The sequence below is a fragment of the Phalangium opilio genome, unplaced genomic scaffold (assembly GCF_054372755.1).
Source record: "Phalangium opilio isolate 3A_F unplaced genomic scaffold, DU_Popi_V2 ptg000087l_1, whole genome shotgun sequence".
Classification (NCBI taxonomy): domain Eukaryota; kingdom Metazoa; phylum Arthropoda; class Arachnida; order Opiliones; family Phalangiidae; genus Phalangium; species Phalangium opilio.
Window position 1 is genome coordinate 2,167,114 of NW_028324192.1, and position 60,948 is coordinate 2,228,061.

The 60,948-nt window shown below is 46.4% G+C and overlaps 12 non-coding genes across 12 annotated transcripts; all 12 read left to right on the forward strand.

The window, feature by feature from the left end:
* Positions 1–9,942: 9,942 nt before the first annotated feature.
* Positions 9,943–10,015, forward strand: TRNAT-GGU (transfer RNA threonine (anticodon GGU)). Its single transcript has one exon. It is a non-coding gene; the product is annotated as a tRNA-Thr (tRNA).
* Positions 10,016–10,677: 662 nt separating this feature from the next.
* TRNAT-GGU (transfer RNA threonine (anticodon GGU)) lies at positions 10,678–10,750 on the forward strand. Its single transcript has one exon. It is a non-coding gene; the product is annotated as a tRNA-Thr (tRNA).
* A 4,021-nt stretch (positions 10,751–14,771) lies between these two features.
* Positions 14,772–14,844, forward strand: TRNAT-GGU (transfer RNA threonine (anticodon GGU)). Its single transcript has one exon. It is a non-coding gene; the product is annotated as a tRNA-Thr (tRNA).
* A 4,293-nt stretch (positions 14,845–19,137) lies between these two features.
* On the forward strand, positions 19,138–19,210 carry TRNAT-GGU (transfer RNA threonine (anticodon GGU)). The gene has a single exon. It is a non-coding gene; the product is annotated as a tRNA-Thr (tRNA).
* Positions 19,211–33,776: 14,566 nt separating this feature from the next.
* TRNAT-GGU (transfer RNA threonine (anticodon GGU)) lies at positions 33,777–33,849 on the forward strand. The gene has a single exon. It is a non-coding gene; the product is annotated as a tRNA-Thr (tRNA).
* Positions 33,850–34,511: 662 nt separating this feature from the next.
* TRNAT-GGU (transfer RNA threonine (anticodon GGU)) lies at positions 34,512–34,584 on the forward strand. The gene has a single exon. It is a non-coding gene; the product is annotated as a tRNA-Thr (tRNA).
* Positions 34,585–35,834: 1,250 nt separating this feature from the next.
* TRNAT-GGU (transfer RNA threonine (anticodon GGU)) lies at positions 35,835–35,907 on the forward strand. The gene has a single exon. It is a non-coding gene; the product is annotated as a tRNA-Thr (tRNA).
* An 809-nt stretch (positions 35,908–36,716) lies between these two features.
* Positions 36,717–36,789, forward strand: TRNAT-GGU (transfer RNA threonine (anticodon GGU)). Its single transcript has one exon. It is a non-coding gene; the product is annotated as a tRNA-Thr (tRNA).
* Positions 36,790–37,451: 662 nt separating this feature from the next.
* TRNAT-GGU (transfer RNA threonine (anticodon GGU)) lies at positions 37,452–37,524 on the forward strand. Its single transcript has one exon. It is a non-coding gene; the product is annotated as a tRNA-Thr (tRNA).
* A 1,250-nt stretch (positions 37,525–38,774) lies between these two features.
* On the forward strand, positions 38,775–38,847 carry TRNAT-GGU (transfer RNA threonine (anticodon GGU)). The gene has a single exon. It is a non-coding gene; the product is annotated as a tRNA-Thr (tRNA).
* A 4,608-nt stretch (positions 38,848–43,455) lies between these two features.
* On the forward strand, positions 43,456–43,528 carry TRNAT-GGU (transfer RNA threonine (anticodon GGU)). Its single transcript has one exon. It is a non-coding gene; the product is annotated as a tRNA-Thr (tRNA).
* A 13,109-nt stretch (positions 43,529–56,637) lies between these two features.
* Positions 56,638–56,710, forward strand: TRNAS-GCU (transfer RNA serine (anticodon GCU)). The gene has a single exon. It is a non-coding gene; the product is annotated as a tRNA-Ser (tRNA).
* Positions 56,711–60,948: the final 4,238 nt, after the last annotated feature.

Consider the following 60,948-nt stretch of genomic DNA (forward strand, 5'->3'; position numbering starts at 1 on the left):
AATAGGTTGGTGGTTCGAGCTCATCCGGGAGCGGTGTTGTGAGGTCTCAGATATGACGTAGAAAGCCAAAGTTTTTGCACAATAAATGACGACCATTTAATTTTTGGGCTTCCGTGGCGCAATGGTTAGCGCGTTCGGCTGTTAACCAATAGGTTGGTGGTTCGACCCCATCCGGAAGCGGTGTTGTGAGGTCTCTTATGTGACGTAAAAAGTCAAGGTTTTTACATAATACCTGACGAGCATTTAACTTTTGGGCTTCCGTGGCGCAATGGTTAGCGCGTTCAGCTGCTATTCAAAAGACTGGTGGTTTGAGCTCTCCCGGGAGCGGTGTTGTGACGTCTCAAATGTAACATAAAATGTCAGAGTTTTTCCACAATACCTGTCGAACATTGAATTTTTGGGCTTCCGTGGCGCAATGGTTAGCGCGTTCAGCTGTTAATCGAGAGGTTGGTGGTACGAGCCCACCCGGGAGAGGTGTTGTGGGGTCTCAGATGTAGCGTAAAAAGTCAAAACTTTTCCACAATACGTGACAACCATTTAATTTCTGGGCTTCCGTGGCTCAATGATTAGCGCGTTCGGCTGTTAACCAATAGGTTTGTGGTTCGAGCCCATCCGGGATGCGGTGTTGTGAGGTCTCAGATATGACGTAGAAAGCCAAAGTTTTTCCACAATACCTGACGACCATTTAATTTTTGGGCTTCCGTGGCTCAATGGTTAGCGCGTTCGGCTGTTAACCAATAGGTTGGTGGTTCGAGCCCATCCGGGAGCGGTGTTGTGTGATCTCAAATGTAACGTAGAAAGCCAAAGTTTTTCCACAATACCTGACGACCATTTAATTTTTGGGCTTCCGTGGCGCAATGATTAGCGCGTTCAGCTGTTAATCGAAAGGTTGAAGGTTCGAGCCCACCCGGGAGAGGTGTTGTGGGGTCTCAGATGTAGCGTAAAAAGTCAAAACTTTTCCACAATACGTGACAACCATTTAATTTCTGAGCTTCCGTGGCTCAATGGTTAGCGCTTTCGGCTGTTAACCAATAGGTTGGTGGTTCGAGCCCATCCGGGAGCGGTGTTGTGAGGTCTCAGATGTGACGTAAAAAGTCAAGGTTTTTCCACAATACCTGACGAGCATTTAATTTTTGGGCTTCCGTGGCGCGTTCGGCTGTTAACCAATAGGTTGGTGGTTCGAGCCCACCCGGGAGCGGTGTTGTGGGATCTCAAATGTAACGTAGAAAGCCAAAGTTTTTCCACAATACGTGACGACCATTTAATTTCTGAGCTTCCGTGGCTCAATGGTTAGCGCGTTCGGCTGTTAACCAATAGGTTGGTGGTTCGAGCCCATCCGGGAGCGGTGTTGTGAGGTCTCAGATGTGACGTAAAAAGTCCAGGTTTTTCCACAATACCGGACGACCATTTAATTTTGGGGCTTCCGTGGCGCAATCGTTAGCGCGTTCGGCTGTTAACAGAAAGGTTGGTGGTTCGAGCACACCCGGGAGCGGTGCTATGAGGTCTCAGATGACAGATGTTACGTAAAAAGTCCAGGTTTTTCCACAATACCGGACGACCATTGAATTTTTGGGCTTCCGTGGCGCAATGGTTAACGCGTTCGGCTGTTAACAAATAGGTTGGTGGTTCGAGCCCACCCGGGAGCGGTGTTGTTGGATCTCAAATGTAACGTAGAAAGCCAAAGTTTTTCCACAATACGTGACAACCATTTAATTTCTGAGCTTCCGTGGCTGAATGGTTAGCGCGTTCAGCTTTTAACCAATAGGGTGGTGGTTCGAGCCCACCCGGGAGCGGTGTTGTGGGATCTCAAATGTAACGTAGAAAGACAAAGTTTTTCCACAATACCTGACGACCATTTATTTTTTTTGCTTCCTTGGCGCAATGGTTAGCGCGTTCGGCTGTTAACCGAAAGGTTGGTGGTTCGAGCCCAACCGAGAGAGGTGTTGTAGGGTCTCAGATGTAACGTAATAAGTCATAACTTATCCACAACACCTGACAACCATTTAATCTCTGAGCTTCCGTGGCTCAATGGTTAGCGCGTTCGGCTGTTAACCAATAGGTTGGTGGTTCGAGCCCATCCGGGAGCGGTGTTGTGAGGTCTCAGATGTAACGTAAAATGTCAGAGTTTTTCCACAATACCTGACGAACATTTAATTTTTGGGCTTCCGTGGCGCAATGGTTAGCGCGTTCGGCTGTTAACCAATAGGTTGGTGGTTCGAGCCCATCCGGGAGCGTGGTTGTGAGGTCTCAGATGTGACGTAAAAAGTCAAGGTTTTTCCACAATACCTGACGAGCATTTAATTTTTAGCTTCCGTGGCGCAATGGTTAGCGCGTTCAGCAGTTAACAAATAGGTTAGTGGTTCGAGCCCACCCGGGAGCGGCGTTGTGGGATCTCAAACGTAACGTAGAAAGCCAAAGTTTTTCCACAATACGTGACGACCATTTAATTTTTGGGCTTCCGTGGCGCAATGGTTAACGCGTTCGGCTGTTAACCAATAGGTTGGTGGTTCGAGCCCACCCGGGAGCAGTGTTGTGGGATCTCAAATGTAACGTAGAAAGCCAAAGTTTTTCCACAATACGTGACGACCATTTAATTTCTGAGCTTCCGTGGCTCAATGGTTAGCGCGTTCGGCTGTTAACCAATAGGTTGGTGGTTCGAGCCCATCCGGGAGCGGTGTTGTGAGGTCTCAGAAGTGACGTAAAAAGTCAAGGTTTTTCCACAATACCTGACGAACATTTAATTTTTGGGCTTCCATGGCGCAATGGTTAGCGCGTTCGGCTGTTAACCGAAAGGTTGGTGGTTCGAGCCCAACCGGGAGAGGTGTTGTGGGGTCTCAGATGTAGCGTAAAAAGTCGAAACTTTTCCACAATACGTGACAACCATTTAATTTCTGAGCTTCCGTGGCTGAATGGTTAGCGCGTTCAGCTTTTAACCAATAGGGTGGTGGTTCGAGCCCACCCGGGAGCGGTGTTGTGGGATCTCAAATGTAACGTAGAAAGACAAAGTTTTTCCACAATACCTGACGACCATTTATTTTTTGGGCTTCCTTGGCGCAATGGTTAGCGCGTTCGGCTGTTAACCGAAAGGTTGGTGGTTCGAGCCCAACCGTGAGAGGTGTTGTAGGGTCTCAGATGTAACGTAATAAGTCATAACTTATCCACAATACCTGACAACCATTTAATCTCTGAGCTTCCGTGGCTCAATGGTTAGCGCGTTCGGCTGTTAACCAATAGGTTGGTGGTTCGAGCCCATCCGGGAGCGGTGTTGTGAGGTCTTAGATGTAACGTAAAATGTCAGAGTTTTTCCACAATACCTGACGAACATTTAATTTTTGGGCTTCCGTGGCGCAATGGTTAGCGCGTTTGGCTGTTAACCAATAGGTTGGTTGTTCGAGCCCATCCGGTGTAGCAAGGATATCGAACTATGGAAAAATACGGAGACCCCATATTTTTCCATACAAGATGTTTATTCAATCCCTTCCTCGCCCGGGTTTTACCACTGACGTAGGTGGCCGATTTCGACGGTTACGCCGAGGAAGGGAGAGGCAGTTCGGCTGAGGACGTTGTAAAGGTAACTTAAGAAGAGAAATAAAGAACTTTGTGATTTCAACTTTGCTCTATTTCTTGTTATAATTTAACCTAGTCGTGATTAATTTAGTCGTGCTCGAGCTTAGTATCTTAATCACTAAACCTCGTCACACTAATTTGGTGGAGGCGCCGGGCAATTTAATTAAGTCCCTTGTAAAGTATATAACCTGAAGTAACTGTTACCGAACCCATCACGACTCGCGAAGCTCGGGACTGCGGGACCAGCGCGATATTTACAACGTTCCTCACGACTCATCGAAGCTCGGGACTGCGGGACCAGAGCTATACGAAGCAGCGCTTTATAGCAAGGAGACCGGGAAGACTGCGGGATTCTCCGGATGATTTTTTTTTCTTCTCCGTTGCCGAACTCCATTAACGTGAGGGTGATCGAATTTGGGACTGCGGGACCATAGGAAAGCAAATCACCTTTAAATTAAGTTTGCATGGGACTGCGGGACCATCATAACGAAAAATAATATCTACAAGTTCGGGACTGCGGGACCGGACGTAAATCAATCACCTTTAAATTAAGTTTGCATGGGACTGCGGGACCATACAAACGAAAAACCATATCTACAAGTTCGGGACTGCGGGACCGGACGTAGAAAATCTCCATCCAACGAGGGATCACCTACTGGAACCTAGTTTGGGACTGCGGGACCAGACGAAAAGGACTCTCCATCCAACGAGGGATCACCTACAGGAACCTAGTTTGGGACTGCGGGACCAAACGAAAAGAACTCTTCCTCCAACGAGGGATCGACTACAACAGGGAGGGAGCATCTACTTCCAAGTGTTGAACATTTGATAAACTATATCTATTAGTTAAGAGATTTTGAACATTTAAGAGATTTGAAAATAACATTGCGCGAATTGTATTAAGACATTTGGATTTTACCTACCCTTCAACAATCTGTGAGTACCCCAAACCCTTTATACGCTAAAATTACAAATAGAAAAATGGGCATAAATACGCGAAGTACAAAAGGGGACCAGGTTTCCGAGCCTAACCCCGAGTTGCCGCGAGACCCGGGAACTAGCGTAATCACGCAACCCGTAGACCAAACCTCTAATGTTAGTAATGCCCAACCACAAGCTATAGGCAATCCTGGCGACCCTATGGCAATGATGGTCCAAATGTTTAAAACAATGTTGGAAGACAATAACAAACGACAAGAGTCGGTTATGCGTAGTATGTTAACCGTACAAAGTCAAGCCCAAAACGCTATGATTAAAAATTTAACTGATAGGTTAAACCAACATTCAAGCACGTCCCCAGGCCCGTCGAGTACTATTGGTGCGTCGAATCAGTGCCCTTCGCCACAATTAGTTTTACAGAATCCCGTCAACGGTAATCCTAATACAAATTCTATAGTATCACCAAACGGTTCGATCTCGAGCAATAATACCCAAATTTACGACCCGAATTTGGTAAACACGACGCAAACTCCTCCGTTGCCACCCCAACTAAACGCTTCGTCTCCGCCCCTTTTGCCACCCGCTACACCGCATTTCAACAACCCATCCCAGCTAAACGGGCTTCCATTAGATAGTCATACCAACAGTCTACCAAAATTTCGTAATGGCGATGACGTCCTAGAGTTCCTAAATCAGGTGGAACGATACAGAAAAGCTCTTAGGCTGACCGACATTAATCTGCTATCTAAAGTAGAATTTATGCTCGAGGACGATTCCATATATTGGTGGGAAAGAGTCAGTCCAGATGTACAGCATTGGGAACAGTTTCGTGACAGGTTTTGTCGGGCATTTATTGGCCATAATTATCAAAGTCAACTAGAAGACCGGATATCCCGTCGAAGACAAGGTCGAGACGAACCCGTTCTTAAATACATTTTGGGAAAAGAACGGCTTTGCCGCATGCATGACCCTTCAATTAGCTCCATGAGCATCGCTAACACAATTCTGTCAGGCCTAAACCCACACCTGCTTCAAATTATGCGCTTACCGGAAAACCCCACACTGACCCAAGTGCAAGAATCGGCTCAAAGAGCTGAGAGTCTGCTTCATCAGACGAAGGAATTTGACCGTCGTCAAGACCGGTTCCGGCAAGGCCCTTATAGTGACCGGAAACCGAACCGCGATTACGTCCAAGACCATAGTGGGCCCAGATCACAGCGCGAAGACGTTGATAAATCAACTTCCGGGAATCTAAAAAGTTTCTCAAATCTCAACCAACATAGGAATGATAGCGCCTTGAAGTGTCGCAACTGTGGGAAAGCAGGACACAAGGCCTTCCACTGTCCGACCCGAAATCATGGTAAAGAGAGGTCGGAAAGTTCGAGACGCATGTTTGTTGCCTCTGTGACGAAGGACGATTCCGAACCGGACGATAATTTATCAGTAGAATCGGACCCAGAGTACGAAGATAGCGATGAGCTCAACAGCGAGTCATATCCCCCATAAATTTTACGATTTTCCCTCCATTTCTTATATTTTTGTTCTTTTTTTTTTGTTTTGTTTTGTTACGAATTTTCTTGGTTTTTACCATTTTTACCATTTTTTTTGTGCACTATAGTTGTAGGTTCACATACATTGTCATTATCCTTGCCTCTTTTGTTAGTGTCGATTGTAGGCTCCACTTAAGGTGGGGGGAGTTTGTAGCAAGGATATCGAACTATGGAAAAATACGGAGACCCCATATTTTTCCATACAAGATGTTTATTCAATCCCTTCCTCGCCCGGGTTTTACCACTGACGTAGGTGGCCGATTTCGACGGTTACGCCGAGGAAGGGAGAGGCAGTTCGGCTGAGGACGTTGTAAAGGTAACTTAAGAAGAGAAATAAAGAACTTTGTGATTTCAACTTTGCTCTATTTCTTGTTATAATTTAACCTAGTCGTGATTAATTTAGTCGTGCTCGAGCTTAGTATCTTAATCACTAAACCTCGTCACACCGGGAGCGGTGTTGTGAGGTCTCAGATGTAACGTAAAATGTCAGAGTTTTTCCACAATACCTGACGAACATTTAATTTTTGGGCTTCCTTGGCGCAATTATTAGCGCGTTCAACTGTTAATCGAAAGGCTGGTGGTTCAAGCCCACCCGGAAGAGGTGTTGTGGGGTCTCAGATGTAGCGTAAAAAGTCAAAACTTATCCACAATACGTGACAACCATTTAATTTCTGAGATTCCGTGGCTCAATGGTTAGCGCGTTCGGCTGTTAACCAATAGGTTGGTGGTTCGAGCCCACCCGGGAGCGGTGGTGTGGGATCTCAAATGTAACGTAGAAAGCCAAAGTTTTGCCACAATACCTGACGACCATTAAATTTTTGGGCTTCCTTGGCGCAATTGTTAGTGCGTTCGGCTGTTAACCGAAAGGTTGGTGGTTCGTGCCCAACCGGAAGAGGTGTTGTAGGGTCTCAGATGTAACGTAAAAAGTCATAACTTATCTACAATACCTGACAACCATTTAATTTGTGAGCTTCCGTGGCTCAAAGGTTAGCGCGTTCGGCTGTTAACTAATAGGTGTGTGGTTCGAGCCCATCCGGGAGCGGTGTTGTGACGTCTCAGATGTGATGTAAAAAGTCAAGGTTTTTTCCACAACACCTGACGACCATTTAAATTTTGGGCTTCCGTGGCGCAATGGTTAGCGCGTTCGGCTGTTAACCAATAGGTTGGTGGTTCGAGCCCATCCGGGAGCGGTGTTGTGAGGTCTCAGATGTAACGTAAAATGTCAAGGTTTTTACACAATACCTGACGAGCATTTAACTTTGGGCTTCCGTGGCTCAATGGTTAGCGCGTTCGGCTGTTAACCAATAGGTTTGGTGGTTCGAGCCCATCCGGGAGCGGTGTTGTGAGGTCTCAGATGTGACGTAAAAAGTCAAGGTTTTTACACAATACCTGACGAGCATTTAACTTTGGGCTTCCGTGGCTCAATGGTTAGCGCGTTCGGCTGTTAACCAATAGGTTGGTGGTTCGAGCCCATCCGGGAGCGGTGTTGTGACGTCTCAAATGTAACATAAAATGTCAGAGTTTTTCCACAATACCTGTCGAACATTGAATTTTTGGGCTTCCGTGGCGCAATGGTTAGCGCGTTCAGCTGTTAATCGAAAGGTTGGTGGTACGAGCCCACCCGGGAGAGGTGTTGTGGGGTCTCAAATGTAACGTAAAAATTCAAGGTTTTTCCACAATACCTGACGAACATTTAATTTTTGGGCTTCCTTGGGGCAATGGTTAGCGCGTTCGGCTGTTAACCGAAAGGTTGGTGGTTCGATCCCAACCGGGAGAGGTGTTGTAGGGTATCAGATGTAACGTAATAAGTCATAACTTTTCCACAATACGTGAAAACCATTTAATTTCTGGGCTTCCGTGGCTCAATGATTAGCGCGTTCGGCTGTTAACCAATAGGTTGGTGGTTCGAGCCCACCCGGGAGCGGTGTTGTGGGATCTCAAATGTAACGTAAAAATTCAAGGTTTTTCCACAATACCTGACGAACATTTAATTTTTGGGCTTCCTTGGGGCAATGGCTAGCGCGTTCGGCTGTTAACCGAAAGGTTGGTGGTTCGATCCCAACCGGGAGAGGTGTTGTAGGGTATCAGATGTAACGTAATAAGTCATAACTTATCCACAATACCTCACAACCATTTAATTTCCGAGCTTCCTTGGCTCAATGGTTATCGCGTTCGGCTGTTAACCAATAGGTTTGTGGTTCGAGCCCATCCGGGATGCGGTGTTGTGAGGTCTCAGATGTAACGTAAAATGTCAGGGTTTTTCACAATACCTGTCGAACATTGAATTTTTGGGCTTCCGTGGCGCAATGGTTAGCGCGTTCAGCTGTTAATCGAAAGGTTGGTGGTACGAGCCCACCCGGGAGAGGTGTTGTGGGGTCTCAGATGTAGCGTAAAAAGTCAAAACTTTTCCACAATACGTGAAAACCATTTAATTTCTGGGCTTCCGTGGCTCAATGATTAGCGCGTTCGGCTGTTAACCAATAGGTTGGTGGTTCGAGCCCACCCGGGAGCGGTGTTGTGGGATCTCAAATGTAACGTAAAAATTCAAGGTTTTTCCACAATACCAGACGAACATTTAATTTTTGGGCTTCCTTGGGGCAATGGTTAGCGCGTTCGGCTGTTAACCGAAAGGTTGGTGGTTCGATCCCAACCGGGAGAGGTGTTGTAGGGTATCAGATGTAACGTAATAAGTCATAACTTATCCACAATACCTGACAACCATTTAATTTCCGAGCTTCCTTGGCTCAATGGTTATCGCGTTCGGCTGTTAACCAATAGGTTTGTGGTTCGAGCCCATCCGGGATGCGGTGTTGTGAGGTCTCAGATGTAACGTAAAATGTCAGAGTTTTTCACAATACCTGACGAACATTTAATTTTTGGGCTTCCGTGGCGCAATGATTAGCGCGTTCAGCTGTTAATCGAAAGGTTGAAGGTTCGAGCCCACCCGGGAGAGGTGTTGTGGGGTCTCATATGTAGCGTAAAAAGTCAAAACTTATCCACAATACGTGACAATCATTTAATTTCTGAGCTTCCGTGGCTCAATGGTTAGCGCGTTCGGCTATTAACCAATAGGTTGGTGGTTCGAGCTCATCCGGGAGCGGTGTTGTGAGGTCTCAGATGTGACGTAAAAAGTCAAGGTTTTTACGCAAAACCTGACGAGCATTTAATTTTTGGGCTTCCGTGGCGCAATGGTTAGCGCGTTCTGCTGTTGACCCATAGGTTGGTGGTTCGAGCCCACCCAGGAGCGGTGTTGTGGGATCTCAAATGTAACGTAGAAAGCCAAAGTTTTTCCACAATACCTGACGACCATTTAATTTCTGAGCTTCCGTGGCTCAATGGTTAGCGCGTTCAGCTGTTAATCGAAAGGTTGGTGGTTGTGGGGTCTCATATGTAACGTAGAAAGCCAAAGTTTTTCCACAATACCTGACAACCATTTAATTTCTGAGCTTCCGTGGCTCAATGGTTAGCGCGTTCGGCTGTTAGCCAATAGGTTGGTGCTTCAAGCATACCCGGGAGCGGTGTTGTGGGATCTCGAATGTAACGTAGAAAGCCAAAGTTTTTCCACAATACCTGACGACCATTTAATTTTTGGGCTTCCGTGGCGCAATGGTTAGCGCGTTCGGCTGTTAACCGAAAGGTTGGTGGTTCAAGCCCATCCGGGAGCGGTGTTGTGGCGTCTCAGATGTTACGTAAAAAGTCAAGGTTTTTCCACAATACCTGACGACCATTTAATTTTTGGGCTTCCGTGGCTCAATAGTTAGCGCGTTCGGCTGTTAACCAATGGGTTGGTGGTTCGAGGCCACCCGGGAGCGGTGTTGTGGGATCTCACATGTAACGTAGAAAGCCAAAGTTTTTCCACAATACCTGACGACCATTTAATTTTTGGGCTTCCGTGGCGCAATGGCTAGCGCGTTCGGCTGGTAATCGAAAGGTTGGTGGTTCAAGCCCACCCGGGAGCGGTGTTGTGGGATCACGAATGTAACGTAGAAAGCCAAAGTTTTTCCAGAATACCTGACGACCATTTAATTTTTGGGCTTCCGTGGCGCAATAATTAGCGCGTTCAGCTGTTAATCGAAAGGTTGGTGGTTCGAGCCCACCCGAGAGAGGTGTTGTGGGGTCTCAGATGTAGCGTAAAAAGTCAAAACTTTTCCACAATACGTGACAACGATTTAAATTCTGAGCTTCCGTGGCTCAATGGTTAGCGCGTTCGGCTGTTAGCCAATAGGTTGGTGCTTCAAGCATACCCGGGAGCGGTGTTGTGGGATCTCGAATGTAACGTAGAAAGCCAAAGTTTTTCCACAATACCTGACGACCATTTAATTTTTGGGCTTCCGTGGCGCAATGGTTAGCGCGTTCGGCTGTTAACCGAAAGGTTGGTGGTTCAAGCCCATCCGGGAGCGGTGTTGTGGCGTCTCAGATGTTACGTAAAAAGTCAAGGTTTTTCCACAATACCTGACGACCATTTAATTTTTGGGCTTCCGTGGCTCAATAGTTAGCGCGTTCGGCTGTTAACCAATGGGTTGGTGGTTCGAGGCCACCCGGGAGCGGTGTTGTGGGATCTCACATGTAACGTAGAAAGCCAAAGTTTTTCCACAATACCTGACGACCATTTAATTTTTGGGCTTCCGTGGCGCAAGGGTTAGCGCGTTCGGCTGGTAACCGAAAGGTTGGTAGTTCGAGCCCACCCGGGAGCGGTGTTGTGGGATCACGAATGTAACGTAGAAAGCCAAAGTTTTTCCAGAATACCTGACGACCATTTAATTTTTGGGCTTCCGGGGCGCAATGGTTAGCGCGTTCAGCTGTTATTCAAAAGACTGGTGGTTTGAGCCCTTTCGGGAGCGGTGTTGTGACGTCTCAGATGTTACGTAAAAAGTCAAGGTTTTTCCACAATACCTGACGACCATTTAATTTTTGGGCTTTCGTTGCTCAATGGTTAGCGCGTTCGGCTGTTAGCCAATAGGTTGGTGGTTCGAGCCCACCCGGGAGCGGTGTTGTGGGATCTCAAATGTAACGTAGAAAGCCAAAGTTTTTCCACAATACCTGACGACCATTTAATTTCTGAGCTTCCGTGGCTCAATGGTTAGCGCGTTCGGCTGTTAACCAATAGTTTGGTAGTTCGAGCCCATCCGGGAGCGGTGTTGTGAGGTCTCAGATGTGACGTAAAAAGTCAAGGTTTTTCCACAATACCTGACGACCATTTAATTTTTGAGCTTCCGTGGCGCAATGGTTAGCGCGTTCTTCTGTTAATCGAAAGGTTGGTGGTTCGAGCCCACCCGGGAGAGGTGTTGTGGGGTCTCAGATGTAGCGTAAAAAGTCAAAACTTTTCCACAATACGTGACAACGATTTAAATTCTGAGCTTCCGTGGCTCAATGTTTAGCGCGTTCGGCTGTTAGCCAATAGGTTGGTGGTTCGAGCCCACCCGGGAGCGGTGTTGTGGGATCTCAAATGCAACGTAGAAAGCCAAAGTTTTTCCACAATACCTGACGACCATTTAATTTCTGAGCTTCCGTGGCTCAATGGTTAGCGCGTTCGGCTGTTAACCAATAGTTTGGTAGTTCGAGCCCATCCGGGAGCGGTGTTGTGAGGTCTCAGATGTGACGTAAAAAGTCAAGGTTTTTCCACAATACCTGACGACCATTTAATTTTTGAGCTTCCGTGGCGCAATGGTTAGCGCGTTCTTCTGTTAATCGAAAGGTTGGTGGTTCGAGCCCACCCGGGAGAGGTGTTGTGGGGTCTCAGATGTAGCGTAAAAAGTCAAAACTTTTCCACAATACGTGACAACGATTTAATTTCTGAGCTTCCGTGGCTCAATGTTTAGCGTGTTCGGCTGTTAACCAATAGGTTGGTGGTTCGGGCCCACCCGGGAGCGGTGTTGTGAGTTCTCAGATGTGACGTAAAATGTCAGAGTTTTTCCACAATACCTGACGAATATTTAATATTTGGGCTTCCTTGGCGCAATGGTTAGCGCGTTTGGCTGTTAACAGAAAGTTTGGTGGTTCGAGCACACCCGGGAGCGGTGCTATGAGGTCTCAGATGTTACGTAAAAAGTCAAAGTTTTTCCACAATACCGGACGACCATTTAATTTCAGAGCTTCCGTGGCTCAATGGCTAGCGCGTTCAGCTGCTATTCAAAAGACTGGTGGTTTGAGCCCTCCCGGGAGCGGTGTTGTGACGTCTCGAATGTAACGTAAAATGTCAGAGTTTTTCCACAATACCTGACGAACATTTAATTTTTGGGCTTCCGTGGCGCAATAATTAGCGCGTTCAGCTGTTAATCGAAAGGTTGGTGGTTCGAGCCCACCCGGGAGAGGTTTTGTGGGGTCTCAGATGTAGCGTATAATGTCAAAACTTTTCCACAATACGTAACAACCTTTTAATTTCTGAGCTTCCGTGGCTCAATGCTTAGCGCGTTCGGCTGTTAGCCAATAGATTGGTGGTTCGAGCCCACCCGGGAGCGGTGTTATGGGATCTCAAATGTAACGTAGAAAGCCAAAGTTTTTCCACAATACCTGACGACCATTTATTTTTTGGGCTTCCTTGGCGCAATGGTTAGCGCGTTCGGCTGTTAACCGAAAGGTTGGTGGTTCGAGCCCAACCGAGAGAGGTGTTGTAGGGTCTCAGATGTAACGTAATAAGTCATAACTTATCCACAATACGTGACAACCATTTAATTTCTGAGCTTCCGTGGCTCAATGGTTAGCGCGTTCGGCTGTTAACCAATAGGTTGGTGGTTCGAGCCCACCCGGGAGCGGTGGTGTGGTATCTCAAATGTAACGTAGAAAGCCAAAGTTTTGCCACAATACCTGACGACCATTAAATTTTTGGGCTTCCTTGGCGCAATGGTTAGCGCGTACGGCTGTTAACCGAAAGGTTGGTGGTTCGAGCCCAACCGGAATAGGTGTTGTGACGTCTCAGGTGTGACGTAAAAAGCCAAGGTTTTTTCCACAACACCTGACGACCATTGAATTTTTGGGCTTCCGTGGCGCAATGGTTAGCGCGTTCGGCTTTTAACCAATAGGTTGGTGGTTCGAGCCCATCCGGGAGAGGTGTTGTGGGGTCTCAGATGTAGCGTAAAAAGTCAAAACTTTTCCACAATACGTGACAACCATTTAATTTCTGAGCTTCCGTGGCTCAATGGTTAGCGCGTTCGGCTGTTAACCAATAAGTTGGTGGTTCGAGCCCATCCGGGAGCGGTGTTGTGACGTCTCTGATGTGACGTAAAAAGTCAAGGTTTTTCCACAATACCGGACGACCATTTAAATTTTGGGCTTCCGTGGCGCAATCGTTAGCGCGTTCGGCTGTTAACAGAAAGGTTGGTGGTTCGAGCACACCCGGGAGCGGTGCTATGAGGTCTCAGATGTTACGTAAAAAGTCAAAGTTTTTCCACAATACCGGACGACCATTTAATTTTTGGGCTTCCGTGGCGCAATGGTTAGCGCGTTCAGCTGTTAATCGAAAGGTTGGTGGTTCGAGCCCACCCGGGAGAGGTGTTGTGGGGTCTCAGATGTAGCGTAAAAAGTCAAAACTTTTCCACAATACGTGACAACCATTTAATTTCTGAGCTTCCGTGGCTCAATGGTTAGCGCGTTCGGCTGTTAACTAATAGGTTAGTGGTTCGAGCCCACCCGGGAGCAGCGTTGTGGGATCTCAAATGTAACGTAGAAAGCCAAAGTTTTTCCACAATACCTGACGATCATTTAATTTTTGGGCTTCCGTGGCGCAATGGTTAGGGCGTTCGCCTGTTAACCAATAGGTTGGTAGTTCGAGCCCATCCGGGAGCGGTGTTGTGAGGTCTCAGATGTGACGTAAAAAGTCAAGGTTTTTCCACAATACCTGACGACCATTTAATTTTTGGGCTTCCGTGGCGCAATGATTAGCGCGTTCAGCTGTTAATCGAAAGGTTGAAGGTTCGAGCCCACCCGGGAGAGGTGTTGTGGGGCCTCATATGTAGCGTAAAAAGTCAAAACTTATCCACAATACGTGACAATCATTTAATTTCTGAGCTTCCGTGGCTCAATGGTTAGCGCATTCAGCTGTTAACCAATAGGTTGGTGGTTCGAGCTCATCCGGGAGCGGTGTTGTGAGGTCTCAGATGTGACGTAAAAAGTCTAGGTTTTTACGCAAAACCTGACGAGCATTTAATTTTTGGGCTTCCGTGGCGCAATGGTTAGCGCGTTCTGCTGTTGACCCATAGGTTGGTGGTTCGAGCCCACCTGGGAGCGGTGTTGTGGGATCTCAAATGTAACGTAGAAAGCCAAAGTTTTTCCACAATACCTGACGACCATTTAATTTCAGAGCTTCCGTGGCTCAATGGTTAGCGCGTTCAGCTGTTAATCGAAAGGCTGGTGGTTGTGGGGTCTCAAATGTAACGTAGAAAGCCAAAGTTTTTCCACAATACCTGACAACCATTTATTTTCTGAGCTTCCGTGGCTCAATGGTTAGCGCGTTCGGCTGTTAACCGAAAGGTTGGTGGTTCAAGCCCATCCGGGAGCGGTGTTGTGACGTCTCAGATGTTACGTAAAAAGTCAAGGTTTTTCCACAATACCTGACGACCATTTAATTTTTGGGCTTCCGTGGCTCAATGGTTAGCGCGTTCGGCTGTTAACCAATAGGTTGGTGGTTCGAGGCCACCCGGGAGCGGTGTTGTGGGATCTCACATGTAACGTAGAAAGCCAAATTTTTTCCACAATACCTGACGACCATTTAATTTTTGGGCTTCCGTGGCGCAATGGTTAGCGCGTTCGGCTGGTAACCGAAAGGTTGGTGGTTCAAGCCCACCCGGGAGCGGTGTTGTGGGATCACGAATGTAACGTAGAAAGCCAAGGTTTTTCCACAATACCTGACGAACATTTAATTTTTGGGCTTCCATGGCGCAATGGTTAGCGCGTTCGGCTGTTAACCGAAAGGTTGGTGGTTCGAGCCCACCCGGGAGAGGTGTTGTGGGGTCTCAGATGTAGCGTTAAAAGTCAAAACGTTTCCACAATACGTGACAACCATTTAATTTCTGAGCTTTCGTGGCTCAATGGTTAGCGCGTTCGGCTGTTAGCCAATAGGTTGGTGGTTCGAGCCCACCCGGGAGCGGTGTTGTGGGATCTCAAATGTAACGTAGAAAGCCAAAGTTTTTCCACAATACCTGACGACCATTTAATTTTTGGGCTTCCGGGGCGCAATGGTTAGCGCGTTCAGCTGTTAATCGAAAGGTTGGTGGTTCGAGCCCACCCGGGAGAGGTGTTGTGGGGTCTCAGATGTAGCGTAAAAAGTCAAAACTTTTCCACAATACGTGACAACGATTTAATTTCTGAGCTTCCGTGGCTCAATGTTTAGCGCGTTCGGCTGTTAGCCAATAGGTTGGTGGTTCGAGCCCACCCGGGAGCGGTGTTGTGGGATCTCAAATGTAACGTAGAAAGCCAAAGTTTTTCCACAATACCTGACGACCATTTAATTTCTGAGCATCCGTGGCTCAATGGTTAGCACGTTCGGCTGTTAATCAATAGTTTGGTAGTTCGAGCCCATCCGGGAGCGGTGTTGTGAGGTCTCAGATGTGACGTAAAAAGTCAAGGTTTTTCCACAATACCTGACGACCATTTAATTTTTGGGCTTTCCTTGGCGCAATGATTAGCGCGTTCAGCTGTTAATCGAAAGGTTGAAGGTTCGAGCCCACCCGGGAGAGGTGTTGTGGGGTCTCATATGTAGCGTAAAAAGTCAAAACGTATCCACAATACGTGACAATCATTTAATTTCTGAGCTTCCGTGGCTCAATGGTTAGCGCGTTCGGCTGTTAACCAATAGGTTGGTGGTTCGAGCTCATCCGGGAGCGGTGTTGTGAGGTCTCAGATGTGACGTAAAAAGTCTAGGTTTTTACGCAAAACCTGACGAGCATTTAATTTTTGGGCTTCCGTGGCGCAATGGTTAGCGCGTTCTGCTGTTGACCCATAGGTTGGTGGTTCGAGCCCACCCGGGAGCGGTGTTGTGGGATCTCAAATGTAACGTAGAAAGCCAAAGTTTTTCCACAATATCTGACGACCATTTAATTTCTGAGCTTCCGTGGCTCAATGGTTAGCGCGTTCAGCTGTTAATCGAAAGGTTGGTGGTTGTGGGGTCTCAAATGTAACGTAGAAAGCCAAAGTTTTTCCACAATACCTGACAACCATTTAATTTCTGAGCTTCCGTGGCTCAATGGTTAGCGCGTTCGGCTGTTAGCCAATAGGTTGGCGCTTCAAGCATACCCGGGAGCGGTGTTGTGGGATCTCGAATGTAACGTAGAAAGCCAAAGTTTTTCCACAATACCTGACGACCATTTAATTTTTGGGCTTCCGTGGCGCAATGGTTAGCGCGTTCGGCTGTTAACCGAAAGGTTGGTGGTTCAAGCCCATCCGGGAGCGGTGTTGTGACGTCTCAGATGTTACGTAAAAAGTCAAGGTTTTTCCACAATACCTGACGACCATTTAATTTTTGGGCTTCCGTGGCTCAATGGTTAGCGCGTTCGGCTGTTAACCAATAGGTTGGTGGTTCGAGGCCACCCGGGAGCGGTGTTGTGGGATCTCACATGTAACGTAGAAAGCCAAAGTTTTTCCACAATACCTGACGACCATTTAGTTTTTGGGCTTCCGTGGCGCAATAATTAGCGCGTTCAGCTGTTAATCGAAAGGTTGGTGGTTCGAGCCCACCCGAGAGAGGTGTTGTGGGGTCTCAGATGTAGCGTAAAAAGTCACAACTTTTCCACAATACGTGACAACCATTTAATTTCTGAGCTTTCGTGGCTCAATGGTTAGCGCGTTCGGCTGTTAGCCAATAGGTTGGTGGTTCGAGCCCACCCGGGAGCGGTGTTGTGGGATCTCAAATGTAACGTAGAAAGCCAAAGTTTTTCCACAATACCTGACGACCATTTAATTTTTGGGCTTCCGGGGCGCAATGGTTAGCGCGTTCAGCTGTTAATCGAAAGGTTGGTGGTTCGAGCCCACCCGGGAGAGGTGTTGTGGGGTCTCAGATGTAGCGTAAAAAGTCAAAACTTTTCCACAATACGTGACAACGATTTAATTTCTGAGCTTCCGTGGCTCAATGTTTAGCGCGTTCGGCTGTTAGCCAATAGGTTGGTGGTTCGAGCCCACCCGTGATGCGGTGTTGTGGGATCTCAAATGTAACGTAGAAAGCCAAAGTTTTTCCACAATACCTGACGACCATTTAATTTCTGAGCATCCGTGGCTCAATGGTTAGCGCGTTCGGCTGTTAACCAATAGTTTGGTAGTTCGAGCCCATCCGGGAGCGATGATGTGAGGTCTCAGATGTGACGTAAAAAGTCAAGGTTTTTCCACAATACCTGACGACCATTTAATTTTTGGGCTTCCGTGGCGCAATGATTAGCGCGTTCAGCTGTTAATCGAAAGGTTGAAGGTTCGAGCCCACCCGGGAGAGGTGTTGTGGGGTCTCAGATGTAGCGTAAAAAGTCAAAACTTTTCCACAATACGTGACAACCATTTAATTTCTGAGCTTCCGTGGCTCAATGGTTAGCGCGTTCGGCTGTTAACCAATAAGTTGGTGGTTCGAGCCCATCCGGGAGCGGTGTTGTGACGTCTCTGATGTGACGTAAAAAGTCAAGGTTTTTCCACAATACCGGACGACCATTTAAATTTTGGGCTTCCGTGGCGCAATCGTTAGCGCGTTCGGCTGTTAACAGAAAGGTTGGTGGTTCGAGCACACCCGGGAGCGGTGCTATGAGGTCTCAGATGTTACGTAAAAAGTCAAAGTTTTTCCACAATACCGGACGACCATTTAATTTTTGGGCTTCCGTGGCGCAATGGTTAGCGCGTTCAGCTGTTAATCGAAAGGTTGGTGGTTCGAGCCCACCCGGGAGAGGTGTTGTGGGGTCTCAGATGTAGCGTAAAAAGTCAAAACTTTTCCACAATACGTGACAACCATTTAATTTCTGAGCTTCCGTGGCTCAATGGTTAGCGCGTTCGGCTGTTAACTAATAGGTTAGTGGTTCGAGCCCACCCGGGAGCAGCGTTGTGGGATCTCAAATGTAACGTAGAAAGCCAAAGTTTTTCCACAATACCTGACGATCATTTAATTTTTGGGCTTCCGTGGCGCAATGGTTAGGGCGTTCGCCTGTTAACCAATAGGTTGGTAGTTCGAGCCCATCCGGGAGCGGTGTTGTGAGGTCTCAGATGTGACGTAAAAAGTCAAGGTTTTTCCACAATACCTGACGACCATTTAATTTTTGGGCTTCCGTGGCGCAATGATTAGCGCGTTCAGCTGTTAATCGAAAGGTTGAAGGTTCGAGCCCACCCGGGAGAGGTGTTGTGGGGCCTCATATGTAGCGTAAAAAGTCAAAACTTATCCACAATACGTGACAATCATTTAATTTCTGAGCTTCCGTGGCTCAATGGTTAGCGCATTCAGCTGTTAACCAATAGGTTGGTGGTTCGAGCTCATCCGGGAGCGGTGTTGTGAGGTCTCAGATGTGACGTAAAAAGTCTAGGTTTTTACGCAAAACCTGACGAGCATTTAATTTTTGGGCTTCCGTGGCGCAATGGTTAGCGCGTTCTGCTGTTGACCCATAGGTTGGTGGTTCGAGCCCACCTGGGAGCGGTGTTGTGGGATCTCAAATGTAACGTAGAAAGCCAAAGTTTTTCCACAATACCTGACGACCATTTAATTTCAGAGCTTCCGTGGCTCAATGGTTAGCGCGTTCAGCTGTTAATCGAAAGGCTGGTGGTTGTGGGGTCTCAAATGTAACGTAGAAAGCCAAAGTTTTTCCACAATACCTGACAACCATTTATTTTCTGAGCTTCCGTGGCTCAATGGTTAGCGCGTTCGGCTGTTAACCGAAAGGTTGGTGGTTCAAGCCCATCCGGGAGCGGTGTTGTGACGTCTCAGATGTTACGTAAAAAGTCAAGGTTTTTCCACAATACCTGACGACCATTTAATTTTTGGGCTTCCGTGGCTCAATGGTTAGCGCGTTCGGCTGTTAACCAATAGGTTGGTGGTTCGAGGCCACCCGGGAGCGGTGTTGTGGGATCTCACATGTAACGTAGAAAGCCAAATTTTTTCCACAATACCTGACGACCATTTAATTTTTGGGCTTCCGTGGCGCAATGGTTAGCGCGTTCGGCTGGTAACCGAAAGGTTGGTGGTTCAAGCCCACCCGGGAGCGGTGTTGTGGGATCACGAATGTAACGTAGAAAGCCAAGGTTTTTCCACAATACCTGACGAACATTTAATTTTTGGGCTTCCATGGCGCAATGGTTAGCGCGTTCGGCTGTTAACCGAAAGGTTGGTGGTTCGAGCCCACCCGGGAGAGGTGTTGTGGGGTCTCAGATGTAGCGTTAAAAGTCAAAACGTTTCCACAATACGTGACAACCATTTAATTTCTGAGCTTTCGTGGCTCAATGGTTAGCGCGTTCGGCTGTTAGCCAATAGGTTGGTGGTTCGAGCCCACCCGGGAGCGGTGTTGTGGGATCTCAAATGTAACGTAGAAAGCCAAAGTTTTTCCACAATACCTGACGACCATTTAATTTTTGGGCTTCCGGGGCGCAATGGTTAGCGCGTTCAGCTGTTAATCGAAAGGTTGGTGGTTCGAGCCCACCCGGGAGAGGTGTTGTGGGGTCTCAGATGTAGCGTAAAAAGTCAAAACTTTTCCACAATACGTGACAACGATTTAATTTCTGAGCTTCCGTGGCTCAATGTTTAGCGCGTTCGGCTGTTAGCCAATAGGTTGGTGGTTCGAGCCCACCCGGGAGCGGTGTTGTGGGATCTCAAATGTAACGTAGAAAGCCAAAGTTTTTCCACAATACCTGACGACCATTTAATTTCTGAGCATCCGTGGCTCAATGGTTAGCACGTTCGGCTGTTAATCAATAGTTTGGTAGTTCGAGCCCATCCGGGAGCGGTGTTGTGAGGTCTCAGATGTGACGTAAAAAGTCAAGGTTTTTCCACAATACCTGACGACCATTTAATTTTTGGGCTTTCCTTGGCGCAATGATTAGCGCGTTCAGCTGTTAATCGAAAGGTTGAAGGTTCGAGCCCACCCGGGAGAGGTGTTGTGGGGTCTCATATGTAGCGTAAAAAGTCAAAACGTATCCACAATACGTGACAATCATTTAATTTCTGAGCTTCCGTGGCTCAATGGTTAGCGCGTTCGGCTGTTAACCAATAGGTTGGTGGTTCGAGCTCATCCGGGAGCGGTGTTGTGAGGTCTCAGATGTGACGTAAAAAGTCTAGGTTTTTACGCAAAACCTGACGAGCATTTAATTTTTGGGCTTCCGTGGCGCAATGGTTAGCGCGTTCTGCTGTTGACCCATAGGTTGGTGGTTCGAGCCCACCCGGGAGCGGTGTTGTGGGATCTCAAATGTAACGTAGAAAGCCAAAGTTTTTCCACAATATCTGACGACCATTTAATTTCTGAGCTTCCGTGGCTCAATGGTTAGCGCGTTCAGCTGTTAATCGAAAGGTTGGTGGTTGTGGGGTCTCAAATGTAACGTAGAAAGCCAAAGTTTTTCCACAATACCTGACAACCATTTAATTTCTGAGCTTCCGTGGCTCAATGGTTAGCGCGTTCGGCTGTTAGCCAATAGGTTGGCGCTTCAAGCATACCCGGGAGCGGTGTTGTGGGATCTCGAATGTAACGTAGAAAGCCAAAGTTTTTCCACAATACCTGACGACCATTTAATTTTTGGGCTTCCGTGGCGCAATGGTTAGCGCGTTCGGCTGTTAACCGAAAGGTTGGTGGTTCAAGCCCATCCGGGAGCGGTGTTGTGACGTCTCAGATGTTACGTAAAAAGTCAAGGTTTTTCCACAATACCTGACGACCATTTAATTTTTGGGCTTCCGTGGCTCAATGGTTAGCGCGTTCGGCTGTTAACCAATAGGTTGGTGGTTCGAGGCCACCCGGGAGCGGTGTTGTGGGATCTCACATGTAACGTAGAAAGCCAAAGTTTTTCCACAATACCTGACGACCATTTAGTTTTTGGGCTTCCGTGGCGCAATAATTAGCGCGTTCAGCTGTTAATCGAAAGGTTGGTGGTTCGAGCCCACCCGAGAGAGGTGTTGTGGGGTCTCAGATGTAGCGTAAAAAGTCACAACTTTTCCACAATACGTGACAACCATTTAATTTCTGAGCTTTCGTGGCTCAATGGTTAGCGCGTTCGGCTGTTAGCCAATAGGTTGGTGGTTCGAGCCCACCCGGGAGCGGTGTTGTGGGATCTCAAATGTAACGTAGAAAGCCAAAGTTTTTCCACAATACCTGACGACCATTTAATTTTTGGGCTTCCGGGGCGCAATGGTTAGCGCGTTCAGCTGTTAATCGAAAGGTTGGTGGTTCGAGCCCACCCGGGAGAGGTGTTGTGGGGTCTCAGATGTAGCGTAAAAAGTCAAAACTTTTCCACAATACGTGACAACGATTTAATTTCTGAGCTTCCGTGGCTCAATGTTTAGCGCGTTCGGCTGTTAGCCAATAGGTTGGTGGTTCGAGCCCACCCGTGATGCGGTGTTGTGGGATCTCAAATGTAACGTAGAAAGCCAAAGTTTTTCCACAATACCTGACGACCATTTAATTTCTGAGCATCCGTGGCTCAATGGTTAGCGCGTTCGGCTGTTAACCAATAGTTTGGTAGTTCGAGCCCATCCGGGAGCGGTGTTGTGAGGTCTCAGATGTGACGTAAAAAGTCAAGGTTTTTCCACAATACCTGACGACCATTTAATTTTTGGGCTTCCGTGGCGCAATGATTAGCGCGTTCAGCTGTTAATCGAAAGGTTGAAGGTTCGAGCCCACCCGGGAGAGGTGTTGTGGGGTCTCAGATGTAGCGTAAAAAGTCAAAACTTTTCCACAATACGTGACAACCATTTAATTTCTGAGCTTCCGTGGCTCAATGGTTAGCGCGTTCGGCTGTTAACCAATAGGTTGGTGGTTCGAGCCCATCCGGGAGCGGTGTTGTGAGGTCTCAGATGTGAAGTAAAAAGTCAAAGTTTTACCTCAATACCTGACGACCATTTAATATTTGGCCTCCGTTGCGCAATGGTTAGCGCGTTCGGCTGTTAACCGAAAGGTTGGTGGTTCGAGCCCACCCGGGAGCGGTGTTGTGGGATCTCTAATGTAACGTAAAAAGCCAAAGTTTTTCCACAATACCTGACGACCATTTTTTTTTGGGCGTCCGTGGCGCAATGGTTAGCGCGTTCGGCTGTTAACCGAAAGGTTGGTGGTTCGAGCCCATCCGGGAGCGGTGTTGTGACGTCTCAGATGTTACGTAAAATGTCAGAGTTTTTCCACAATACCTGACGAACATTTATTTTTCGGGCTTCCTTGGCGCAATGGTTAGCGCGTTCGGCTGTTAACCGAAAGGTTGGTGGTTCGAGCCCAACCGGGAGAGGTGTTGTAGGGTCTCAGATGTAACGTAATAAGTCATAACTCATCCACAATACCTGACAACCATTTAATTTCTGAGCTTCCGTCGCTCAATGGTTAGCGCTTTCGGCTGTTAACCAATAGGTTGGTGGTTTGAGCGCACCCGGGAGCGGTGTTGTGAGGTCTCAGATGTGACGTAAAAAGTCAAGGTTTTTACACAATACCTGACGAGCATTTAATTTTTTAACTTCCGTGGCGCAATGGTTAGCGCGTTCAGCTTTTAACCAATAGGGTGGTGGTTCGAGCCCACCCGGGAGCGGTGTTGTGGGATCTCAAATGTAACGTAGAAAGCCAAAGTTTTTCCACAATACCTGACGACCATTTAATTTTTGGGCTTCCGGGGCGCAATGGTTAGCGCGTTCAGCTGTTAATCGAAAGGTTGGTGGTTCGAGCCCACCCGGGAGAGGTGTTGTGGGGTCTCAGATGTAGCGTAAAAAGTCAAAACTTTTCCACAATACGTGACAACGATTTAATTTCTGAGCTTCCGTGGCTCAATGTTTAGCGCGTTCGGCTGTTAGCCAATAGGTTGGTGGTTCGAGCCCACCCGGGAGCGGTGTTGTGGGATCTCAAATGTAACGTAGAAAGCCAAAGTTTTTCCACAATACCTGACGACCATTTAATTTCTGAGCATCCGTGGCTCAATGGTTAGCACGTTCGGCTGTTAATCAATAGTTTGGTAGTTCGAGCCCATCCGGGAGCGGTGTTGTGAGGTCTCAGATGTGACGTAAAAAGTCAAGGTTTTTCCACAATACCTGACGACCATTTAATTTTTGGGCTTTCCTTGGCGCAATGATTAGCGCGTTCAGCTGTTAATCGAAAGGTTGAAGGTTCGAGCCCACCCGGGAGAGGTGTTGTGGGGTCTCATATGTAGCGTAAAAAGTCAAAACGTATCCACAATACGTGACAATCATTTAATTTCTGAGCTTCCGTGGCTCAATGGTTAGCGCGTTCGGCTGTTAACCAATAGGTTGGTGGTTCGAGCTCATCCGGGAGCGGTGTTGTGAGGTCTCAGATGTGACGTAAAAAGTCTAGGTTTTTACGCAAAACCTGACGAGCATTTAATTTTTGGGCTTCCGTGGCGCAATGGTTAGCGCGTTCTGCTGTTGACCCATAGGTTGGTGGTTCGAGCCCACCCGGGAGCGGTGTTGTGGGATCTCAAATGTAACGTAGAAAGCCAAAGTTTTTCCACAATATCTGACGACCATTTAATTTCTGAGCTTCCGTGGCTCAATGGTTAGCGCGTTCAGCTGTTAATCGAAAGGTTGGTGGTTGTGGGGTCTCAAATGTAACGTAGAAAGCCAAAGTTTTTCCACAATACCTGACAACCATTTAATTTCTGAGCTTCCGTGGCTCAATGGTTAGCGCGTTCGGCTGTTAGCCAATAGGTTGGCGCTTCAAGCATACCCGGGAGCGGTGTTGTGGGATCTCGAATGTAACGTAGAAAGCCAAAGTTTTTCCACAATACCTGACGACCATTTAATTTTTGGGCTTCCGTGGCGCAATGGTTAGCGCGTTCGGCTGTTAACCGAAAGGTTGGTGGTTCAAGCCCATCCGGGAGCGGTGTTGTGACGTCTCAGATGTTACGTAAAAAGTCAAGGTTTTTCCACAATACCTGACGACCATTTAATTTTTGGGCTTCCGTGGCTCAATGGTTAGCGCGTTCGGCTGTTAACCAATAGGTTGGTGGTTCGAGGCCACCCGGGAGCGGTGTTGTGGGATCTCACATGTAACGTAGAAAGCCAAAGTTTTTCCACAATACCTGACGACCATTTAGTTTTTGGGCTTCCGTGGCGCAATAATTAGCGCGTTCAGCTGTTAATCGAAAGGTTGGTGGTTCGAGCCCACCCGAGAGAGGTGTTGTGGGGTCTCAGATGTAGCGTAAAAAGTCACAACTTTTCCACAATACGTGACAACCATTTAATTTCTGAGCTTTCGTGGCTCAATGGTTAGCGCGTTCGGCTGTTAGCCAATAGGTTGGTGGTTCGAGCCCACCCGGGAGCGGTGTTGTGGGATCTCAAATGTAACGTAGAAAGCCAAAGTTTTTCCACAATACCTGACGACCATTTAATTTTTGGGCTTCCGGGGCGCAATGGTTAGCGCGTTCAGCTGTTAATCGAAAGGTTGGTGGTTCGAGCCCACCCGGGAGAGGTGTTGTGGGGTCTCAGATGTAGCGTAAAAAGTCAAAACTTTTCCACAATACGTGACAACGATTTAATTTCTGAGCTTCCGTGGCTCAATGTTTAGCGCGTTCGGCTGTTAGCCAATAGGTTGGTGGTTCGAGCCCACCCGTGATGCGGTGTTGTGGGATCTCAAATGTAACGTAGAAAGCCAAAGTTTTTCCACAATACCTGACGACCATTTAATTTCTGAGCATCCGTGGCTCAATGGTTAGCGCGTTCGGCTGTTAACCAATAGTTTGGTAGTTCGAGCCCATCCGGGAGCGGTGTTGTGAGGTCTCAGATGTGACGTAAAAAGTCAAGGTTTTTCCACAATACCTGACGACCATTTAATTTTTGGGCTTCCGTGGCGCAATGATTAGCGCGTTCAGCTGTTAATCGAAAGGTTGAAGGTTCGAGCCCACCCGGGAGAGGTGTTGTGGGGTCTCAGATGTAGCGTAAAAAGTCAAAACTTTTCCACAATACGTGACAACCATTTAATTTCTGAGCTTCCGTGGCTCAATGGTTAGCGCGTTCGGCTGTTAACCAATAGGTTGGTGGTTCGAGCCCATCCGGGAGCGGTGTTGTGAGGTCTCAGATGTGAAGTAAAAAGTCAAAGTTTTACCTCAATACCTGACGACCATTTAATATTTGGCCTCCGTTGCGCAATGGTTAGCGCGTTCGGCTGTTAACCGAAAGGTTGGTGGTTCGAGCCCACCCGGGAGCGGTGTTGTGGGATCTCTAATGTAACGTAAAAAGCCAAAGTTTTTCCACAATACCTGACGACCATTTTTTTTTGGGCGTCCGTGGCGCAATGGTTAGCGCGTTCGGCTGTTAACCGAAAGGTTGGTGGTTCGAGCCCATCCGGGAGCGGTGTTGTGACGTCTCAGATGTTACGTAAAATGTCAGAGTTTTTCCACAATACCTGACGAACATTTATTTTTCGGGCTTCCTTGGCGCAATGGTTAGCGCGTTCGGCTGTTAACCGAAAGGTTGGTGGTTCGAGCCCAACCGGGAGAGGTGTTGTAGGGTCTCAGATGTAACGTAATAAGTCATAACTCATCCACAATACCTGACAACCATTTAATTTCTGAGCTTCCGTCGCTCAATGGTTAGCGCTTTCGGCTGTTAACCAATAGGTTGGTGGTTTGAGCGCACCCGGGAGCGGTGTTGTGAGGTCTCAGATGTGACGTAAAAAGTCAAGGTTTTTACACAATACCTGACGAGCATTTAATTTTTTAACTTCCGTGGCGCAATGGTTAGCGCGTTCAGCTTTTAACCAATAGGGTGGTGGTTCGAGCCCACCCGGGAGCGGTGTTGTGGGATCTCAAATGTAACGTAGAAAGACAAAGTTTTTCCACAATACCTGACGACCATTTATTTTTTGGGCTTCCTTGGCGCAATGGTTAGCGCGTTCAGCTGTTAACCGAAAGGTTGGTGGTTCGAGCCCAACCGAGAGAGGTGTTGTAGGGTCTCAGATGTAACGTAATAAGTCATAACTTATCCACAATACCTGACAACCATTTAATTTCTGAGCTTCCGTGGCTCAATGGTTAGCGCGTTCGGCTGTTAACCAATAGGTTGGTGGTTCGAGCCCATCCGGGAGTGGTGTTGTGAGGTCTCAGATGTAACGTAAAATGTCAGAGTTTTTCCACAATACCTGACGAACATTTAATTTTTGGGTTTTCCGTGGCGCAATGGTTAGCGCGTTCGGCTGTTAACCAATAGGTGGGTTGTTCGAGCCCATCCGGGAGCGGTGTTGTCAGGTCTCAGATGTGACGCAAAAAGTCAAGGTTTTTACACAATACCTGACGAGCATTTAATTTTTGGGCTTCCGTGGCTCAATGGTTAGCGCGTTCGGCTGTTAACCAATAGGTTGGTGGTTCGTGCCCACCCGGGAGCGGTGGTGTGGGATCTCATATGTAACGTAGAAAGCCAAAGTTTTGCCACAATACCTGACGACCATTAAATTTTTGGGCCTTCTTGGCGCAATTGTTAGTGCGTTCGGCTGTTAACCGAAAGGTTGGTGGTTCGAGCCCAACCGGAAGAGGTGTTGTAGGGTCTCAGATGTAACGTAAAAAGTCATAACTTATCTACAATACCTGACAACCATTTAATTTCTGAGCTTCCGTGGCTCAAAGGTTAGCGCGTTCGGCTGTTAACCAATAGGTGTGTGGTTCGAGCCCATCCGGGAGCGGTGTTGTGACGTCTCAGATGTGACGTAAAAAGTCAAGGTTTTTTCCACAACACCTGACGACCATTTAAATTTTGGGCTTCCGTGGCGCAATGGTTAGCGCGTTCGGCTGTTAACCGAAAGGTTGGTGGTTCGAGCCCAACCGTGAGAGGTGTTGTAGGGTCTCAGATGTAACGTAATAAGTCATAACTTATCCACAATACCTGACAACCATTTAATCTCTGAGCTTCCGTGGCTCAATGGTTAGCGCGTTCGGCTGTTAACCAATAGGTTGGTGGTTCGAGCCCATCCGGGAGCGGTGTTGTGAGGTCTTAGATGTAACGTAAAATGTCAGAGTTTTTCCACAATACCTGACGAACATTTAATTTTTGGGCTTCCGTGGCGCAATGGTTAGCGCGTTTGGCTGTTAACCAATAGGTTGGTTGTTCGAGCCCATCCGGTGTAGCAAGGATATCGAACTATGGAAAAATACGGAGACCCCATATTTTTCCATACAAGATGTTTATTCAATCCCTTCCTCGCCCGGGTTTTACCACTGACGTAGGTGGCCGATTTCGACGGTTACGCCGAGGAAGGGAGAGGCAGTTCGGCTGAGGACGTTGTAAAGGTAACTTAAGAAGAGAAATAAAGAACTTTGTGATTTCAACTTTGCTCTATTTCTTGTTATAATTTAACCTAGTCGTGATTAATTTAGTCGTGCTCGAGCTTAGTATCTTAATCACTAAACCTCGTCACACTAATTTGGTGGAGGCGCCGGGCAATTTAATTAAGTCCCTTGTAAAGTATATAACCTGAAGTAACTGTTACCGAACCCATCACGACTCGCGAAGCTCGGGACTGCGGGACCAGCGCGATATTTACAACGTTCCTCACGACTCATCGAAGCTCGGGACTGCGGGACCAGAGCTATACGAAGCAGCGCTTTATAGCAAGGAGACCGGGAAGACTGCGGGATTCTCCGGATGATTTTTTTTTCTTCTCCGTTGCCGAACTCCATTAACGTGAGGGTGATCGAATTTGGGACTGCGGGACCATAGGAAAGCAAATCACCTTTAAATTAAGTTTGCATGGGACTGCGGGACCATCATAACGAAAAATAATATCTACAAGTTCGGGACTGCGGGACCGGACGTAAATCAATCACCTTTAAATTAAGTTTGCATGGGACTGCGGGACCATACAAACGAAAAACCATATCTACAAGTTCGGGACTGCGGGACCGGACGTAGAAAATCTCCATCCAACGAGGGATCACCTACTGGAACCTAGTTTGGGACTGCGGGACCAGACGAAAAGGACTCTCCATCCAACGAGGGATCACCTACAGGAACCTAGTTTGGGACTGCGGGACCAAACGAAAAGAACTCTTCCTCCAACGAGGGATCGACTACAACAGGGAGGGAGCATCTACTTCCAAGTGTTGAACATTTGATAAACTATATCTATTAGTTAAGAGATTTTGAACATTTAAGAGATTTGAAAATAACATTGCGCGAATTGTATTAAGACATTTGGATTTTACCTACCCTTCAACAATCTGTGAGTACCCCAAACCCTTTATACGCTAAAATTACAAATAGAAAAATGGGCATAAATACGCGAAGTACAAAAGGGGACCAGGTTTCCGAGCCTAACCCCGAGTTGCCGCGAGACCCGGGAACTAGCGTAATCACGCAACCCGTAGACCAAACCTCTAATGTTAGTAATGCCCAACCACAAGCTATAGGCAATCCTGGCGACCCTATGGCAATGATGGTCCAAATGTTTAAAACAATGTTGGAAGACAATAACAAACGACAAGAGTCGGTTATGCGTAGTATGTTAACCGTACAAAGTCAAGCCCAAAACGCTATGATTAAAAATTTAACTGATAGGTTAAACCAACATTCAAGCACGTCCCCAGGCCCGTCGAGTACTATTGGTGCGTCGAATCAGTGCCCTTCGCCACAATTAGTTTTACAGAATCCCGTCAACGGTAATCCTAATACAAATTCTATAGTATCACCAAACGGTTCGATCTCGAGCAATAATACCCAAATTTACGACCCGAATTTGGTAAACACGACGCAAACTCCTCCGTTGCCACCCCAACTAAACGCTTCGTCTCCGCCCCTTTTGCCACCCGCTACACCGCATTTCAACAACCCATCCCAGCTAAACGGGCTTCCATTAGATAGTCATACCAACAGTCTACCAAAATTTCGTAATGGCGATGACGTCCTAGAGTTCCTAAATCAGGTGGAACGATACAGAAAAGCTCTTAGGCTGACCGACATTAATCTGCTATCTAAAGTAGAATTTATGCTCGAGGACGATTCCATATATTGGTGGGAAAGAGTCAGTCCAGATGTACAGCATTGGGAACAGTTTCGTGACAGGTTTTGTCGGGCATTTATTGGCCATAATTATCAAAGTCAACTAGAAGACCGGATATCCCGTCGAAGACAAGGTCGAGACGAACCCGTTCTTAAATACATTTTGGGAAAAGAACGGCTTTGCCGCATGCATGACCCTTCAATTAGCTCCATGAGCATCGCTAACACAATTCTGTCAGGCCTAAACCCACACCTGCTTCAAATTATGCGCTTACCGGAAAACCCCACACTGACCCAAGTGCAAGAATCGGCTCAAAGAGCTGAGAGTCTGCTTCATCAGACGAAGGAATTTGACCGTCGTCAAGACCGGTTCCGGCAAGGCCCTTATAGTGACCGGAAACCGAACCGCGATTACGTCCAAGACCATAGTGGGCCCAGATCACAGCGCGAAGACGTTGATAAATCAACTTCCGGGAATCTAAAAAGTTTCTCAAATCTCAACCAACATAGGAATGATAGCGCCTTGAAGTGTCGCAACTGTGGGAAAGCAGGACACAAGGCCTTCCACTGTCCGACCCGAAATCATGGTAAAGAGAGGTCGGAAAGTTCGAGACGCATGTTTGTTGCCTCTGTGACGAAGGACGATTCCGAACCGGACGATAATTTATCAGTAGAATCGGACCCAGAGTACGAAGATAGCGATGAGCTCAACAGCGAGTCATATCCCCCATAAATTTTACGATTTTCCCTCCATTTCTTATATTTTTGTTCTTTTTTTTTTGTTTTGTTTTGTTACGAATTTTCTTGGTTTGTTACCATTTTTTTTGTGCACTATAGTTGTAGGTTCACATACATTGTCATTATCCTTGCCTCTTTTGTTAGTGTCGATTGTAGGCTCCACTTAAGGTGGGGGGAGTTTGTAGCAAGGATATCGAACTATGGAAAAATACGGAGACCCCATATTTTTCCATACAAGATGTTTATTCAATCCCTTCCTCGCCCGGGTTTTACCACTGACGTAGGTGGCCGATTTCGACGGTTACGCCGAGGAAGGGAGAGGCAGTTCGGCTGAGGACGTTGTAAAGGTAACTTAAGAAGAGAAATAAAGAACTTTGTGATTTCAACTTTGCTCTATTTCTTGTTATAATTTAACCTAGTCGTGATTAATTTAGTCGTGCTCGAGCTTAGTATCTTAATCACTAAACCTCGTCACACCGGGAGCGGTGTTGTGAGGTCTCAGATGTAACGTAAAATGTCAGAGTTTTTCCACAATACCTGACGAACATTTAATTTTTGGGCTTCCTTGGCGCAATTATTAGCGCGTTCAACTGTTAATCGAAAGGCTGGTGGTTCAAGCCCACCCGGAAGAGGTGTTGTGGGGTCTCAGATGTAGCGTAAAAAGTCAAAACTTATCCACAATACGTGACAACCATTTAATTTCTGAGATTCCGTGGCTCAATGGTTAGCGCGTTCGGCTGTTAACCAATAGGTTGGTGGTTCGAGCCCACCCGGGAGCGGTGGTGTGGGATCTCAAATGTAACGTAGAAAGCCAAAGTTTTGCCACAATACCTGACGACCATTAAATTTTTGGGCTTCCTTGGCGCAATTGTTAGTGCGTTCGGCTGTTAACCGAAAGGTTGGTGGTTCGTGCCCAACCGGAAGAGGTGTTGTAGGGTCTCAGATGTAACGTAAAAAGTCATAACTTATCTACAATACCTGACAACCATTTAATTTGTGAGCTTCCGTGGCTCAAAGGTTAGCGCGTTCGGCTGTTAACTAATAGGTGTGTGGTTCGAGCCCATCCGGGAGCGGTGTTGTGACGTCTCAGATGTGATGTAAAAAGTCAAGGTTTTTTCCACAACACCTGACGACCATTTAAATTTTGGGCTTCCGTGGCGCAATGGTTAGCGCGTTCGGCTGTTAACCAATAGGTTGGTGGTTCGAGCCCATCCGGGAGCGGTGTTGTGAGGTCTCAGATGTAACGTAAAATGTCAAGGTTTTTACACAATACCTGACGAGCATTTAACTTTGGGCTTCCGTGGCTCAATGGTTAGCGCGTTCGGCTGTTAACCAATAGGTTTGGTGGTTCGAGCCCATCCGGGAGCGGTGTTGTGAGGTCTCAGATGTGACGTAAAAAGTCAAGGTTTTTACACAATACCTGACGAGCATTTAACTTTGGGCTTCCGTGGCTCAATGGTTAGCGCGTTCGGCTGTTAACCAATAGGTTGGTGGTTCGAGCCCATCCGGGAGCGGTGTTGTGACGTCTCAAATGTAACATAAAATGTCAGAGTTTTTCCACAATACCTGTCGAACATTGAATTTTTGGGCTTCCGTGGCGCAATGGTTAGCGCGTTCAGCTGTTAATCGAAAGGTTGGTGGTACGAGCCCACCCGGGAGAGGTGTTGTGGGGTCTCAAATGTAACGTAAAAATTCAAGGTTTTTCCACAATACCTGACGAACATTTAATTTTTGGGCTTCCTTGGGGCAATGGTTAGCGCGTTCGGCTGTTAACCGAAAGGTTGGTGGTTCGATCCCAACCGGGAGAGGTGTTGTAGGGTATCAGATGTAACGTAATAAGTCATAACTTTTCCACAATACGTGAAAACCATTTAATTTCTGGGCTTCCGTGGCTCAATGATTAGCGCGTTCGGCTGTTAACCAATAGGTTGGTGGTTCGAGCCCACCCGGGAGCGGTGTTGTGGGATCTCAAATGTAACGTAAAAATTCAAGGTTTTTCCACAATACCTGACGAACATTTAATTTTTGGGCTTCCTTGGGGCAATGGCTAGCGCGTTCGGCTGTTAACCGAAAGGTTGGTGGTTCGATCCCAACCGGGAGAGGTGTTGTAGGGTATCAGATGTAACGTAATAAGTCATAACTTATCCACAATACCTCACAACCATTTAATTTCCGAGCTTCCTTGGCTCAATGGTTATCGCGTTCGGCTGTTAACCAATAGGTTTGTGGTTCGAGCCCATCCGGGATGCGGTGTTGTGAGGTCTCAGATGTAACGTAAAATGTCAGGGTTTTTCACAATACCTGTCGAACATTGAATTTTTGGGCTTCCGTGGCGCAATGGTTAGCGCGTTCAGCTGTTAATCGAAAGGTTGGTGGTACGAGCCCACCCGGGAGAGGTGTTGTGGGGTCTCAGATGTAGCGTAAAAAGTCAAAACTTTTCCACAATACGTGAAAACCATTTAATTTCTGGGCTTCCGTGGCTCAATGATTAGCGCGTTCGGCTGTTAACCAATAGGTTGGTGGTTCGAGCCCACCCGGGAGCGGTGTTGTGGGATCTCAAATGTAACGTAAAAATTCAAGGTTTTTCCACAATACCAGACGAACATTTAATTTTTGGGCTTCCTTGGGGCAATGGTTAGCGCGTTCGGCTGTTAACCGAAAGGTTGGTGGTTCGATCCCAACCGGGAGAGGTGTTGTAGGGTATCAGATGTAACGTAATAAGTCATAACTTATCCACAATACCTGACAACCATTTAATTTCCGAGCTTCCTTGGCTCAATGGTTATCGCGTTCGGCTGTTAACCAATAGGTTTGTGGTTCGAGCCCATCCGGGATGCGGTGTTGTGAGGTCTCAGATGTAACGTAAAATGTCAGAGTTTTTCACAATACCTGACGAACATTTAATTTTTGGGCTTCCGTGGCGCAATGATTAGCGCGTTCAGCTGTTAATCGAAAGGTTGAAGGTTCGAGCCCACCCGGGAGAGGTGTTGTGGGGTCTCATATGTAGCGTAAAAAGTCAAAACTTATCCACAATACGTGACAATCATTTAATTTCTGAGCTTCCGTGGCTCAATGGTTAGCGCGTTCGGCTATTAACCAATAGGTTGGTGGTTCGAGCTCATCCGGGAGCGGTGTTGTGAGGTCTCAGATGTGACGTAAAAAGTCAAGGTTTTTACGCAAAACCTGACGAGCATTTAATTTTTGGGCTTCCGTGGCGCAATGGTTAGCGCGTTCTGCTGTTGACCCATAGGTTGGTGGTTCGAGCCCACCCAGGAGCGGTGTTGTGGGATCTCAAATGTAACGTAGAAAGCCAAAGTTTTTCCACAATACCTGACGACCATTTAATTTCTGAGCTTCCGTGGCTCAATGGTTAGCGCGTTCAGCTGTTAATCGAAAGGTTGGTGGTTGTGGGGTCTCATATGTAACGTAGAAAGCCAAAGTTTTTCCACAATACCTGACAACCATTTAATTTCTGAGCTTCCGTGGCTCAATGGTTAGCGCGTTCGGCTGTTAGCCAATAGGTTGGTGCTTCAAGCATACCCGGGAGCGGTGTTGTGGGATCTCGAATGTAACGTAGAAAGCCAAAGTTTTTCCACAATACCTGACGACCATTTAATTTTTGGGCTTCCGTGGCGCAATGGTTAGCGCGTTCGGCTGTTAACCGAAAGGTTGGTGGTTCAAGCCCATCCGGGAGCGGTGTTGTGGCGTCTCAGATGTTACGTAAAAAGTCAAGGTTTTTCCACAATACCTGACGACCATTTAATTTTTGGGCTTCCGTGGCTCAATAGTTAGCGCGTTCGGCTGTTAACCAATGGGTTGGTGGTTCGAGGCCACCCGGGAGCGGTGTTGTGGGATCTCACATGTAACGTAGAAAGCCAAAGTTTTTCCACAATACCTGACGACCATTTAATTTTTGGGCTTCCGTGGCGCAATGGCTAGCGCGTTCGGCTGGTAATCGAAAGGTTGGTGGTTCAAGCCCACCCGGGAGCGGTGTTGTGGGATCACGAATGTAACGTAGAAAGCCAAAGTTTTTCCAGAATACCTGACGACCATTTAATTTTTGGGCTTCCGTGGCGCAATAATTAGCGCGTTCAGCTGTTAATCGAAAGGTTGGTGGTTCGAGCCCACCCGAGAGAGGTGTTGTGGGGTCTCAGATGTAGCGTAAAAAGTCAAAACTTTTCCACAATACGTGACAACGATTTAAATTCTGAGCTTCCGTGGCTCAATGGTTAGCGCGTTCGGCTGTTAGCCAATAGGTTGGTGCTTCAAGCATACCCGGGAGCGGTGTTGTGGGATCTCGAATGTAACGTAGAAAGCCAAAGTTTTTCCACAATACCTGACGACCATTTAATTTTTGGGCTTCCGTGGCGCAATGGTTAGCGCGTTCGGCTGTTAACCGAAAGGTTGGTGGTTCAAGCCCATCCGGGAGCGGTGTTGTGGCGTCTCAGATGTTACGTAAAAAGTCAAGGTTTTTCCACAATACCTGACGACCATTTAATTTTTGGGCTTCCGTGGCTCAATAGTTAGCGCGTTCGGCTGTTAACCAATGGGTTGGTGGTTCGAGGCCACCCGGGAGCGGTGTTGTGGGATCTCACATGTAACGTAGAAAGCCAAAGTTTTTCCACAATACCTGACGACCATTTAATTTTTGGGCTTCCGTGGCGCAAGGGTTAGCGCGTTCGGCTGGTAACCGAAAGGTTGGTAGTTCGAGCCCACCCGGGAGCGGTGTTGTGGGATCACGAATGTAACGTAGAAAGCCAAAGTTTTTCCAGAATACCTGACGACCATTTAATTTTTGGGCTTCCGGGGCGCAATGGTTAGCGCGTTCAGCTGTTATTCAAAAGACTGGTGGTTTGAGCCCTTTCGGGAGCGGTGTTGTGACGTCTCAGATGTTACGTAAAAAGTCAAGGTTTTTCCACAATACCTGACGACCATTTAATTTTTGGGCTTTCGTTGCTCAATGGTTAGCGCGTTCGGCTGTTAGCCAATAGGTTGGTGGTTCGAGCCCACCCGGGAGCGGTGTTGTGGGATCTCAAATGTAACGTAGAAAGCCAAAGTTTTTCCACAATACCTGACGACCATTTAATTTCTGAGCTTCCGTGGCTCAATGGTTAGCGCGTTCGGCTGTTAACCAATAGTTTGGTAGTTCGAGCCCATCCGGGAGCGGTGTTGTGAGGTCTCAGATGTGACGTAAAAAGTCAAGGTTTTTCCACAATACCTGACGACCATTTAATTTTTGAGCTTCCGTGGCGCAATGGTTAGCGCGTTCTTCTGTTAATCGAAAGGTTGGTGGTTCGAGCCCACCCGGGAGAGGTGTTGTGGGGTCTCAGATGTAGCGTAAAAAGTCAAAACTTTTCCACAATACGTGACAACGATTTAAATTCTGAGCTTCCGTGGCTCAATGTTTAGCGCGTTCGGCTGTTAGCCAATAGGTTGGTGGTTCGAGCCCACCCGGGAGCGGTGTTGTGGGATCTCAAATGCAACGTAGAAAGCCAAAGTTTTTCCACAATACCTGACGACCATTTAATTTCTGAGCTTCCGTGGCTCAATGGTTAGCGCGTTCGGCTGTTAACCAATAGTTTGGTAGTTCGAGCCCATCCGGGAGCGGTGTTGTGAGGTCTCAGATGTGACGTAAAAAGTCAAGGTTTTTCCACAATACCTGACGACCATTTAATTTTTGAGCTTCCGTGGCGCAATGGTTAGCGCGTTCTTCTGTTAATCGAAAGGTTGGTGGTTCGAGCCCACCCGGGAGAGGTGTTGTGGGGTCTCAGATGTAGCGTAAAAAGTCAAAACTTTTCCACAATACGTGACAACGATTTAATTTCTGAGCTTCCGTGGCTCAATGTTTAGCGTGTTCGGCTGTTAACCAATAGGTTGGTGGTTCGAGGCCACCCGGGAGCGGTGTTGTGGGATCTCACATGTAACGTAGAAAGCCAAAGTTTTTCCACAATACCTGACGACCATTTAATTTTTGGGCTTCCGTGGCGCAAGGGTTAGCGCGTTCGGCTGGTAACCGAAAGGTTGGTAGTTCGAGCCCACCCGGGAGCGGTGTTGTGGGATCACGAATGTAACGTAGAAAGCCAAAGTTTTTCCAGAATACCTGACGACCATTTAATTTTTGGGCTTCCGGGGCGCAATGGTTAGCGCGTTCAGCTGTTATTCAAAAGACTGGTGGTTTGAGCCCTTTCGGGAGCGGTGTTGTGAGGTCTCAGATGTAGCGTAAAAAGTCAAAACTTTTCCACAAAACGTGACAACCATTTAATTTCTGAGCTTTCGTGGCTCAATGGTTAGCGCGTTCGGCTGTTAGCCAATAGGTTGGTGGTTCGAGCCCACCCGGGAGCGGTGTTGTGGGATCTCAAATGTAACGTAGAAAGCCAAAGTTTTTCCACAATACCTGACGACCATTTAATTTCTGAGCTTCCGTGGCTCAATGGTTAGCGCGTTCGGCTGTTAACCAATAGTTTGGTAGTTCGAGCCCATCCGGGAGCGGTGTTGTGAGGTCTCAGATGTGACGTAAAAAGTCAAGGTTTTTCCACAATACCTGACGACCATTTAATTTTTGAGCTTCCGTGGCGCAATGGTTAGCGCGTTCTTCTGTTAATCGAAAGGTTGGTGGTTCGAGCCCACCCGGGAGAGGTGTTGTGGGGTCTCAGATGTAGCGTAAAAAGTCAAGGTTTTTCCACAATACCTGACGACCATTTAATTTTTGGGCTTCCGTGGCTCAATAGTTAGCGCGTTCGGCTGTTAACCAATGGGTTGGTGGTTCGAGGCCACCCGGGAGCGGTGTTGTGGGATCTCACATGTAACGTAGAAAGCCAAAGTTTTTCCACAATACCTGACGACCATTTAATTTTTGGGCTTCCGTGGCGCAATGGCTAGCGCGTTCGGCTGGTAATCGAAAGGTTGGTGGTTCAAGCCCACCCGGGAGCGGTGTTGTGGGATCACGAATGTAACGTAGAAAGCCAAAGTTTTTCCAGAATACCTGACGACCATTTAATTTTTGGGCTTCCGTGGCGCAATAATTAGCGCGTTCAGCTGTTAATCGAAAGGTTGGTGGTTCGAGCCCACCCGAGAGAGGTGTTGTGGGGTCTCAGATGTAGCGTAAAAAGTCAAAACTTTTCCACAATACGTGACAACGATTTAAATTCTGAGCTTCCGTGGCTCAATGGTTAGCGCGTTCGGCTGTTAGCCAATAGGTTGGTGCTTCAAGCATACCCGGGAGCGGTGTTGTGGGATCTCGAATGTAACGTAGAAAGCCAAAGTTTTTCCACAATACCTGACGACCATTTAATTTTTGGGCTTCCGTGGCGCAATGGTTAGCGCGTTCGGCTGTTAACCGAAAGGTTGGTGGTTCAAGCCCATCCGGGAGCGGTGTTGTGGCGTCTCAGATGTTACGTAAAAAGTCAAGGTTTTTCCACAATACCTGACGACCATTTAATTTTTGGGCTTCCGTGGCTCAATAGTTAGCGCGTTCGGCTGTTAACCAATGGGTTGGTGGTTCGAGGCCACCCGGGAGCGGTGTTGTGGGATCTCACATGTAACGTAGAAAGCCAAAGTTTTTCCACAATACCTGACGACCATTTAATTTTTGGGCTTCCGTGGCGCAAGGGTTAGCGCGTTCGGCTGGTAACCGAAAGGTTGGTAGTTCGAGCCCACCCGGGAGCGGTGTTGTGGGATCACGAATGTAACGTAGAAAGCCAAAGTTTTTCCAGAATACCTGACGACCATTTAATTTTTGGGCTTCCGGGGCGCAATGGTTAGCGCGTTCAGCTGTTATTCAAAAGACTGGTGGTTTGAGCCCTTTCGGGAGCGGTGTTGTGACGTCTCAGATGTTACGTAAAAAGTCAAGGTTTTTCCACAATACCTGACGACCATTTAATTTTTGGGCTTTCGTTGCTCAATGGTTAGCGCGTTCGGCTGTTAGCCAATAGGTTGGTGGTTCGAGCCCACCCGGGAGCGGTGTTGTGGGATCTCAAATGTAACGTAGAAAGCCAAAGTTTTTCCACAATACCTGACGACCATTTAATTTCTGAGCTTCCGTGGCTCAATGGTTAGCGCGTTCGGCTGTTAACCAATAGTTTGGTAGTTCGAGCCCATCCGGGAGCGGTGTTGTGAGGTCTCAGATGTGACGTAAAAAGTCAAGGTTTTTCCACAATACCTGACGACCATTTAATTTTTGAGCTTCCGTGGCGCAATGGTTAGCGCGTTCTTCTGTTAATCGAAAGGTTGGTGGTTCGAGCCCACCCGGGAGAGGTGTTGTGGGGTCTCAGATGTAGCGTAAAAAGTCAAAACTTTTCCACAATACGTGACAACGATTTAAATTCTGAGCTTCCGTGGCTCAATGTTTAGCGCGTTCGGCTGTTAGCCAATAGGTTGGTGGTTCGAGCCCACCCGGGAGCGGTGTTGTGGGATCTCAAATGCAACGTAGAAAGCCAAAGTTTTTCCACAATACCTGACGACCATTTAATTTCTGAGCTTCCGTGGCTCAATGGTTAGCGCGTTCGGCTGTTAACCAATAGTTTGGTAGTTCGAGCCCATCCGGGAGCGGTGTTGTGAGGTCTCAGATGTGACGTAAAAAGTCAAGGTTTTTCCACAATACCTGACGACCATTTAATTTTTGAGCTTCCGTGGCGCAATGGTTAGCGCGTTCTTCTGTTAATCGAAAGGTTGGTGGTTCGAGCCCACCCGGGAGAGGTGTTGTGGGGTCTCAGATGTAGCGTAAAAAGTCAAAACTTTTCCACAATACGTGACAACGATTTAATTTCTGAGCTTCCGTGGCTCAATGTTTAGCGTGTTCGGCTGTTAACCAATAGGTTGGTGGTTCGAGGCCACCCGGGAGCGGTGTTGTGGGATCTCACATGTAACGTAGAAAGCCAAAGTTTTTCCACAATACCTGACGACCATTTAATTTTTGGGCTTCCGTGGCGCAAGGGTTAGCGCGTTCGGCTGGTAACCGAAAGGTTGGTAGTTCGAGCCCACCCGGGAGCGGTGTTGTGGGATCACGAATGTAACGTAGAAAGCCAAAGTTTTTCCAGAATACCTGACGACCATTTAATTTTTGGGCTTCCGGGGCGCAATGGTTAGCGCGTTCAGCTGTTATTCAAAAGACTGGTGGTTTGAGCCCTTTCGGGAGCGGTGTTGTGAGGTCTCAGATGTAGCGTAAAAAGTCAAAACTTTTCCACAAAACGTGACAACCATTTAATTTCTGAGCTTTCGTGGCTCAATGGTTAGCGCGTTCGGCTGTTAGCCAATAGGTTGGTGGTTCGAGCCCACCCGGGAGCGGTGTTGTGGGATCTCAAATGTAACGTAGAAAGCCAAAGTTTTTCCACAATACCTGACGACCATTTAATTTCTGAGCTTCCGTGGCTCAATGGTTAGCGCGTTCGGCTGTTAACCAATAGTTTGGTAGTTCGAGCCCATCCGGGAGCGGTGTTGTGAGGTCTCAGATGTGACGTAAAAAGTCAAGGTTTTTCCACAATACCTGACGACCATTTAATTTTTGAGCTTCCGTGGCGCAATGGTTAGCGCGTTCTTCTGTTAATCGAAAGGTTGGTGGTTCGAGCCCACCCGGGAGAGGTGTTGTGGGGTCTCAGATGTAGCGTAAAAAGTCAAAACTTTTCCACAATACGTGACAACGATTTAAATTCTGAGCTTCCGTGGCTCAATGTTTAGCGCGTTCGGCTGTTAGCCAATAGGTTGGTGGTTCGAGCCCACCCGGGAGCGGTGTTGTGGGATCTCAAATGCAACGTAGAAAGCCAAAGTTTTTCCACAATACCTGACGACCATTTAATTTCTGAGCTTCCGTGGCTCAATGGTTAGCGCGTTCGGCTGTTAACCAATAGTTTGGTAGTTCGAGCCCATCCGGGAGCGGTGTTGTGAGGTCTCAGATGTGACGTAAAAAGTCAAGGTTTTTCCACAATACCTGACGACCATTTAATTTTTGAGCTTCCGTGGCGCAATGGTTAGCGCGTTCTTCTGTTAATCGAAAGGTTGGTGGTTCGAGCCCACCCGGGAGAGGTGTTGTGGGGTCTCAGATGTAGCGTAAAAAGTCAAAACTTTTCCACAATACGTGACAACGATTTAATTTCTGAGCTTCCGTGGCTCAATGTTTAGCGTGTTCGGCTGTTAACCAATAGGTTGGTGGTTCGGGCCCACCCGGGAGCGGTGTTGTGAGTTCTCAGATGTGACGTAAAATGTCAGAGTTTTTCCACAATACCTGACGAATATTTAATATTTGGGCTTCCTTGGCGCAATGGTTAGCGCGTTTGGCTGTTAACAGAAAGTTTGGTGGTTCGAGCACACCCGGGAGCGGTGCTATGAGGTCTCAGGTGTTACGTAAAAAGTCAAAGTTTTTCCACAATACCGGACGACCATTTAATTTCAGAGCTTCCGTGGCTCAATGGCTAGCGCTTTCGGCTTTTAACCGAAATTTTGGTTTTTCGAGCCCATCCGGGAGCGTTTTGTGAGGTCTCAGATGTAACGTAAAAAGTCAGAGTTTTTCCACAATACATGACGACCATTTAATATTTAGGCTTCCGTGGCGCAATGGTTAGCGCGTTCAGCTGCTATTCAAAAGACTGGTGGTTTGAGCCCTCCCGGGAGCGGTGTTGTGACGTCTCGAATGTAACGTAAAATGTCAGAGTTTTTCCACAATACCTGACGAACATTTAATTTTTGGGCTTCCGTGGCGCAATAATTAGCGCGTTCAGCTGTTAATCGAAAGGTTGGTGGTTCGAGCCCACCCGGGAGAGGTTTTGTGGGGTCTCAGATGTAGCGTATAATGTCAAAACTTTTCCACAATACGTAACAACCTTTTAATTTCTGAGCTTCCGTGGCTCAATGCTTAGCGCGTTCGGCTGTTAGCCAATAGATTGGTGGTTCGAGCCCACCCGGGAGCGGTGTTGTGGGATCTCAAATGTAACGTAGAAAGCCAAAGTTTTTCCACAATACCTGACGACCATTTATTTTTTGGGCTTCCTTGGCGCAATGGTTAGCGCGTTCGGCTGTTAACCGAAAGGTTGGTGGTTCGAGCCCAACCGAGAGAGGTGTTGTAGGGTCTCAGATGTAACGTAATAAGTCATAACTTATCCACAATACGTGACAACCATTTAATTTCTGAGCTTCCGTGGCTCAATGGTTAGCGCGTTCGGCTGTTAACCAATAGGTTGGTGGTTCGAGCCCACCCGGGAGCGGTGGTGTGGTATCTCAAATGTAACGTAGAAAGCCAAAGTTTTGCCACAATACCTGACGACCATTAAATTTTTGGGCTTCCTTGGCGCAATGGTTAGCGCGTACGGCTGTTAACCGAAAGGTTGGTGGTTCGAGCCCAACCGGAATAGGTGTTGTGACGTCTCAGGTGTGACGTAAAAAGCCAAGGTTTTTTCCACAACACCTGACGACCATTTAATTTTTGGGCTTCCGTGGCGCAATGGTTAGCGCGTTCGGCTTTTAACCAATAGGTTGGTGGTTCGAGCCCATCCGGGAGCGGTGTAGTGAGGTCTCAGATGTAACGTAAAATGTCAGAGTTTTTCCACAATACCTGACGAACATTTAATTTTTGGGCTTCCGTGCCGCAATGACTAGCGCGTTCAGCTGTTAATCTAAAGGTTGAAGGTTCGAGCCCACCCGGGAGAGGTGTTGTGGGGTCTCAGATGTAGCGTAAAAAGTCAAAACTTTTCCACAATACGTGACAACCATTTAATTTCTGAGCTTCCGTGGCTCAATGGTTAGCGCGTTCGGCTGTTAACCAATAAGTTGGTGGTTCGAGCCCATCCGGGAGCGGTGTTGTGACGTCTCTGATGTGACGTAAAAAGTCAAGGTTTTTCCACAATACCGGACGACCATTTAAATTTTGGGCTTCCGTGGCGCAATCGTTAGCGCGTTCGGCTGTTAACAGAAAGGTTGGTGGTTCGAGCACACCCGGGAGCGGTGCTATGAGGTCTCAGATGTTACGTAAAAAGTCAAAGTTTTTCCACAATACCGGACGACCATTTAATTTTTGGGCTTCCGTGGCGCAATGGTTAGCGCGTTCAGCTGCTATTCAAAAGACTGGTGGTTTGAGCCCTCCCGGGAGCGGTGTTGTGACGTCTCAGATGTAACATAAAATGTCAGAGTTTTTCCACAATACCTGACGAACATTGAAATTTTGGGCTTCCGTGGCGCAATGGTTAGCGCGTTCAGCTGTTAATCGAAAGGTTGGTGGTTCGAGCCCACCCGGGAGAGGTGTTGTGGGGTCTCAGATGTAGCGTAAAAAGTCAAAACTTTTCCACAATACGTGACAACCATTTAATTTCTGAGCTTCCGTGGCTCAATGGTTAGCGCGTTCGGCTGTTAACTAATAGGTTAGTGGTTCGAGCCCACCCGGGAGCAGCGTTGTGGGATCTCAAATGTAACGTAGAAAGCCAAAGTTTTTCCACAATACCTGACGATCATTTAATTTTTGGGCTTCCGTGGCGCAATGGTTAGGGCGTTCGCCTGTTAACCAATAGGTTGGTAGTTCGAGCCCATCCGGGAGCGGTGTTGTGAGGTCTCAGATGTGACGTAAAAAGTCAAGGTTTTTCCACAATACCTGACGACCATTTAATTTTTGGGCTTCCGTGGCGCAATGATTAGCGCGTTCAGCTGTTAATCGAAAGGTTGAAGGTTCGAGCCCACCCGGGAGAGGTGTTGTGGGGCCTCATATGTAGCGTAAAAAGTCAAAACTTATCCACAATACGTGACAATCATTTAATTTCTGAGCTTCCGTGGCTCAATGGTTAGCGCATTCAGCTGTTAACCAATAGGTTGGTGGTTCGAGCTCATCCGGGAGCGGTGTTGTGAGGTCTCAGATGTGACGTAAAAAGTCTAGGTTTTTACGCAAAACCTGACGAGCATTTAATTTTTGGGCTTCCGTGGCGCAATGGTTAGCGCGTTCTGCTGTTGACCCATAGGTTGGTGGTTCGAGCCCACCTGGGAGCGGTGTTGTGGGATCTCAAATGTAACGTAGAAAGCCAAAGTTTTTCCACAATACCTGACGACCATTTAATTTCAGAGCTTCCGTGGCTCAATGGTTAGCGCGTTCAGCTGTTAATCGAAAGGCTGGTGGTTGTGGGGTCTCAAATGTAACGTAGAAAGCCAAAGTTTTTCCACAATACCTGACAACCATTTATTTTCTGAGCTTCCGCGGCTCAATGGTTAGCGCGTTCGGCTGTTAGCCAATAGGTTGGCGCTTCAAGCATACCCGGGAGCGGTGTTGTGGGATCTCGAATGTAACGTAGAAAGCCAAAGTTTTTCCACAATACCTGACGACCATTTAATTTTTGGGCTTCCGTGGCGCAATGGTTAGCGCGTTCGGCTGTTAACCGAAAGGTTGGTGGTTCAAGCCCATCCGGGAGCGGTGTTGTGACGTCTCAGATGTGACGTAAAAAGTCAAGGTTTTTCCACAATACCTGACGACCATTTAATTTTTGGGCTTCCGTGGCTCAATGGTTAGCGCGTTCGGCTGTTAACCAATAGGTTGGTGGTTCGAGGCCACCCGGGAGCGCTGTTGTGGGATCTCACATGTAACGTAGAAAGCCAAATTTTTTCCACAATACCTGACGACCATTTAATTTTTGGGCTTCCGTGGCGCAATGGTTAGCGCGTTCGGCTGGTAACCGAAAGGTTGGTGGTTCAAGCCCACCCGGGAGCGGTGTTGTGGGATCACGAATGTAACGTAGAAAGCCAAAGTTTTTCCAGAATACCTGACGACCATTTAATTTTTGGGCTTCCGTGGCGCAATAATTAGCGCGTTCAGCTGTTAATCGAAAGGTTGGTGGTTCGAGCCCACCCGAGAGAGGTGTTGTGGGGTCTCAGATGTAGCGTAAAAAGTCAAAACTTTTCCACAATACGTGACAACCATTTAATTTCTGAGCTTTCGTGGCTCAATGGTTAGCGCGTTCGGCTGTTAGCCAATAGGTTGGTGGTTCGAGCCCACCCGGGAGCGGTGTTGTGGGATCTCAAATGTAACGTAGAAAGCCAAAGTTTTTCCACAATACCTGACGACCATTTAATTTTTGGGCTTCCGGGGCGCAATGGTTAGCGCGTTCAGCTGTTAATCGAAAGGTTGGTGGTTCGAGCCCACCCGGGAGAGGTGTTGTGGGGTCTCAGATGTAGCGTAAAAAGTCAAAACTTTTCCACAATACGTGACAACGATTTAATTTCTGAGCTTCCGTGGCTCAATGTTTAGCGCGTTCGGCTGTTAGCCAATAGGTTGGTGGTTCGAGCCCACCCGGGAGCGGTGTTGTGGGATCTCAAATGTAACGTAGAAAGCCAAAGTTTTTCCACAATACCTGACGACCATTTAATTTCTGAGCATCCGTGGCTCAATGGTTAGCACGTTCTGCTGTTAATCAATAGTTTGGTAGTTCGAGCCCATCCGGGAGCGGTGTTGTGAGGTCTCAGATGTGACGTAAAAAGTCAAGGTTTTTCCACAATACCTGACGACCATTTAATTTTTGGGCTTTCCTTGGCGCAATGATTAGCGCGTTCAGCTGTTAATCGAAAGGTTGAAGGTTCGAGCCCACCCGGGAGAGGTGTTGTGGGGTCTCATATGTAGCGTAAAAAGTCAAAACGTATCCACAATACGTGACAATCATTTAATTTCTGAGCTTCCGTGGCTCAATGGTTAGCGCGTTCGGCTGTTAACCAATAGGTTGGTGGTTCGAGCTCATCCGGGAGCGGTGTTGTGAGGTCTCAGATGTGACGTAAAAAGTCTAGGTTTTTACGCAAAACCTGACGAGCATTTAATTTTTGGGCTTCCGTGGCGCAATGGTTAGCGCGTTCTGCTGTTGACCCATAGGTTGGTGGTTCGAGCCCACCCGGGAGCGGTGTTGTGGGATCTCAAATGTAACGTAGAAAGCCAAAGTTTTTCCACAATATCTGACGACCATTTAATTTCTGAGCTTCCGTGGCTCAATGGTTAGCGCGTTCAGCTGTTAATCGAAAGGTTGGTGGTTGTGGGGTCTCAAATGTAACGTAGAAAGCCAAAGTTTTTCCACAATACCTGACAACCATTTAATTTCTGAGCTTCCGTGGCTCAATGGTTAGCGCGTTCGGCTGTTAGCCAATAGGTTGGCGCTTCAAGCATACCCGGGAGCGGTGTTGTGGGATCTCGAATGTAACGTAGAAAGCCAAAGTTTTTCCACAATACCTGACGACCATTTAATTTTTGGGCTTCCGTGGCGCAATGGTTAGCGCGTTCGGCTGTTAACCGAAAGGTTGGTGGTTCAAGCCCATCCGGGAGCGGTGTTGTGACGTCTCAGATGTTACGTAAAAAGTCAAGGTTTTTCCACAATACCTGACGACCATTTAATTTTTGGGCTTCCGTGGCTCAATGGTTAGCGCGTTCGGCTGTTAACCAATAGGTTGGTGGTTCGAGGCCACCCGGGAGCGGTGTTGTGGGATCTCACATGTAAAGTAGAAAGCCAAAGTTTTTCCACAATACCTGACGACCATTTAATTTTTGGGCTTCCGTGGCGCAATAATTAGCGCGTTCAGCTGTTAATCGAAAGGTTGGTGGTTCGAGCCCACCCGAGAGAGGTGTTGTGGGGTCTCAGATGTAGCGTAAAAAGTCACAACTTTTCCACAATACGTGACAACCATTTAATTTCTGAGCTTTCGTGGCTCAATGGTTAGCGCGTTCGGCTGTTAGCCAATAGGTTGGTGGTTCGAGCCCACCCGGGAGCGGTGTTGTGGGATCTCAAATGTAACGTAGAAAGCCAAAGTTTTTCCACAATACCTGACGACCATTTAATTTTTGGGCTTCCGGGGCGCAATGGTTAGCGCGTTCAGCTGTTAATCGAAAGGTTGGTGGTTCGAGCCCACCCGGGAGAGGTGTTGTGGGGTCTCAGATGTAGCGTAAAAAGTCAAAACTTTTCCACAATACGTGACAACGATTTAATTTCTGAGCTTCCGTGGCTCAATGTTTAGCGCGTTCGGCTGTTAGCCAATAGGTTGGTGGTTCGAGCCCACCCGTGATGCGGTGTTGTGGGATCTCAAATGTAACGTAGAAAGCCAAAGTTTTTCCACAATACCTGACGACCATTTAATTTCTGAGCATCCGTGGCTCAATGGTTAGTGCGTTCGGCTGTTAACCAATAGTTTGGTAGTTCGAGCCCATCCGGGAGCGGTGTTGTGAGGTCTCAGATGTGACGTAAAAAGTCAAGGTTTTTCCACAATACCTGACGACCATTTAATTTTTGGGCTTCCGTGGCGCAATGATTAGCGCGTTCAGCTGTTAATCGAAAGGTTGGTGGTTGTGGGGTCTCAAATGTAACGTAGAAAGCCAAAGTTTTTCCACAATACCTGACAACCATTTAATTTCTGAGCTTCCGTGGCTCAATGGTTAGCGCGTTCGGCTGTTAGCCAATAGGTTGCGGAAAATTTTTGACTTTTTACGCTACATCTGAGACCCCACAACACCTCTCTCGGGTGGGCACGAACCTTCAACCTTTCGATTAACAGCTGAACGCGCTAATCATTGCGCCACGGAAGCCCAAAAATTAAATGGTCGTCAGGTATTGTGGAAAAACATTGGCTTTCTACGTTACGTTTGAGATCCCACAACACCGCGCCCGGGTGGGCTCGAACCACCAACCTAATGGTTAACAGCCGAACGCCCTAAACATTGCGCCACGGAAGCCCAAAAATTAAATGATCGTCAGGTATTGTGGAAAAACTTTGGCTTTCTACGTTACATTTGAGATCCCACAACGCCGCTCCCGGGTGGGCTCGAACCACTAACCTATTGGTTAACAGCCGAACGCGCTAACCATTGACCCACGGAGGCTCAGAAATTAAATGGTTGTCACGTATTGTGGAAACGTTTTGACTTTTAACGCTACATCTGAGACCCCACAACACCTCTCCCGGGTGGGCTCGAACCACCAACCTTTCGGTTAACAGCCGAACGCGCTAACCATTGCGCCATGGAAGCCCAAAAATTAAATGTTCGTCAGGTATTGTGGAAAAACCTTGACTTTTTACGTCACATCTGAGACCTCACAACACCGCTCCCGGATGGGCTCGAACCACCAATCTATTGGTTAACAGCCGAACGCGCTAACCATTGAGCCACGGAAGCTCAGAAATTAAATGGTCGTCACGTATTGTGGAAAAACTTTGGCTTTCTACGTTACATTTGAGATCCCACAACACCGCTCCCGGGTGGGCTCGAACCACCAACCTATTGGTTAACAGCCGAACGCGCCACGGAAGCCCAAAAATTAAATGCTCGTCAGGTATTGTGGAAAAACCTTGACTTTTTACGTCACATCTGAGACCTCACAACACCGCTCCCGGATGGGCTCGAACCACCAACCTATTGGTTAACAGCCGAAAGCGCTAACCATTGAGCCACGGAAGCTCAGAAATTAAATGGTTGTCACGTATTGTGGAAAAGTTTTGACTTTTTACGCTACATCTGAGACCCCACAACACCTCTCCCGGGTGGGCTCGAACCTTCAACCTTTCGATTAACAGCTGAACGCGCTAATCATTGCGCCACGGAAGCCCAAAAATTAAATGGTCGTCAGGTATTGTGGAAAAACCTTGACTTTTTACGTCACATCTGAGACCTCACAACACCGCTCCCGGATGGGCTCGAACCACCAATCTATTGGTTAACAGCCGAACGCGCTAACCATTGAGCCACGGAAGCTCAGAAATTAAATGGTCGTCACGTATTGTGGAAAAACTTTGGCTTTCTACGTTACATTTGAGATCCCACAACACCGCTCCCGGGTGGGCTCGAACCACCAACCTATTGGTTAACAGCCGAACGCGCCACGGAAGCCCAAAAATTAAATGCTCGTCAGGTATTGTGGAAAAACCTTGACTTTTTACGTCACATCTGAGACCTCACAACACCGCTCCCGGATGGGCTCGAACCACCAACCTATTGGTTAACAGCCGAAAGCGCTAACCATTGAGCCACGGAAGCTCAGAAATTAAATGGTTGTCACGTATTGTGGAAAAGTTTTGACTTTTTACGCTACATCTGAGACCCCACAACACCTCTCCCGGGTGGGCTCGAACCTTCAACCTTTCGATTAACAGCTGAACGCGCTAATCATTGCGCCACGGAAGCCCAAAAATTAAATGGTCGTCAGGTATTGTGGAAAAACTTTGGCTTTCTACGTTACATTTGAGATCACACAACACCGCTCCCGGATGGGCTCGAACCACCAACCTATTGGTTAACAGCCGAACGCGCTAGCCATTGAGCCACGGAAGCCCAAAAATTAAATGGTCGTCAGGTATTGTGGAAAAACTTTGGCTTTCTACGTCACATCTGAGACCTCACAACACCGCTCCCGGATGAGCTCGAACCACCAACCTATTGGTTAACAGCCGAACGCGCTAACCATTGAGCCACGGAAGCTCAGAAATTAAATGATTGTCACGTATTGTGGATAAGTTTTGACTTTTAACGCTACATATGAGACCCCACAACACCTCTCCCGGGTGGGCTCGAACCTTCAACCTTTCTATTAACAGCTGAACGCGCTAATCATTGCGACACGGAAGCCCAAAAATTAAATGTTCGTCAGGTATTGTGAAAAACTCTGACATTTTACGTTACATCTGAGACCTCACAACACCGCATCCAGGATGGGCTCGAACCACAAACCTATTGGTTAACAGCCGAACGCGCTAATCATTGAGCCACGGAAGCCCAGAAATTAAATGGTTGTCACGTATTGTGGAAAGGTTTTGACTTTTTACGCTACATCTGAGACCCCACAACACCTCTCCCGGGTGGGCTCGTACCACCAACCTCTCGATTAACAGCTGAACGCGCTAACCATTGCGCCACGGAAGCCCAAAAATTCAATGTTCGACAGGTATTGTGGAAAAACTCTGACATTGTATGTTACATTTGAGACGTCACAACACCGCTCCCGGGTGGGCTCGAACCACCAACCTATTGGTTAACAGCCGAACGCGCCACGGAAGCCCAAAAATTAAATGCTCGTCAGGTATTGTGGAAAAACCTTGACTTTTTACGTCACATCTGAGACCTCACAACACCGCTCCCGGATGGGCTCGAACCACCAACCTATTGGTTAACAGCCGAAAGCGCTAACCATTGAGCCACGGAAGCTCAGAAATTAAATGGTTGTCACGTATTGTGGAAAAGTTTTGACTTTTTACGCTACATCTGAGACCCCACAACACCTCTCCCGGGTGGGCTCGAACCTTCAACCTTTCGATTAACAGCTGAACGCGCTAATCATTGCGCCACGGAAGCCCAAAAATTAAATGGTCGTCAGGTATTGTGGAAAAACTTTGGCTTTCTACGTTACATTTGAGATCACACAACACCGCTCCCGGATGGGCTCGAACCACCAACCTATTGGTTAACAGCCGAACGCGCTAGCCATTGAGCCACGGAAGCCCAAAAATTAAATGGTCGTCAGGTATTGTGGAAAAACTTTGGCTTTCTACGTCACATCTGAGACCTCACAACACCGCTCCCGGATGAGCTCGAACCACCAACCTATTGGTTAACAGCCGAACGCGCTAACCATTGAGCCACGGAAGCTCAGAAATTAAATGATTGTCACGTATTGTGGATAAGTTTTGACTTTTAACGCTACATATGAGACCCCACAACACCTCTCCCGGGTGGGCTCGAACCTTCAACCTTTCTATTAACAGCTGAACGCGCTAATCATTGCGACACGGAAGCCCAAAAATTAAATGTTCGTCAGGTATTGTGAAAAACTCTGACATTTTACGTTACATCTGAGACCTCACAACACCGCATCCAGGATGGGCTCGAACCACAAACCTATTGGTTAACAGCCGAACGCGCTAATCATTGAGCCACGGAAGCCCAGAAATTAAATGGTTGTCACGTATTGTGGAAAGGTTTTGACTTTTTACGCTACATCTGAGACCCCACAACACCTCTCCCGGGTGGGCTCGTACCACCAACCTCTCGATTAACAGCTGAACGCGCTAACCATTGCGCCACGGAAGCCCAAAAATTCAATGTTCGACAGGTATTGTGGAAAAACTCTGACATTGTATGTTACATTTGAGACGTCACAACACCGCTCCCGGGAGAGCTCAAACCACCAGTCTTTTGAATAGCAGCTGAACGCGCTAACCATTGCGCCACGGAAGCCCAAAAGTTAAATGCTCGTCAGGTATTATGTAAAAACCTTGACTTTTTACGTCACATCTGAGACCTCACAACACCGCTTCCGGATGGGGTCGAACCACCAACCTATTGGTTAACAGCCGAACGCGCTAACCATTGCGCCACGGAAGCCCAAAAATTAAATGGTCGTCATTTATTGTGCAAAAACTTTGGCTTTCTACGTTACATTTCAGATCCCACAACATCGCTCCCGGGTGGGCTCGAACCACCAACCTATTGGTTAACAGCCGAACGCGCTAACCATTGAGCCACGGAAGCTCAGAAATTAAATGGTTGTCAGGTATTGTGGAAAACCTTGACTTTTTACGTCACATCTGAGACCTCACAACACCGCTCCCGGATGGGCTCGAACCACCAACCTATTGGTTAACAGCCGAACGTGCTAACCATTGCGCCACGGAAGCCCAAAAATTAAATGGTCGTCAGGTATTGTGGAAAAATTTTGGCTTTCTACGTTACATTTGAGATCACACAACACCGCTCCCGGGTGGGCTCGAACCACCAACATATTGGTTAACAGCCGAACGCGCTAACCATTGCGCCAAGGAAGCCCAAAATTTAAATGCTCGTCAGGTATTGTGTAAAAACCTTGACTTTTTACGTCACATCTGAGACCTCACAACACCGCTCCCGGATGGGCTCGAACCACCAACCTATTGGTTAACAGCCGAACGCGCTAAACATTGCGCCACGGAAGCCCAAAAGTTAAATGCTCGTCAGGTATTGTGTAAAAACCTTGACTTTTTACGTCACATCTGAGACCTCACAACACCGCTCCCGGATGGGCTCGAACCACCAACCTATTGGTTAACAGCCGAACGCGCTAAACATTGCGCCACGGAAGCCCAAATGTTAAATGCTCGTCAGGTATTGTGTAAAAACCTTGACTTTTTACGTCACATCTGAGACCTCACAACACCGCTCCCGGATGGGCTCGAACCACCAACCTATTGGTTAACAGCCGAACGCGCTAACCATTGCGCCACGGAAGCCCATAAGTTAAATGCTCGTCAGGTATTGTCTAAAAACCATGATTTTTTACGTCAAATCTGAGACCTCACAACACCGCTCCCGGATGGGGTCGAACCACCAACCTATTGGTTAACAGCCGAACGCGCTAACCATTGAGCCACGGAAGCTCAGAAATTAAATGGTCGTCAGGTATTGTGGAAAAACTTTGGCTTTCTACGTCACATCTGAGACCTCACAACACCGCTCCCGGATGAGCTCGAACCACCAACCTATTGGTTAACAGCCGAACGCGCTAACCATTGAGCCACGGAAGCTCAGAAATTAAATGATTGTCACGTATTGTGGATAAGTTTTGACTTTTTACGCTACAAATGAGACCCCACAACACCTCTCCCGGGTGGGCTCGAACCTTCAACCTTTCGATTAACAGCTGAACGCGCTAATCATTGCGCCACGGAAGCCCAAAAGTTAAATGTTCGTCAGGTATTGTGAAAAACTCAGACATTTTACGTTACATCTGAGACCTCACAACACCGCATCCCGGATGGGCTCGAACCACAAACCTATTGGTTAACAGCCGAACGCGCTAATCATTGAGCCACGGAAGCCCAGTAATTAAATGGTTGTCACGTATTGTGGAAAAGTTTTGACTTTTTACGCTACATCTGAGACCCCACAACACCTCTCCCGGGTGGGCTCGTACCATCAACCTCTCGATTAACAGCTGAACGCGCTAACCATTGCGCCACGGAAGCCCAAAAATTCAATGTTCGACAGGTATTGTGGAAAAACTCTGACATTTTATGTTACTTTGAGACGTCACAACACCGCTCCCGGGAGAGCTCAAACCACCAGTCTATTGAATAGCAGCTGAACGCGCTAACCATTGCGCCACGGAAGCCCAAAAATTAAATGGTCGTCAGGTATTGTGGAAAAACTTTGGCTTTCTACGTTACATTTGAGATCACACAACACCGCTCCCGGGTGGGCTCGAACCACCAACCTATTGGTTAACAGCCGAGCGCGCTAACCATTGCGCCACGGAAGCCCAAAAGTTAAATGCTCGTCAGGTATTATGTAAAAACCTTGATTTTTTACGTCACATCTGAGACCTCACAACACCGCTCCCGGATGGGGTCGAACCACCAACCTATTGGTTAACAGCCGAACGCGCTAACCATTGCGCCACGGAAGCCCAAAAATTAAATGGTCGTCATTTATTGTGCAAAAACTTTGGCTTTCTACGTTACATTTCAGATCCCACAACACCGCTCCCGGGTGGGCTCGAACCACCAACCTATTGGTTAACAGCCGAACGCGCTAACCATTGAGCCACGGAAGCTCAGAAATTAAATGGTTGTCAGGTATTGTGGAAAACCTTGACTTTTAACGTCACATCTGAGACCTCACAACACCGCTCCCGGATGGGCTCGAACCACCAACCTATTGGTTAACAGCCGAACGCGCTAACCATTGCGCCACGGAAGCCCAAAAATTAAATCGTCAGGTATTGTGGAAAAACTTTGGCTTTCTACGTTACATTTGAGATCCCACAACGCCGCTCCCGGGTGGGCTCGAACCACTAACCTATTGGTTAACAGCCGAACGCGCTAACCATTGAGCCACGGAGGCTCAGAAATTAAATGGTGGTCACGTATTGTGGAAAAACTTTGGCTTTCTTCGTTCCCTATAAAACACTCTTTGAAAGTGATTTCATCTTGATTGAACAATAATTAAAAATTTACCTCGATTTTTAATAACATTTTCAAAATCGACGTTTCACGGCCAAAGAAGCTTACTTTGAGTATTTCTTCACTATTTTCAAATATGTTCACTGAAACCATTATTTTTATACTTTTTGCTTTAATTCAAGCAAATGTAACGATATTCATTCAAAAAACTGTTAAAATTCAATTTTTCAATAAGAAATCGTTGTCACGGATTTTGTATCTTGAAGAAGAAAAACATGCGATTTTTTTCGGTACTTTTTTGAATGCATTTTTTTCAGGAGAAATTTTTGACCGAATTCAGCTTAATTCCCTATAAAACACTCATTAAAAGTGATTTCATCTCGATTGAACAATAAATGAAAATGTACCTCGATTTTTAATAACATTTTCAAAATCGACGTAACTCGGCCTAAGAAAAACATTTTGAGTATTTGTTCACTGTTTTCAAATATAACCACTGAAACCATTATTTTTGTAATTTTTGCGTTAATTCAAGCAAATGTAACGGTATTCATTCAACAAACTGTTAAAATTCAATTTTAAATAAGAAATCGTTGTCACGGATTTTGTATCTTGAAAAAAAAAACATGCGATTTTTTCGGTACACTTTTAAATGCATTTTTTTTGGAGAAATTTTTGACCGAATTCAGCTTAATTCCCTATAAAACACTCATTGAAAGTGATTTCATCTCGATTGAACAATAATTAAAAATTTACCTCGATTTTTAATAACATTTTCAAAATCGACGTTTCACGGCCAAAGAAGCATACTTTGAGTATTTCTTCACTATTTTCAAATATGTTCACTGAAAGCATTATTTTTATACTTTTTGCTTTAATTCAAGCAAATGTAACGATATTCAATCAAAAAACTGTTAAAATTAAATTTTTCAATAAGAAATCGTTGTCACGGATTTTGTATCTTGAAGAAAAAAACATGCGATTTTTTCGGTACACTTTTGAATGCATTTTTTTTTGGAGAAATGTTTGACCGAATTCAGCTTAATTCCCTATAAAACACTCTTTGAAAGTGATTTCATCTTGATTGAACAATAATTAAAAATGTACCTCGATTTTTAATAACATTTTCAAAATCGACGTTTCACGGCCAAAGAAGCATATTTTGAGTATTTCTTCACTATTTTCAAATATAACCACTGAAACCATTATTTTTATACTTTTTGCTTTAATTCAAGCAATGTAACGATATTCATTCAAAAAACTGTTAAAATTCAATTTTCAATAAGAAATCGTTGTCACGGATATTGTATCTTGAAGAAAAAACACATGCGATTTTTTCGGTACACTTTTGAATGCATTTTTTTTTTTGGAGAAATGTTTGACCGAATTCAGCTTAATTCCCTATAAAACACTCATTGAAAGTGATTTCATCTCGATTGAACAATAATTAAAAATTTACCCCGATTTTTAATAACATTTTCAAAATCGACGTTTCACGGCCAAAGAAGCATACTTTGAGTATTTCTTCACTATTTTCAAATATATTCATTGAAACCATTATTTTTATACTTTTTGCTTTAATTCAAGCAGTGTAACGATATTCATTCAAAAAACTGTTAAAATTCAATTTTCAATAAGAAATCGTAATCACGGATTTTGTGTCTTGAAGAAGAAAAACCTGCGATTTTTTCGGTACTTTTTTGAATGAATTTTTTTCTGGAGAAATTTTTGACCGAATTCAGCTTAATTCCCTATAAAACACTCATTGAAAGTGATTTCATCTCGATTGAACAATAATTAAAAATTTACCCCGATTTTTAATAACATTTTCAAAATCGACGTTTCACGGCCAAAGAAGCATACTTTGAGTATTTCTTCACTATTTTCAAATATGTTCACTGAAAGCATTATTTTTATACTTTTTGCTTTAATTCAAGCAAATGTAACGATATTCAATCAAAAAACTGTTAAAATTAAATTTTTCAATAAGAAATCGTTGTCACGGATATGGTATCTTGAAGAAAAGAAACATGCGATTTTTTCGGTACACTTTTGAATGCATTTTTTTTTGGAGAAATGTTTGACCGAATTCAGCTTAATTCCCTATAAAACACTCTTTGAAAGTGATTTCATCTTGATTGAACAATAATTAAAAATTTACCTCGATTTTTAATAACATTTTCAAAATCGACGTTTCACGGCCAAAGAAGCATACTTTGAGTATTTCTTCACTATTTTCAAATATGTTCACTGAAACCATTATTTTGATACTTTTTGCTTTAATTCAAGCAATGTAACGATATTCATTCAAAAAACTGTTAAAATTCAATTTTCAGTAAGAAATCGTATTCACGGATTTTGTATCTTGAAGAAGAAAAACATGCGATTTTTTTCGGTACTTTTTTGAATGCATTTTTTTCTGGAGAAATTTTTGACCGAATTCAGCTTAATTCCCTATAAAACACTCATTGAAAGTGATTTCATCTCGATTGAACAATAATTAAAAATGTACCTCGATTTTTAATAACATTTTCAAAATCGACGTTTCACGGCCAAAGAAGCATACTTTGAGTATTTCTTCACTATTTTCAAATATGTTCACTGAAAGCATTATTTTTATACTTTTTGCTTTAATTCAAGCAAATGTAACGATATTCAATCAAAAAACTGTTAAAATTAAATTTTTCAATAAGAAATCGTTGTCACGGATATGGTATCTTGAAGAAAAAAAACATGCGATTTTTTCGGTACACTTTTGAATGCATTTTTTTTGGAGAAATGTTTGACCGAATTCAGCTTAATTCCCTATAAAACACTCTTTGAAAGTGATTTCATCTTGATTGAACAATAATTAAAAATTTACCTCGATTTTTAATAACATTTTCAAAATCGACGTTTCACGGCCAAAGAAGCATACTTTGAGTATTTCTTCACTATTTTCAAATATGTTCACTGAAACCATTATTTTGATACTTTTTGCTTTAATTCAAGCAATGTAACGATATTCATTCAAAAAACTGTTAAAATTCAATTTTCAGTAAGAAATCGTATTCACGGATTTTGTGTCTTGAAGAAGAAAAACCTGCGATTTTTTCGGTACTTTTTTGAATGAATTTTATTTCTGGAGAAATTTTTGACCGAATTCAGCTTAATTCCCTATAAAACACTCATTAAAAGTGATTTCATCTCGATTGAACAATAAATAAAAATGTACCTCGATTTTTAATAACATTTTCAAAGTCGACGTTTCACGGCCAAAGAAGCATATTTTGAGTATTTCTTCACTATTTTCAAAAATAACCACTGAAACCATTATTTTTATACTTTTTGCTTTAATTCAAGCAAATGTAACGATATTCATTCAACAAACTGTTAAAATTCAATTTTAAATAAGAAATCGTTGTCACGGGTTTTGTATCTTGAAGAAAAAAAACATGCGATTTTTTCGGTACACTTTTGAATGCATTTTTTTCTGGAGAAATGTTTGACCGAATTCAGCTTAATTCCCTATAAAACACTCATTGAAAGTGATTTGAAGGTTCGAGCCCACCCGGGAGAGGTGTTGTGGGGTCTCATATGTAGCGTAAAAAGTCAAAACTTATCCACAATACGTGACAATCATTTAATTTCTGAGCTTCCGTGGCTCAATGGTTAGCGCGTTCGGCTGTTAACCAATAGGTTGGTGGTTCGAGCTCATCCGGGAGCGGTGTTGTGAGGTCTCAGATGTGACGTAGAAAGCCAAAGTTTTTCCACAATACCTGACGACCATTTAATTTTTGGGCTTCCGCGGCTCAATGGTTAGCGCGTTCGGCTGTTAACCAATAGGTTGGTGGTTCGAGCCCATCCGGGAGCGGTGTTGTGTGATCTCAAATGTAACGTAGAAAGCCAAAGATTTTGCACAATAAATGACGACCATTTAATTTTTGGGCTTCCGTGGCGCAATGGTTAGCGCGTTCGGCTGCTAACCAATAGGTTGGTGGTTCGACCCCATCCGGGAGCGGTGTTGTGAGGTCTCAGATTTGACGTAAAAAATCAAGGTTTTTACACAATACCTGACGAGCATTTAACTTATGGGCTTCCGTGGCGCAATGGTTAGCGCGTTCGGCTGTTAACCAATAGGTTGGTGGTTCGAGCCCATCCGGGAGCGGTGTTGTGAGGTCTCAGATGTGACGTAAAAAGTCAAGGTTTTTACACAATACCTGACGAGCATTTAACATTTGGGCTTCCGTGGCGCAATGTTTAGCGCGTTCGGCTGTTAACCAATAGGTTGGTGGTTCGAGCCCATCCGGGAGCGGTGTTGTGAGGTCTCAGATGTGACGTAAAAAGTCAAGGTTTTTACACAATACCTGACGAGCATTTAACTTTTGGGCTTCCGTGGCGCAATGTTTAGCGCGTTCGGCTGTTAACCAATAGGTTGGTGGTTCGAGCCCATCCGGGAGCGGTGTTGTGAGGTCTCAGATGTGACGTAAAAAGTCAAGGTTTTTACACAATACCTGACGAGCATTTAAATTTTGGGCTTCCTTGGCGCAATGGTTAGCGCGTTCGGCTGTTAACCAATAGGTTGGTGGTTCGAGCCCATCCGGGAGCGGTGTTGTGAGGTCTCAGATGTGACGTAAAAAGTCAAGGTTTTCCACAATACCTGACAACCATTTAATTCCTGAGCTTCCGTGGCTCAATGGTTAGCGCGTTCGGCTGTTAACCAATAGGTTGGTGGTTCGAGCCCACCCGGGAGCGGTGTTGTGGGATCTGAAATGTAACGTAGAAAGCCAAAGTTTTTGCACAATAAATGACGACCATTTAATTTTTGGGCTTCCGTGGCGCAATGGTTAGCGCGTTCGGCTGTTAACCAATAGGTTGGTGGTTCGACCCCATCCGGAAGCGGTGTTGTGAGGTCTCAGATGTGACGTAAAAAGTCAAGGTTTTTACATAATACCTGACGAGCATTTAACTTTTGGGCTTCCGTGGCGCATTGGTTAGCGCGTTCAGCTGCTATTCAAAAGACTGGTGGTTTTGAGCTCTCCCGGGAGCGGTGTTGTGACGTCTCAAATGTAACATAAAATGTCAGAGTTTTTCCACAATACCTGTCGAACATTGAATTTTTGGGCTTCCGTGGCGCAATGGTTAGCGCGTTCAGCTGTTAATCGAGAGGTTGGTGGTACGAGCCCACCCGGGAGAGGTGTTGTGGGGTCTCAGATGTAGCGTAAAAAGTCAAAACCTTTCCACAATACGTGACAACCATTTAATTTCTGGGCTTCCGTGGCTCAATGATTAGCGCGTTCGGCTGTTAACCAATAGGTTTGTGGTTCGAGCCCATCCGGGATGCGGTGTTGTGAGGTCTCAGATGTAACGTAAAATGTCAGAGTTTTTCACAATATCTGACGAACATTTAATTTTTGGGCTTCCGTGGCGCAATGATTAGCGCGTTCAGCTGTTAATCGAAAGGTTGAAGGTTCGAGCCCACCCGGGAGAGGTGTTGTGGGGTCTCATATGTAGCGTAAAAAGTCAAAACTTATCCACAATACGTGACAATCATTTAATTTCTGAGCTTCCGTGGCTCAATGGTTAGCGCGTTCGGCTGTTAACCAATAGGTTGGTGGTTCGAGCTCATCCGGGAGCGGTGTTGTGAGGTCTCAGATGTGACGTAGAAAGCCAAAGTTTTTCCACAATACCTGACGACCATTTAATTTTAGGGCTTCCGTGGCTCAATGGTTAGCGCGTTCGGCTGTTAACCAATAGGTTGGTGGTTCGAGCCCATCCGGGAGCGGTGTTGTGTGATCTCAAATGTAACGTAGAAAGCCAAAGTTTTTCCACAATACCTGACGACCATTTAATTTTTGGGCTTCCGTGGCGCAATGATTAGCGCGTTCAGCTGTTAATCGAAAGGTTGAAGGTTCGAGCCCACCCGGGAGAGGTGTTGTGGGGTCTCAGATGTAGCGTAAAAAGTCAAAACTTTTCCACAATACGTGACAACCATTTAATTTCTGAGCTTCCGTGGCTCAATGGTTAGCGCTTTCGGCTGTTAACCAATAGGTTGGTGGTTCGAGCCCATCCGGGAGCGGTGTTGTGAGGTCTCAGATGTGACGTAAAAGTCAAGGTTTTTCCACAATACCTGACGAGCATTTAATTTTTGGGCTTCCGTGGCGCGTTCGGCTGTTAACCAATAGGTTGGTGGTTCGAGCCCACCCGGGAGCGGTGTTGTGGGATCTCAAATGTAACGTAGAAAGCCAAAGTTTTTCCACAATACGTGACGACCATGTAATTTCTGAGCTTCCGTGGCTCAATGGTTAGCGCGTTCGGCTGTTAACCAATAGGTTGGTGGTTCGAGCCCATCCGGGAGCGGTGTTGTGAGGTCTCAGATGTGACGTAAAAAGTCAAGGTTTTTCCACAATACCTGACGAACATTTAATTTTTGGGCTTCCATGGCGCAATGGTTAGCGCGTTCGGCTGTTAACCTATAGGTTAGTGGTTCGAGCCCACCCGGGAGCGGCGTTGTGGGATCTCAAATGTAACGTAGAAAGCCAAAGTTTTTCCACAATACCTGACGATCATTTAATTTTTGGGCTTCCGATGCGCAATGGTTAGGGCGTTCGGCTGTTAACCATTAGGTTGGTGGTTCGAGCCCACCCGGGCGCGGTGTTGTGGGATCTCAAACGTAACGTAGAAAGCCAATGTTTTTCCACAATACCTGACGACCATTTAATTTTTGGGCTTCCGTGGCGCAATGATTAGCGCGTTCAGCTGTTAATCGAAAGGTTGAAGGTTCGTGCCCACCCGAGAGAGGTGTTGTGGGGTCTCAGATGTAGCGTAAAAAGTCAAAAATTTTCCGCAATACGTGAAAACCATTTAATTTCTGAGCTTCCGTGGCTCAATGATTAGCGCGTTCGGCTGTTAACCAATAGGTTGGTGGTTCGAGCCCATCCGGGAGCGGTGTTGTGACGTCTCAGATGTGACGTAAAAAGTCCAGGTTTTTCCACAATACCGGACGACCATTTAATTTTGGGGCTTCCGTGGCGCAATCGTTAGCGCGTTCGGCTGTTAACAGAAAGGTTGGTGGTTCGAGCACACCCGGGAGCGGTGCTATGAGGTCTCAGATGTTACGTAAAAAGTCCAGGTTTTTCCACAATACCGGACGACCATTGAATTTTTGGGCTTCCGTGGCGCAATGGTTAGCGCGTTCAGCTGTTAATCGAGAGGTTAGTGGTTCGAGCCCACCCGGGAGCGGCGTTGTGGGATCTCAAACGTAACGTAGAAAGCCAAAGTTTTTCCACAATACCTGACGACCATTTAATTTTTGGGCTTCCGTGGCGCAATGGTTAACGCGTTCGGCTGTTAACAAATAGGTTGGTGGTTCGAGCCCACCCGGGAGCGGTGTTGTGGGATCTCAAATGTAACGTAGAAAGCCAAAGTTTTTCCACAATACGTGACAACCATTTAATTTCTGAGCTTCCGTGGCTGAATGGTTAGCGCGTTCAGCTTTTAACCAATAGGGTGGTGGTTCGAGCCCACCCGGGAGCGGTGTTGTGGGATCTCAAATGTAACGTAGAAAGCCAAAGTTTTTCCACAATACCTGACGACCATTTAATTTTTGGGCTTCCGTGGCGCAATGATTAGCGCGTTCAGCTGTTAATCGAAAGGTTGAAGGTTCGAGCCCACCCGGGAGAGGTGTTGTGGGGTCTCAGATGTAGCGTAAAAAGTCAAAACTTTTCCACAATACGTGACAACCATTTAATTTCTGAGCTTCCGTGGCTCAATGGTTAGCGCTTTCGGCTGTTAACCAATAGGTTGGTGGTTCGAGCCCATCCGGGAGCGGTGTTGTGAGGTCTCAGATGTGACGTAAAAGTCAAGGTTTTTCCACAATACCTGACGAGCATTTAATTTTTGGGCTTCCGTGGCGCGTTCGGCTGTTAACCAATAGGTTGGTGGTTCGAGCCCACCCGGGAGCGGTGTTGTGGGATCTCAAATGTAACGTAGAAAGCCAAAGTTTTTCCACAATACGTGACGACCATGTAATTTCTGAGCTTCCGTGGCTCAATGGTTAGCGCGTTCGGCTGTTAACCAATAGGTTGGTGGTTCGAGCCCATCCGGGAGCGGTGTTGTGAGGTCTCAGATGTGACGTAAAAAGTCAAGGTTTTTCCACAATACCTGACGAACATTTAATTTTTGGGCTTCCATGGCGCAATGGTTAGCGCGTTCGGCTGTTAACCTATAGGTTAGTGGTTCGAGCCCACCCGGGAGCGG